The sequence below is a fragment of the Helianthus annuus genome, chromosome 15 (assembly GCF_002127325.2).
Source record: "Helianthus annuus cultivar XRQ/B chromosome 15, HanXRQr2.0-SUNRISE, whole genome shotgun sequence".
In the NCBI taxonomy this organism is placed as follows: Eukaryota; Viridiplantae; Streptophyta; class Magnoliopsida; order Asterales; family Asteraceae; genus Helianthus; species Helianthus annuus.
In genome coordinates this window covers 169,803,446-169,875,534 of record NC_035447.2, presented here as the reverse complement: position 1 = coordinate 169,875,534, position 72,089 = coordinate 169,803,446, and the positions used below count along the sequence as shown (strand labels likewise).

Below are 72,089 nucleotides of genomic sequence, written 5' to 3'. Positions count from 1 at the left end.
AGGCGAAATCATAATTTTAAACTGAGAGCAAAATCATAATTTTGAGCTAGGGGGAAAAACATAATTTTATTTTGAGCTGTGGGCAAAAACGTAATTTTGAGCTGAGTGCAGAATCGTAATTTTGAGCAAGAGGAAAAAACAACATTTTATTTTGAACTGGGAGCAAAAACATAATTTTAAACGGAGGGCAAAAACGTAATTTTAATCTGGGAACAAAATTAAAACTGAGTTTTTGAACCGATGCAAAAGTGTAATTTTTAGCTAGCGGCAAAAATATAATTTTATTTTGAGCTGGTGGCAAAAACGTAATTTTAAATAAAGGACGAAAGCGTAATTTTAAACTGGAAATAAAATTAAATTAAAAATGAGTTGGTCCAACAGGGGAGGCCTGGCACTATTCCCCCAAGCTTATAAATGTATATGTTGCCTGACACTATCCCCAAGCTTGTAAATGTATATGTTGGAAATGGAAATGGAAATTCAAGCTGGGCCGACCCGGGTGTCACCAACCCTCTCCGAATCTCATTTTGTGTGGTCTTAAAAAAACTCATCACAAAAATTAGCAAATACACACACATTATTTCTTTTTACAGCAAATTTTTACTTATGTTATCTGTGTAGCTTGAATTCAAGACCTTCACTCTCAAGGTGTTTAAAGCCTTTATAAAGGATTAATCTTGAAAACCAAATCATAAATTTAAACAAAAAATTCAACCAAATTTAGACTAGGGGTCTCTAGAATGTCCGTTTTATCAAATTTTTGAGAGATCAAAAGGGGCGCAGATGCTTTATTTATCACCGGGTAGAGATGAATACTATATGGTAGCGGCAGGAAATTATTTGGCCTTGAATCAGGGTATTCAAGAACAATAGGTTGTTCCAACTCGGTATGGTCAAGAATTCCTGACTATTGCATGGGAATAGGTTCAGTTTCGAAGTATTTTTGCCTTCTAATATTTTTCTATTGGAGCTTCCCTCATTCCTTTTATCGAGCATAATGATGCGAATCAGGCTAGAGCATTCACATCCCTTCCACCAAAGCTACCCTATAAATCTATAATTATAGTAAAAACAACACCCCTTTCACCAAATCTACCCTATAATTATGCTAAAACCGAATATATTCTCTCTCATTTCAATTAAATAATAATTTTTATACCTCTAATTTTTATTTTATCTCACAGCCATTTTCAAAATATATTATTATAGATGGTGAATAATGTCCCCTAAAAAATAACAAATAAACATTAAAACATTTTCTCTCCCTTCCTCACTCACAGTCACGTCACTTTTTATAATTAAAAAACCCTAATCACACGGTTTGATGGAAGGGATGTGAACGCTCTTAATTGATTAACATGTCAATAATCATATAATTTATAAATTCGCTATCAACTACACCGAAAGTGACAAACTTTGAAGCAACATTAAGATTAATTTTTGTATAATTTAGTTTATGGTCCTGAGTTATAGTAAGATTATTTTTGTGTGATTTAGAGTTTATGGCCATGAGTTATGAACACCAAAAATCCAAAAGTGACCAACCTTAAGGAACGATGTGCCCGATGGCGCAGCTTTAAGGGGCCGGGAGGCACTCGACTCCCCTAACTTTTTGCTCAGTAGTGTTATATATGTTGTTTTCGTATAGAAATTTTTGAGTATATACGTTTTCAACCCCCGGTTCTATAAATGTTTTTGGGTATATACGTTTTCGACCCCCGTCGAAAACGTCAAGCTTCGCCACTGGACGTGCCAACCACCGTGACACCGGGCGTTGAGGCCAAGGTCAACAACTCGACCGCCGCCAGCCCCTTGTCTCTCCCCAGATGCGAGGAAACCCGACCTCCACCCGCCCGAATGCACGACAGCGGAATAATCGGTAAAACCTCGCCTCCCATCTAACTCGAATCGGCGTCACCTGAATTCGCTCTTCACCTGGATGCCGTAGAAAATAATGAGCAGAGTGGAAATCAAACCTGGGTGACAAGAAACACAAATTCTTTCCCTAATCACTTCACCACTAACTCAATGGACTGTCGCTAATTAATTAATTATAACATAGATATTTTGTAGTAACACGTATAGTAAAAATATCCTGCAATCATTGTACCCGATAAGAACCCAATTTCCACCGGCCACGTTTGTTAGATACACTGAATCTTAAACCTCTACGTGTACTTCCTCCATGGCTGGAGGGTCCTGTTTCCCGTACTTGACCGCCGAAATCACCCACTTTCACGTCACCTGTCCCCCCTATACATATCACATTCAACCCAACTCAAAATTCCATATTCATAAAATGCTCCATCATAATAATATTAAGGATCATACCATATCTTCATCCCCGTCCGTTAGCAGTTGCCTGCAAGCCGCGGGTTGTTCCGATAAAGCCGAGGTTATCTTAACCCGACGGAGACGAACCGAGCTGAGGTGGTTGAAGGCGTTATCACATGGAGATGATAGTTTAATAAATATAAAGCAGTTTGTAAAAGTTCAAGATCCGCCACTGTGTGAACATGATCATGATCATGATTTTGCGCATCGATGTTCGGTGATCGGGAGGCGTAGGGAGATGGAGGATGCGGTGAGCGTGGAGCTCGGGTTTGTCGAGTTTTCGAACTCGAGGAAGTTTGATTTTTATGGGGTTTATGATGGTCACGGTGGATCGCGAGTTGCGAGTGCGTGTCGCGAGCGGTTGCATAAGTTGGTTGCGGGGGAGATGTTGGTGAGGAATGCGAGTGTGGAGGGGGTGAATTGGGAGGGTTTGATGGTGGAGGGTTTCGCGAAGATGGATGAGGAAGTTAATGAGACGGATATTGTTGGGTCGATGGGTTCGACCGCGGTTGTGGCCGTGGTTGGGGATGAGGAGATTGTTGTTGCGAATTGCGGGGATTCGAGAGCCGTACTTTGTCGGGGCGGGGTTGTCGTGCCGATGTCGAATGATCATAAGGTGGTTGATAATCTGTACTGTGTTAGGGATTGAGTTTGAAAATGACTTATTAGCTCATTTGAGCTAATAAGTCATTTATAAAAGCTTCAAATCCTGGTTTTTTTGAAATGACTTATTGACTTATTAGCTTTTTAAAGTCAATAAGTCATTTTAAACTCTCGGTAATAATGATTTTAATTTTAATTAATGTTTATATTTTGTTATGTAGCCGGATAGACCCGACGAGCTAGAAAGGATCAAACACTCGGGAGGAAGGGTGGTGAATTGGAACGGGCAACGTGTACTCGGAATTTTAAGTACTTCAAGATCAATAGGTACATAGAAGCGTTCCAACGCATAACCAATTTAAAATAGAGAACCGCATGAGTCATATACATAGTTTCAATCAAAAGATTGAATTATGCAGTTACATAACCAGTCTTATATATTTCGTAGTTATTTATTTATAGGTGGATATGTGTTGAATGGTTGGAAAAGTTGGATTTTAATTTAAAACTTTTCTTTTATTAATAAGCATTAAATTATAAGAAAGTAACATGTATATGATATGTAATTGTGCAGGTGATCAACATTTAAAACCTTATGTAATAGCAAAGCCAGAGGTTATTGTAAAGAAAAGAGAGGACAAAGATGAATTCATAATATTAGCTAGTGATGGTTTGTGGGATGTGATATCTAACGATTTGGCGTGTCATGTTGTGCAAAAATGTCTCGATGGAAGGATTATTTGTCGAAGGAGATCGAACGATAGCAAATACAGAATCACGAATGCGGCTGTTGTTTTAACGGAACTCGCAATGGCACGCGGAAGTAAAGATAACATAAGTGTTGTTGTTGTGAATCTTAAGATTAGATCTCATGTTGTTGGTGATACATGAAATGTTCATGTTTTTTATTGCATTTGTAACAATATGTCATTTGTAACTGTTTTTTTTTTCTTTTTGATAATATATAGAATCAAGTACATAGATTTCAAACAATTTGAAGTGCTAAAAGCTGTTCTTTATAATAAGAAGCAACCAAGGTTATGTTGGAATTTGGTGGTTTTAGATAATGTGTTTTATCTAGCCTTTCTGTCGTTCCTCGGTTATATTTTCTAAACCCAGTGTAAGGGTAAAGCTGCAAACGAACTGAACGTTTAATGAATAGTCACATGAATAACCACGAGCAGAGGTCTCGTTAATTGAATGAACGAACATGAACAAGAAATTTCGTTTGGGAAGTTCATTTTCGTTCGTTCGTTTATTAAATGAATGAACATGAATAAGAAATTTTGTTTAATTAGTTACGTGAACAACCACAAACGGAGGTCTTGTTAATGGTGTTTATGAACATTCGGTAATGTGTTCATGAATCTTCCGTTTATGTTGTTCATTAAAGGTTTTTGTATATTTATTTATTTTATCTTAACTTTTTAAATTCTTTATTTTTTTTGTTTATTTTATTACCCTAACAAATAGAACATGAAACCATATTCCCACTGTCTCTATGCATTTTTCCCTCTCCTTCTCATTATTCACATCGATGAATATTATCAACATCCATGCTACGATCAGGGCTTCCGCCATCCACCTATAACCACCATCTCCTTCATTGATTCTATTTGTGTTCGTGAACCGTTTGTATACACGTTGATTTCCTTAATGAACGAACACGAACAAAAAATCATGTTCGATAAGTGTTCATAAACCGTTCATGAATATATTATTTTCTTAACAAATGAACACCGAAAAAACTTGTTTATGTTCATTTAATTCGTTTTCAGCACTAATAAAAGTCCTTCATACACCAATTCTTTTTAACACAACTCTTTTTGTGTGCCATTCTTCTCTTTTCATCAAAACAACTTTCTCATTCTTTATCAAATTATCTACTTTTCATTTGGATTCATTACACAAATAGTCCCTAACATTTAGTCCAAATAACACCTTTCAGGTTTAATGTTTAAAAGGTTTAAGTGTTAAGTTATAATTTTATATCATCTTTGATATCTAAAACTAATTTTTGTTATAATTTCTATTAAGTTCAACAAAAATGATCAGAATACTCTTTTCATTACCAAGGGGCTATTTATGAAATTACCATTATTTTAATTACTTATAATAATAATAAAAGTGAATTGCAAAGATTGTCCTTTATCTTTATACACATTTGCAGGCGATGTCCTTTATGTTTAAAATTGACGAGTTTTGTACTTTATGTTTTAAAATCTTGCACGTTATGTCCTTTAGCCATAACCTAGTTAGATTTTTCTGTTAAATTTGGTCATGTGATTTGCACATGAGGGTATATTTGTCTTTTCATCGTTACAGGGACTATTGTGCAAATATTTAATATCTTGATACTATTATGTAAAAAAAAAACGACAAAAATATATAAAAACTAAATAAATCTCTATGCTCCCCCCCCCCTCTCTCTCTCTCTAAGTTACACTCTTTCTCTAACTTGCAGATTCAATGATGAAGCCATATATTTATCTTTTATGATTACAAGTTTAATTTCATAGCTTGAACACCACAGGTTTAACCACAACTATGAAAAGCGAACTTAACAAACTCACACCTTTCAATTCTCTCACTAAACTCACATCCAATTACCCCAAATTCATCTACCACCATAACAGTGCACCGGAACAACAACATCGGCAACACCGTCGCAACTATCACCACCACACATCCACCCTTGTCGCGAACCATTCGAACACAGCCTCACCACCACGGTAAGTCGTTTCCGGCGAAATTGAAGTTCGGGAACCGGAAAACGACTGGTCTTCAGATCTGACGATCGCCAGAGCGCCTTCCACCTTCCGCTGACTAAGGAACGAACTCGGTTCTAGACACTCGTGGGTCACAAATCTGTCGCCGGTGCACCCTCCACCTTCCTGTTAGCTTCTAGGAACAGTTCTAAGTCATATATCTGAGTAGAAAGAAAACACGATCTTTTTGGGTGGGGGTTCCGTCAGATCGATGGTGGAGATGACGGCGGCGTCGCCGTTAGGGTTTCGGCGAGGAGAAGCTTGTTCTAATATGTTTGATCGGGTAGAGGAAATGGTAAGTGGTAACGGTGGCGGGTGGTGTCTATGGTTGTGGCAAGGTGGGTTTTTTTTATCTAATCCCCAAACTGTTGTGAATTGAATCTGAAAATTTGGGGGTTTGTGTTTGGATGAAATTTTGGTGGTGGACGTGGAGGTGTGGTGATGGTGTTGTTGCAACCGTGGTGGGTTGGTGGTTATGGTGGAAACATGTGGCGGTGGTGGAAGGAGGTTGTGGGGGTGTCAGCGGTGGTGGAAGGAGGTTGTGGCGGTGGTGATAGTTATAGTTGAAACATGTGGAAACAGGTTGTGGCGGTAGTGAAGGAGATTGTGGTGGTGGTCTGGTTGAATTGTTGTGGACTGGTTGAAGTACAAAGATGAAGTAAACAAGGAGATAAATGGAATTCTTATTTAAGTTATTTATTTATATAATTAGTCCCTAAAAGGTAAATGACAAAGTTGCCCTCATGTGTAAGTCACATGATCAAATTTAACTGGAAAAATTAACTGAGTTAGGCAAAAAGGACATAACATGTAGGATTTTAAAACATAAAGTACAAAACTCGTCAATTTTAAATATAAAGGACACCACCTGCAAATGTGTATAAAGATAAAGGACAATCTTTGCAATTCACTCTAATAATAATAAAAATAATAATAATAATAATAATAATAATAATAATAATAATAATAATCTTCCTATAGTAATAAACAAAAATCTTTTTGTACACGTGTCACTCTCTGGTGCCTCCTCACTTTTAATAATAAGAGTAAATTACAAGTTTTGTCCTTTATGTTTACACCAAATTGCAGGCGCTGTCCTTTAGCGCAAAAGTTGACGAGTTTGGTACTTTATGTTTCAAAATTTTGCATGATTTGTCCTTTGAGCCTAACTCAGTCAGATTTTTTGGTTAAGTATGGTCATGTGCCTTGCACATGAGGGCATACTTGTCATTTCACCTTTCTAGGGGTTATTTTGTAAACACTTATTATTGAAGGACTAAATCTACAAAACTGAAGAAAAAAAATCTAAACTCTATCTTTCTCTCTTTCTCTGTAATCCCAACCATCACCACCGTACCCATTTGGGGAATTGGGGATAACCAGAATCAAATTAGTCATGTGACTAACTCAGATTGAGGGGTAAGAATCGGAATGGTGCGTCTTACGTCTCGTGTTATAATTTCATCTTCATAAATCCAGACGAGTTCATCCTCACTGCGATGCTTCTAAGATCATTAACCGCATTAGTACTCAATTTATTACGATTCACATACTCATCTTCATATACTTAGTAATTGCTGGAAGCACTGTCCATCCTTGTGGTCAAATCGCTGTGAGAATTAGGGTTTAGAGATGAGGTTGACTTGGCGTTGACTTTTAATATATTGCGAAACTCATCGGTGAGACGAGATACCGCGATCTGTATTTGTGACAGTCCGTAACTTCAGGTTAATGCTTTAACTTAACACAATTAAGTTGGTCTCACAATCTTTAGCATTTCACGGAACTATGTACTACTTTATGCATTATTTGACTTACATGAGAACTTTGTGCCTTAACTGTAAATTATATGTGGTGTGTGTGTTTTATGTAAAAGATGACACTTAGGGGTGAGTAGAGTAGTTAGTGAAACCTTAATAACCCCTAACCCTAACCTCTCTCACAAATCATTATACGTACTTTCAATCTTTCTCTTCAATCATCTCCTGCAATCATCTTTTTCATCATTCTTGGTGGCACAAGCTCTCAATCATCACTTTTGATCTCTCTCTCTCCATCTAGAATCAATCTAAGGTAAACGTTTAATGATTATTTGTTGTTAATCATTGGTTATTTGATTCATGCAAAACCCTAGTTCTCCAAACAATGACTCTGTGTTTATTAAAAATCCTGATTGTTTTTGCAATGGTTTGTGGATAGTTGTGTAATCAAATGCCTGACAATAGGATGCCTGATATGTTAGAATTGGTTGATTGTTGATTAGGTTACAGCATTGCCAATGTATGAAAATTAGGGTTTTTGATCGTAACCTGCAACGTAACTGTTCCATTGAAAACTGTGATTTGGTTTTGAATATTTGCATGATTGTTAGTCCGGAGATTTGTGTCCGGGTTTTGTTAAAGAAACACAAGTCCGAATTTTGTAAGGAACTCATAGTCCGAGTTTTGTAAATGAAGCATGGTCCGAATTTTATAAGTGATGTATGGTCCGAATTATATAAGTGGAACATGGTCCGAATTTTATAAGCTATGTATGATCCGAGTTTTATAAGGGGTGTTTGGTCCGAGTTTTGATTGAATGATATATAGTCCGAGTTCTATAAGGGGTGTTTGGTCCGAGTTTTGATTCAATGCTATATAGTCCGAATTTTGTTAATGCTTGAAAGGTCCGAGTTTGTTGATGCTTGTAAGGTCCGAGTTTGTTGATGCTTGTAAGGTCCGAGTTTGTTGTTTGGTTCATAAGGTCTGAGTATAATGTGTAATGTCACAAAGGTCCAAGTTTAATAACATTCAGAGCTCGAATCAGGTTAAATGTTGAATGAAAAACACTTATCCTGCCACTGTATGTTACTGTATGTATGTGCAATCTATGTCATGTCAATCTGTAAACAATTATCACACGGAACACAGTTGTTTGGACACCAAGGAATTGTAAACCTTATTTGAACGTAAACACTTACATTGAGTTTATGTGCAATGTACCTTAGGTCGTGTGTAACGGACCTAACCATTAATTAACACTAGAAGCAAAATAACAAACCGAGCAAACCAAGGTGAGTTCACACTCTTACCAAGGCGTGGGATTCCCGGGGTTTGGGAATCGGATTGAAGGAATGAGATTGAATAAATACTTGTACTTACACTGTTACTAGACTATCTACCATCGTCCTCGGATGCGAAGGATACATACGTAAAACCTACGTATACTTGTACTCACTACTGTCCTAAGGATGCGAAGGGCACTTACGTAAAACCTACGTAAAACTTATATTCACTACTGCCTCGGGTTGTGAAAGGCACTTACGTAAAACCTACGTAAACCCCCGCGTACCATTGTCCTCGGGTTGAGAAGGACGCTTACGTAAAACCTACGTAAACCTTGTACGTACTACTGTTCTCGGGTTAAGAAGAACACTTATGGTTACAAATAGTCTAGTGTATATGCAACTATGGGAAGCCCCCACTAATAGAACATACTATCAGCCTAGTAGAGCCACATGTTACGAAACAAACTTACTATTACGAACTTACTTACTGTGAACTCGCTCAACTAGTTGTTGACTCTCTGTTACATACCTTGCAGGTCGTTAGGTATTCATGGAGCTTGCACTGGGAGGCGTGGTCGTTGTGGGCAAGGATCATGAACGCTTTGATTAAACATTTTGACATTACATATTCATACTTATGTTGGGTTTATTTTTATGCTTCCGCTAAACATTGATATTGCACTTGTGTGTTGAACACCTTTCATATTGGTTTGGTTGAATTACATTACTTTTACTTATTACTTACATGTTCAATATGATTGGTGGCTTGATCCTGGTCAGTCACGCCTCCAAGCGGTGGTACTCCGCGCGTGGATTTTGGGGGTGTGACGGATTGGTATCAGAGCCATTGGTTATAGAGACCTTGGTTTTAATATGGGGAAAACGTTTTTATTAAAACCAAACTATAACCAGTACAGTGCTCAGCGATCCACAACGACGCCTCGCTCCACGTGCAAGACTCAACATCCTAGGTAATATGGTTTATGTTTATTGCCTACATGCTAGAATTACATAGAACTTTGCTCGTTGTATGCCTAGATTACATTGCCTACTATTCGTTATTGCTTGAGAACACTTGTGTGCTTACTCTCTTCTGTCATCGCACTATTCGCGAACCTCTCTCACTAATGTTACATTTGCTATGAAGATCATGGCCGGACGTATTAACTTGACTCAAGCCCAGTTGACGGCTCTCATCAACGAACAAGTTGCTGCGGCACTTTCAGCTGCACACGCAGGAGGTATACCCTGCAGTCGTAACTCACACTAGGATCTTTAGATCCTACATTCCTAAACCAACTCTTGTGTTTAACCTTGTCCTATTTTTACACAATAGGTCAACATGCTCAGCAACCTGTTTGCACTTTCAAGAACTTCATGGACTGTCGTCCAAGCACATTCAGTGGCACTGAAGGAGCAGTTGGACTCCTCCATTGGTTTGAGAAGCTCGAGTCGGTATTTGAAATGTGTGAATGCCCTGAGGCTCGCAGGGTGAAGTACGCCACTGGTACTCTAGAAGGAATTGCGCTGACTTGGTGGAACACGCAAGTTCAGATTTTAGGGCTGGCAGCTGCTAACGCCACCCCTTGGAATGATTTCAAGGAACTCATCAAACGAGAATACTGCACACGTGACGACATCCACAAGTTGGAAGTGGAGCTCTACCATCTGAAAATGACAGGGTCGGAAATTGAAGCTTATATGAAACGGTCAAACGAGCTGGCCATCTTGTGTCCAACTATGGTGGACCCTCCAGTCAAGCGCATTGAGTTGTACCTCAAGGGGTTAGCACCTGAAATTCAGAGCCATGTGACATCGGCTAACCTTAATAATATCCAGGATATCCAGCGTCTTGCTCATCGCCTCACGGATCAAGCAGTGGAACAAAACAGGCTACCTAAGCGCATCAGCGCTACTGCTACCGTTACCACTTCTGCTACTCCTGCTACTCCCAGTGACAACAAGAGAAAATGGGAGGGGGATTCCAGCAAGGGTTCAGCTACAGTTCAGTCTCAGGTTCAGCAGCAAAAGACTGACCACTACCAGAGTCCCAGTCAGCAGTCTTCTGGTAGTCGCGGGCAGAGAGTTTATCACGGAAATCACCCCAGGTGCAACAACTGTAACAGACACCACAGTGGCCAGTGCAGCAAGGGTCGTTGTCAGAGGCGCCTCAAGATGGGTCATGAGGCCAACGATTGTAGGAGCCCACGACCTGTAACTCAGAATCAGCAGCAACAGCAAGCACAGCAGAATCCGCAACAGGGCAACAAGGGATGCTTTCATTGTGGCGCGGAAGGTCACTTCAAAAGACACTGCCCCCAGTTAAACCGAAACCAGAACAACAACAATAACCAAGGCAACGGAAACAACAACGGTGGGAACAACAATGGCAACGAAGCTAGGGGACGTGCATTTGTGTTGGGGCAGGGAGAAGCAAGGAATGATCCCAACGTGGTAATGGGTAAGTTCCTTCTTGACGACTTTTATGTTACTGTATTGTTTGATTCGGGTGCGGATACAAGTTATATGTCTCTAAAGGTTATCCAAATGTTAAAACGTGCACCAACTCCCTTAAACACCAAACATGTCGTAGAGTTAGCTAACGGTAAAAGTCTAGAGGCCATACACATAGTTCAGGGTTGTAATCTTATCCTCGCTGGTCAAACTTTCTCTATCGGTCTCATCCCTATAGTTCTGGGTAGTTTCGACATCGTTATTGGCGTGGATTGGTTATCCCAACATCACGCAGAGATCCTGTGTAAGGAGAAGATCATTCGTATTCCACGTTCTGGTAAAGAACCTCTTGAAGTTCAAGGCGACAAGAATGGTGTCGTGGTTGGCATCATCTCCTTTCTGAAGGCTCAGAAGTGTTTGCGAAAGGGTCACACTGCCATTTTGGCACTTGTTACTGATGCATCAGCGAAAGAGAAGAGATTAGAGGATATCCCTGTTGTACGCGATTTTCCTCAAGTGTTTCCTGAAGATTTACCTGGGCTACCGCCTCACCACCAGGTCGAATTTCAAATCGAATTAGCTCCTGAAGCAGCACCAATAGCTCACGCACCGTATCGTTTAGCTCCAACTGAACTGGAAGAACTATCTAAACAACTGCAAGAACTCTTGGATAAGGGTTTTATTCGTCCTAGCTCTTCGCCTTGGGGAGCTCCAGTGTTATTCGTGAAAAAGGACGGTACCTTCAGGATGTGCATAGATTACCGCGAACTAAACAAGGTGACAGTGAGGAACCGCTATCCTCTGCCACGTATTGATGACTTATTCGACCAGTTGCAAGGGTCGAGCTACTACTCCAAGATCGACCTGAGGTCAGGTTACCATCAGCTGAGAGTCCAGGATGAGGACGTCTCTAAGACAGCATTCAGAACTCGCTACGACCACTACGAGTTTCTAGTCATGCCATTCGGGCTAACAAACGCGCCTGCAGTTTTCATGGATCTTATGAACAGAGTGTGCAAGCCTTACCTGGACAAGTTTGTGATCGTTTTCATCGACGTCATCCTGATCTATTCCAAGAGTCAGGAGGAACACGAACAACACTTGCGACACATTTTGGAACTTCTTCGAAAGGAACAACTGTATGCCAAGTTTTCGAAATGCGACTTCTGGCTTCGTGAAGTCCACTTTCTAGGCCATGTGGTAAACAAGGATGGGATTCATGTTGATCCATCCAAGGTAGACTCGATCAGGAACTGGCCTGCACCACGTACACCAACTGAGATACGCCAATTCTTGGGTTTGGCGGGTTATTACAGACGGTTTATCAAGGACTTCTCAAAGATCGCACAGCCGTTTACATTGCTAACACAGAAAGGTGTTACCTATCGTTGGGGTAATACACAAGAAACGGCTTTTCAACACCTAAAGGATAGGCTCTGCAGCGCACCTATTCTCTCATTGCCAGAGGGCACGGACGATTTTGTGGTCTACTGCGACGCGTCGATTCAGGGTCTTGGTTGTGTATTGATGCAAAGGGATAAAGTCATTGCCTACGCTTCGCGGCAACTTAAAGTTCATGAATGTCACACCCCGATCTCCACGTGTCACCGGTGGGCCCGGTGTGGGGTTCAGTGACGTGGTTGGCATCGTCATAGACAAACAACACAATATAATAATGCACAGCGGAAGCAGAAATAGATTCATTTCAACTTTAATTAAAATGCAATAATAAATATCACAGTAGTTGAAACGGATCCACAGGCGGATCAAATAAAAATAAGATAAGATTGTTCAACAGTTTATTTGTCGTCCGAGCTTGCGAGACTATAGTGGACGCTCTTAGGAAACAGCCAGCCTAGTTCGTTTAGTACCTGCACTTAACCTTTTGGGAAAAATACGTCAGTTTACACTGGTAAATACAAATCAACTGACTCATTTTGAAAATGATTGAAAATTGATTTAAATGCACAAGGCATATATATTTTATTAACTTGGGATAATTATGCAATATAAACTTGTGAACGAATTACATGTTACTCGTACATTTGGTGGCCCGGGATCTGCTGTCCGGGCTAAAGATTAAATGACACACCACATTAAAGAGTTATACACGCCGGGTGTACGCCTACACCCCGTGCTCTGGTCGTGACCATCTCGTAAGATAATGCCAAGGATATCCGGGACACGGTCAATAACCCCCCAAAGCCTAAAGTAAGAACAAGACTGTTTAAACGAGTCGCACAAACTATTCAAGACTGTACACCCATAGGGTGCAGGATTTGTGCGCTCGATCAAGCGGTATTTTAAATACCGTACCCCAAGCCCGTATAGGGAAAATAAGTCAAAATGTATTTACCTGAGCAAGTATGAATCACAAACAGTAAGTGTAGGTAGCTTTTACTGGGCCTCCTAATCTGGAACAAAGGTTTATAATAACCTATTAGATTCCTAACGGGTCTTTTATTTAAGCTTAAGCTTTGACCGGTTAGTTTTAAGGATGATACGGTACAAGTGCACGATTAAGCGAAAGACCGGATAGAATGTGATTTAGACCCGACAAGTTTGAATACTTGTATAATATGGGTATACTAAATACATTCTGGATTTTGAGATAAAAATGATAACGTTTGACCCGTTTCGGTCAATTTACGCAAACTAGTTACGTAAACCGAACCGAACGCTAAAAGGGCGTTACGGGTAGCCAAAAGAGTCAAATGCAAGTTCCCTGAGATAATATGCTTTAAATATGATCTAACATCAGTAAGTTATGTTCTATATTGCCCGGAATAATTTTAAACTCAATTTATGCCTTAGAAGGGCATTTTGGTCATTTAAAAGATTATAAAAGAGTCATATTAGAAATCTGAGTTTCGGGTCTGGTTTATACAGTAAATATACTTCATTTTAACTTATTATAACAGTAGGGTATGACCCATATGCCAAACTTATCATTTAAAATCAAACTATGCACCGTAGGGGTATTTTAGTAATTTCACAAGGGCTAAAACTGCCAAAACTGGAAATCTGAGTTCAAACATTTATACTTACTGTTATTATATGAAAATATACTAAATACATCAGTAGGTATGAGTCTTATATGTTTAAAACGGGTATAACGCTTACTATGCGCTAAAAACGCTTAAAATGCGATTTAGAGCCGTTTCCGGGTTTTTAAAAGAAAGCTGAGATTTTTATATTTCCAGAATGCTCAAAATAATTTATTTAACATATAAAATCAGTAGAAAAAGGTTTCGGGTCAAAAGGATGTATAAAACTCATTTTATGGCTTAAACGGTCCAAACCGGCATTAACCGAATCGACTTAGCGACGTATGATCCGTTCAGCCAAAAATCAAATAAAAATCATCAAAAATCCCAAAATATTATATAATATCAGTGGGTAAAAAGTTTTATATCAAAACGTGGCCTGAAATAGGTTATACGCGAAATGCGCCGTTTATGTAACTTTAAGATATAGTTTTACGATATCGGCCATAACTCAAAATCTGGACCACTAACTGATCTCAAATTTTCGGTGCAAGTTTATATATCAGAAATAAAGATTTCTACTCTTTCACTTTTCCAAAAATCACGTTTTATATCAAAAAGGGCAAAATAGTCAACTTTAAGCATAAATCGGAAACATGCAAATGAATCGGCTAAGCATAGACTCAAGATATAAAAATTCCAGAAAGTTTAACCAAAATAAAAATGGTTCAAAATATACTCTAATACAGATCTCAAACATGCATGCACGGATCCGAATCGATAGTCTACGAAAAAGTCGTTTTATAAGACTTTCGGTTCCGATTCGTATTTATACTCAAGATTGTCGAGTTGATTATGATAAAACACATTCTTACATATGTTATAAGTTATTTATGATGATCAAACAGATTGCATGTCCTCTACATTACCATTTGAGCTATTTTTCGCAAAAACGATTTCTGTTGACTTTTTAGAAACAACTTTGACTCGACAAATAGCATGCTTAGAGTGGGAATCAGAGAATACCCTTTTGAGGGTTTGTTTCCCACATAAATACCAACATATCAGTGGTTTCAATTTGAGAAATGACAGAGCTAAACTCGTTTAATCGAAAAGTCAAAGTATAAGAACAACGGTTTGACTTTTAACAATTAATCTATGCTAGAACGAATTATAGAATGATGTAAAGGATTACCAAGGTCCTAATGAAGCTTAGTTAACCCTTAGAGGTGGCCTTGTCGTTCAGAATTGCTCCAGAAAGTCTTGAGAGTGTTCTTGAGAGTTGAGAGCTTCTTGATCACAATGAAAATGCCAAAGAAATGGTCTTTTGATCTGATTTAAAGAGGAATCAGATGTTTGGAGATAGCACACTGTTGCACTAGGCATGCATGGATGTTTATTGGAGCATTTGGAGGTGCCATGAGCTGTTCCCAACTAAAAATTTGGACCCAAAATGCCCAGTTCGCGACTTCCTGCATCTGATATGGGCACGCGGCCCGCTTGGGCATGTCCAGGCGGGTCGCCTGGCCTGCTGGTCAGCCAAACAACTTTCACACTTGGCAGATTTGGTCCCTGTTCTTGCACGCGACGTTTCGACTAGTTATCTTGACTCGTAAACCCCCAAACTTGGTTTCTAAGAACCTTGGGACATTTACCAACATGGTGATGTCCTCGGATAACTTTGCGCTCAACCGAAAAGCCATGAAATTCGACGTTGACGCTTTTAGTCCCTCAAGTACGGTTTTGGCCATAACTTTCTCATACGTTATCGAAACTTCACGAAATTTTTACCACATATTCTAGTGAGTATATTTTAGCATTATAAAGCTTCGGGTCTGCCAAAAGTTCACTCAGAGGTATAAATTCAACATGTTGACACTTTTGGCCCCTATAGTTTGTAATTCCTCACTTTTGGGCATTTTCCGCTTCGTATGATCCATGAACCACCCGTTTAAGGTTATGAACATTATGTAGGGTTATCATAGAGTCTATTTATCCATTGTTGACACTTTGGACCCTTACGTTCCATAGTTTTCACCGTTTGTCACTTTTAGTCCCTCTAAAGTTTGTTTTCACATACCGGAACCTTATGACACGTGTCAAGACATTATTGGACGAAATTTTTCGAGGTGTTACATCCTCACCCCCTTAAAAGAAATCTCGACCTCGAGATTTACTGAAACAAATGAGGATATTTCTCTTGCATCGTGGATTCCACTTCCCACGTATATTCGGGACCTCTACGGGCATCCCATTTGACCTTAACAATAGGCACATGCTTCCTTCGAAGCTTCTTTACCTGTCGATCCTCAATCGACAAAGGTTTTTTCCACGAACTTCAAACTTTCGTCTATGTGTATATCTGTATGCGGTATAACCAGTGATTTGTCAGCGAAACACTTCTTTAAATTACAGATGTGGAACACATTATGAATAGCACTAAGCTCTTCAGGCAAGTTTAACTTGTAAGCGACTGACCCGATACGTTCGATGATCTCGAAAGGTCCTATATATCTCGGGCTTAGCTTGCCTTTCTTTCCAAATCGCATCACACCCTTCCAGGGCGATACTTTAAGCAATACTTTATCACCTACATCAAAGTGAAAATCTTTGCGCTTAGGATCTGCATAACTTTTCTGCCTATCCCTGGCAGCTTTCAAACGATCGCGTATCTGCACGATCTTGTCCGCCGTCTCAAAAACGATATCTGGTCCTGACAACTGGACATCTCCAACTTCTGCCCAACAAATGGGCGATCTACACTTTCTACCGTATAAGGCCTCAAAAGGCGCAGCTTTTATGCTGGAATGGTAGCTATTGTTGTAGGAGAATTCAATCAGTGGTAGGTTCTTATCCCAACTACCACCCAAATCGATCGCACATGCACGAAGCATGTCTTCCAAAGTTTGAATAGTACGCTCACTCTGACCATCAGTCTGAGGATGATAAGCCGTACTAAAGTTCAAACAAGTGCCCAACGATTGTTGGAAACTCTTCCAAAAATGCGACGTATATCTAGTATCTCTATCGGAGATAATAGATATAGGTATACCATGTAACGCTACAATCTTATCGACGTATAATTGAGCTAACATATCGGAGCTATACGTCTCCTTGATGGGTAGAAAATGAGCTGACTTAGTCAGTCTATCTACTATGACCCATATGGTATCATTTCCCTTTTTCGTCTTCGGCAACTTGGTGATGAAATCCATTGTCACCATTTCCCATTTCCACTTGGGAATTTCAGGTTGTTGAAGCAAACCTGACGGCTTCTGATGCTCAGCCTTGACTTGCGCACAAGTCAAACATTTAGCTACATGCTCAGCTACTGACTTTTTCAAACCAATCCACCAGTAGTTTGCTTTCAAATCCTGGTACATCTTATCAGCTCCAGGATGAACGGAATATTTAGAGCTGTGGGCTTCCTGGAGGATAACATCCCGAAGTCCTCCATAAACTGGAACCCATATTCGTCCGTTTAGCCGTAGCATTCCATCTTTGTCGTAGGATAACTGCTCCTCAGTTACTCCTAATTTCTCTGCAGGATAGTTAGCTTCCAACACAGCCTCCTTCTGTGCAGCTAACACCCTTTCATTCAAATTGTTTCTTATCTCAATGCGCTTGGCATTGATTCTGATCGGTTTCACCCTTTCCTTTCTGCTTAAGGCGTCGGCAACTATATTTGCCTTGCCTGGATGGTACCTTATCTCGCAGTCATAATCATTTAAGGTTTCCATCCATCGCCTTTGACGCATGTTCAATTCCTTCTGATTGAACAAGTGCTGAAGACTCTTGTGATCCGAATAAATTATACACTTGGTTCCATACAAGTAATGTCTCCATAGCTTCAAAGCAAATACTACTGCACCGAATTCCAAATCGTGGGTGGTGTAGTTCTTCTCATGCACCTTTAATTGTCGAGAAGCGTAGGCAATGACTTTGCCTTTCTGCATGAGTACACAGCCCATGCCAGTGTGCGATGCATCACAGTACAACACAAATTCTTCTATACCATCGGGCAATGTCAACACTGGCGCATTGCTCAACTTCTTCTTCAGGATGTCGAAGGATTCTTGCTGCTTAGGGCCCCAATCGAACTTAATCTTCTTACGAGTCAACGAAGTTAGGGGCGCAGCAATCCTCGAAAAGTTCTCGATAAATCGCCTATAATATCCTGCCAATCCGAGGAAACTGCGAATCTCGGTAGGAGTCTTCGGCTCCTGCCAGTTCATGACTGCTTCTACTTTAGCGGGATCTACTTGGATACCACGCTCGCTTACTACATGTCCAAGGAATTAGACTTCTCGAAGCCAAAATTCACACTTCGAAAATTTGGCATAAAGCTTCTCTTGATGCAGAAGTTTGAGAATACAACGAAGGTGTTTCTCATGGTCAGCTTGGCTCTTTGAGTAGATAAGGATGTCGTCAATAAAGACGATAACGAATTTATCTAAATAAGGCTTGCAGACGCGATTCATGAGATCCATGAATGCTGCTGGTGCGTTAGTGAGTCCGAAAGGCATCACTAGGAACTCGTAATGTCCATAACGAGTCCTAAACGCTGTCTTGTGCACATCTTCGTCTTTGACCTTTAGCTGATGATAACCTGACCTTAGGTCAATCTTGGAGAAATAGCTTGCTCCTTGCAACTGATCGAACAGATCGTCGATTCTGGGTAACGGATATCTATTCTTAATAGTGACCTTGTTAAGCTCACGGTAATCGATGCACAGACGCATCGACCCATCCTTCTTTTTAACGAACAAGATTGGCGCTCCCCAAGGAGACGAGCTAGGTCTAATAAAACCTTTAGCTAATAAATCATCCAACTGCGTCCTCAACTCCTTCATCTCCGTTGGTGCCAATCTATATGGTGCTCTTGCTACAGGCGCAGCGCCTGGAATGATGTCTATCCGAAACTCCACTTGCCTATCTGGTGGCAAACCGGGTAGTTCTTCAGGGAATACTTCCGGGTATTCTGAGATAATAGGGATATCTTCAATCTTCGGCTTCGGCTCATCAATGGTAACTTGTGCCATATAAATGACACATCCTTTCTGCATGCATCTGGATGCCTTGAGCATGGACACTTGCTCCGGCAATCCATGCTGAGTATTTCCTTGAATAGTGAGTGACTCACCAGACGGAGTCTTCACTACTACTTGCTTTCTGTTGCACAGAATCTGGGCTTGGTTACTCGACAACCAATCCATGCCTATCACTATATCAAATCCAGCTAGCTTAAAGGGAAGCAAGGATAACGGGAAAGAATGATTCCTAATGGATATAACACATCCATCTAGAACAGTCGAGGCGGTTTCTATGGTTCCATCGGCTAATTCCACCTCATATTTCATGCTTAAGGTTTTAACAGGAAGGTTCAACAATTTACAAAACTTATCATCTACAAACGACTTATCAGCTCCTGAATCAAACAAGACTCTAGCAAAAACATCATTTACAAGAAACGTACCTGTAATGACGTTGTCGTCTAGAACTGCCTCCTTGGCGTCCATTCTGAAGACTCTCGCATTAGTCTTCTTTCCTTCGTCAGCCTTCTTCGCATTCTTTGGGCAATTTGGCCGGATGTGCCCTTTCTCATTGCAACCAAAACAAGTTGCATCCTTAAGCTTCTTGCAATCTAAGGCCTTATGGTCTGTGGACTTGCAGATTCCACATCGCCTTTCTTGAGACTGGGATTTCGCTTCCAAACGACATTTCCCAAAATGGTGTCTCTTGCAGGTCTTGCATCTGGGTCTCTCACCCGATTGATGATCTCCTTTCTTAGATCCCGACCCTTTCCTATGGTCGTTGTTTCCTCTGTGTCGTTTCTCAGATCTTCATGAGGTGTCATCCTCACGTTTCCTTTTGTTTTCCTCTGAGCTTTTCATAGCTCTCAATCTGACTACATCTTGAGTGAGGGAGAGGGATAGATCGGCTACGGATCTAAATGTCGTAGGCCTTGATGCCTTAACGCTCGCTTTGATCTCTGGTGCCAGACCCCCAATAAATCGAGCAATCCTTCGCGGCTCCGGGGTCACCAGATACGGCACTAACCGAGATAAAGTGTTGAACGTAGTAAGATACGCTTGACAATCGAGGTTCTTCATAACCAGAGATACGAAATCCGATTCAATCCTTTCGACCTCATGCTGCGGGCAGAAATTCTCTTTGATCAGGGCCACAAACTGTTCCCATGACATACCGTACAGTGTGGCCTTACCGGCAGCTTGTAGGAGTGACTTCCACCATGCTAACGCATCTCCCTTGAACGACTGGGACACGTACTTCACGACGTCCCTATCAGCACACCCGCTGATATCAACCACAGTATCCATCTCATCCAGCCATGTCATGCAGTCAACTGCTCCTTTTTCCCCAGTAAAATCTCTGGGTTTGCAAGATACGAAATATTTGTACGTACAGGACTTGCTGTGCGTATCATGCTTCAGCTTGACTTCTTGCTTAGGAATACTGTTGTGGTTGGAGGAGTGATTATCCTCCTCATCCTTCTTCGGCTCACTCTTTTTAGAAGGTGGCTTACTATGAGCCTCAGAATGAGTCTTGGGCTTTACGTGCGATACTGTTCGGGTCCTACTCCGAGTACCGCTAGATTCCCTGAATTGCCTATCCATAGCTTTGGCAACAGCGTTATCTATCAGTGCTTGCAATTCTTCACCAGTGACGTGAATCCTGGTATTATCTGGGTGTTCCCCAGAATGACTGTTGGTTTCTTCCGATTTGGCCATGTAGCTTTAAGCTACAATAAAGGACAAGGTCTATTTAGAAACCTAACAGTATTATCGTTCTAGACGATTTATTAACCATGGTATTAATAACCATAATAGTTAATTTAATTAATTTCATTCAAGGCTTTTATTAGCAACTATATTATGGAATGAAATATATATTGGCACAATAGGCCTAGTCACTTCGGACAACTTACTAAATTATAAATTTAGATTTTTATAGGATTAGCATTGTATAATTAAACAAATAATCCTTTACTAGGCAGGGAGTCATAAACCACAACTGCCACTATATGACATAGTCATAACCCGTAGGTATCAAGTCATAAACAGACTTGTGTACAGATATAATCTGTAGATAATTTATTAAAAAGGGTGGCTTGTGTGATTTTACATATCACGCTTAGCCAGGAATGTTAACATGTTTTCAGATGTTAACAGAGAGTTGAATCTTTTCAACCAGGTTTTACCATATTGGCTAGGCCTGTTAATAAGGCATTCAAGCTAGGTTCTACCTTACTAAGATTCTTATTAAAATGGCAAATCAAATAAAAATTGATATTTTCCATTTATTTGAATATTATATTCATGCACATAAATAAAATGAGAAATTCAAATTAACCATTTTAAATTTTAAATAAAGTAACTAGTACATCTTTGCCCTAAACGGGACTTTAATTCAAATAACGTGAATAACATGCCCGCGCAGGGGCTAAACCAATAATAACAACAACAAACAAACAAAACAAACCCACGCAGGGGTTAAACAGAAACAACATACCCACACAGGGGTAGAATAAGAGGAATATACCCACGCAGGGGTAGAATACAAGAATAAATGTCCACGCAGGGACATGAGTAAAAGAGCTAACAACACATGATTTAATAATCCTTCTTACTCTTACCCTTAATCAAGTCAACCATCTTCTTGAACATACTGCGGTTGTGTCGGCGATCATTTTGCAATTCCCGTCGCACGTCGTGTATCCCCTGCAGGATTTCTTGGACTTGCGGTGGCGACATCATCGGCGCCGGCGGCGGTGGCTGATACTGTGGTGGATGTGGAGGCTGCGGCTGCTGGTATCCCTGCGGTGGGAATCCAAAAGCTGATTGTCCCGTAGCCCAGGGACCTCCAAAAGCACTCTCCTGGTTGAGAGGGTTGTAGCCTGAGGCTAACCAGTAGGGATCTCCCGTAAAATCATAACCGGGAGGAAAAGTCGGCTCGAAAGGGTTGAACTGTGCTGGGCTAGCATAAGCAGGGATGGGCTCTCCAAAGTTCTGCGGCGGTAGTGGCGCAATAGTCGCAGAAGTAACCTCTGAGACGGGATGCTGAGACTCTCCCATCTCTGACTCCTCGTGGAGCGGCGAGTAGCGGCCGCTACCTGAATGTCGAGGGGTGGCAATGCGAATCCCTCCTCGCGTAGACATACGCGCGTTCCTCCTTGGCCTCTGAGGCGGAGGAGGCAAAACCGGTGGTGGTGGTGGCGACGGAGTAATCACATCGCGCCAAAAGGCCTCAGATGGGTCCTGCTGCAAAGGCGGCTGCTGAAGCTGCTGCTGCTGAGAGTGGTGCTGCGAATGCACGGGAGAACCGTGGTAAGACTGGTGCATGGGAGAGTTGTGATGGCTGGGGGTGTAAAACCAATCGTGCTGCTTAAACCTCTCCTCGTAGCTGTCAACACCATTGTAGGGTGATCTCCTAAACGGTGACCCATCCGATATCTCAATGGGATGGTTAGGCGTGCCGGACGGTGGCAGGGAAGGGTCAGTGTCCTCGTCGACCTCCATCTCGTTACCACCTGAGAAGTGGTCTTCAGGTCCTAGTGGGTTATGACCCACTGGTTCATCCAAATAGGCATCAGGGTTATACAGGCCCTGATAAGCTGGTGCTGGGTAGTGGTGAGGTGACTGGTGTAATGGAATGAAAGATCCATGGGAGTCATGGGGCCCATTTTCAGAGTGGGGCCCAAATGAGTGGGGTAGGGATGGCGAGGTGCTCAAAGATACCGAGTGCCTGGCTGGCTCGGCGAATGATCTCCAAAGATCATGGGCTGCAGTGTTGTGCGAAGCTGATGGGGCCCGCCTGTGTGAGGGTCCTGCCTCGTGGTCATGTGATGTGGCGAATCCTCCTCGTCCTCGCATACGTGGCGGCATGATGAACCTGTCAAAAATTAAACAAGTTGCACAACAAAATATATAAGACAAAGCTAATAATAATAAAAAGATAAAATAAACGAAATGTCGAACATTTCCTAAGTTCTTTGTCTAGACTCGAAAATCGAGGAATGTGCAATTGTGTAACTGAGATTAAACACAAAAGACTAGTGTTTAATTCACTCAGCGTTGGCTCTGATACCAACCTGTCACACCCCGATCTCCACGTGTCACCGGTGGGCCCGGTGTGGGGTTCAGTGACGTGGTTGGCATCGTCATAGACAAACAACACAATATAATAATGCACAGCGGAAGCAGAAATAGATTCATTTCAACTTTAATTAAAATGCAATAATAAATATCACAGTAGTTGAAACGGATCCACAGGCGGATCAAATAAAAATAAGATAAGATTGTTCAACAGTTTATTAGTCGTCCGAGCTTGCGAGACTATAGTGGACGCTCTTAGGAAACAGCCAGCCTAGTTCGTTTAGTACCTGCACTTAACCTTTTGGGAAAAATACGTCAGTTTACACTGGTAAATACAAATCAACTGACTCATTTTGAAAATGATTGAAAATTGATTTAAATGCACAAGGCATAAATATTTTATTAACTTGGGATAATTATGCAATATAAACTTGTGAACGAATTACATGTTACTCGTACATTTGGTGGCCCGGGATCTGCTGTCCGGGCTAAAGATTAAATGACACACCACATTAAAGAGTTATACACGCCGGGTGTACGCCTACACCCCGTGCTCTGGTCGTGGCCATCTCGTAAGATAATGCCAAGGATATCCGGGACACGGTCAATAACCCCCCAAAGCCTAAAGTAAGAACAAGACTGTTTAAACGAGTCGCACAAACTATTCAAGACTGTACACCCATAGGGTGCAGGATTTGTGCGCTCGATCAAGCGGTATTTTAAATACCGTACCCCAAGCCCGTATAGGGAAAATAAGTCAAAATGTATTTACCTGAGCAAGTATGAATCACAAACAGTAAGTGTAGGTAGCTTTTACTGGGCCTCCTAATCTGGAACAAAGGTTTATAATAACCTATTAGATTCCTAACGGGTCTTTTATTTAAGCTTAAGCTTTGACCGGTTAGTTTTAAGGATGATACGGTACAAGCGCACGATTAAGCGAAAGACCGGATAGAATGTGATTTAGACCCGACAAGTTTGAATACTTGTATAATATGGGTATACTAAATACATTCTGGATTTTGAGATAAAAATGATAACGTTTGACCCGTTTCGGTCAATTTACGCAAACTAGTTACGTAAACCGAACCGAACGCTAAAAGGGCGTTACGGGTAGCCAAAAGAGTCAAATGCAAGTTCCCTGAGATAATATGCTTTAAATATGATATAACATCAGTAAGTTATGTTCTATATTGCCCGGAATAATTTTAAACTCAATTTATGCCTTAGAAGGGCATTTTGGTCATTTAAAAGATTATAAAAGAGTCATATTAGAAATCTGAGTTTCGGGTCTGGTTTATACAGTAAATATACTTCATTTTAACTTATTATAACAGTAGGGTATGACCCATATGCCAAACTTATCATTTAAAATCAAACTATGCACCGTAGGGGTATTTTAGTAATTTCACAAGGGCTAAAACTGCCAAAACTGGAAATCTGAGTTCAAACATTTATACTTACTGTTATTATATGAAAATATACTAAATACATCAGTAGGTATGAGTCTTATATGTTTAAAACGGGTATAACGCTTACTATGCGCTAAAAACGCTTAAAATGCGATTTAGAGCCGTTTCCGGGTTTTTAAAAGAAAGCTGAGATTTTTATATTTCCAGAATGCTCAAAATAATTTATTTAACATATAAAATCAGTAGAAAAAGGTTTCGGGTCAAAAGGATGTATAAAACTCATTTTATGGCTTAAACGGTCCAAACCGGCATTAACCGAATCGACTTAGCGACGTATGATCCGTTCAGCCAAAAATCAAATAAAAATCATCAAAAATCCCAAAATATTATATAATATCAGTGGGTAAAAAGTTTTATATCAAAACGTGGCCTGAAATAGGTTATACGCGAAATGCGCCGTTTATGTAACTTTAAGATATAGTTTTACGATATCGGCCATAACTCAAAATCTGGACCACTAACTGATCTCAAATTTTCGGTGCAAGTTTATATATTAGAAATAAAGATTTCTACTCTTTCACTTTTCCAAAAATCACGTTTTATATCAAAAAGGGCAAAATAGTCAACTTTAAGCATAAATCGGAAACATGCAAATGAATCGGCTAAGCATAGACTCAAGATATAAAAATTCCAGAAAGTTTAACCAAAATAAAAATGGTTCAAAATATACTCTAATACAGATCTCAAACATGCATGCACGGATCCGAATCGACAGTCTACGAAAAAGTCGTTTTATAAGACTTTCGGTTCCGATTCGTATTTATACTCAAGATTGTCGAGTTGATTATGATAAAACACATTCTTACATATGTTATAAGTTATTTATGATGATCAAACAGATTGCATGTCCTCTACATTACCATTTGAGCTATTTTTCGCAAAAACGATTTCTGTTGACTTTTTAGAAACAACTTTGACTCGACAAATAGCATGCTTAGAGTGGGAATCAGAGAATACCCTTTTGAGGGTTTGTTTCCCACATAAATACCAACATATCAGTGGTTTCAATTTGAGAAATGACAGAGCTAAACTCGTTTAATCGAAAAGTCAAAGTATAAGAACAACGGTTTGACTTTTAACAATTAATCTATGCTAGAACGAATTATAGAATGATGTAAAGGATTACCAAGGTCCTAATGAAGCTTAGTTAACCCTTAGAGGTGGCCTTGTCGTTCAGAATTGCTCCAGAAAGTCTTGAGAGTGTTCTTGAGAGTTGAGAGCTTCTTGATCACAATGAAAATGCCAAAGAAATGGTCTTTTGATCTGATTTAAAGAGGAATCAGATGTTTGGAGATAGCACACTGTTGCACTAGGCATGCATGGATGTTTATTGGAGCATTTGGAGGTGCCATGAGCTGTTCCCAACTAAAAATTCAGACCCAAAATGCCCAGTTCGCGACTTCCTGCATCTGATATGGGCACGCGGCCCGCTTGGGCATGTCCAGGCGGGTCGCCTGGCCTGCTGGTCAGCCAAACAACTTTCACACTTGGCAGATTTGGTCCCTGTTCTTGCACGCGACGTTTCGACTAGTTATCTTGACTCGTAAACCCCCAAACTTGGTTTCTAAGAACCTTGGGACATTTACCAACATGGTGATGTCCTCGGATAACTTTGCGCTCAACCGAAAAGCCATGAAATTCGACGTTGACGCTTTTAGTCCCTCAAGTACGGTTTTGGCCATAACTTTCTCATACGTTATCGAAACTTCACGAAATTTTTACCACATATTCTAGTGAGTATATTTTAGCATTATAAAGCTTCGGGTCTGCCAAAAGTTCACTCAGAGGTATAAATTCAACATGTTGACACTTTTGGCCCCTATAGTTTGTAATTCCTCACTTTTAGGCATTTTCCGCTTCGTATGATCCATGAACCACCCGTTTAAGGTTATGAACATTATGTAGGGTTATCATAGAGTCTATTTATCCATTGTTGACACTTTGGACCCTTACGTTCCATAGTTTTCACCGTTTGTCACTTTTAGTCCCTCTAAAGTTTGTTTTCACATACCGAAACCTTATGACACGTGTCAAGACATTATTGGACGAAATTTTTCGAACTGTTGTTTTCGCGCTTAAGATATGGCGACACTACCTGTACGGTACCAAGTGCACTATTTACACCGATCACAGGATTCTCGAGCATATCTTCAAGCAGAAGGAATTGAACATGCGGCAACGTCGATGGGTTGAACTACTGAACGATTACGAATGCGCCATCAAGTACCATCCAGGCAAAGCTAATGTTGTGGCTGACGCCCTCAGTCGGAAAGACACTACGCCTAGACGCGTACGAGCATTGCAACTCACAATCCAGTCCAGTCTTCCTGCACAGATACGGGATGCTCAGGTAGAAGCATTGAAACCAGAAAATGTTAAGGCTGAAGCCTTACGCGGCTCAAGGCAGCGATTAGAACAAAAGGAAGACGGCACCAACTATGTAACGGGGCGTATTTGGGTCCCACTATATGGCGGATTACGAGAACTTGTGATGGATGAAGCACACAAGTCTCGCAACTCGGTACATCCAGGTTCGGATAAAATGTACCACGATGTCAGAACAACGTATTGATGGCCAAGCATGAAAGCCCTCATCGCAACGTACGTCGGCAAATGTTTGACTTGTGCGAGAGTCAAAGTTGAATATCAGAAACCATCAGGCCTACTTCAGCAACCCAAGATACCGCAGTGGAAATGGGAGGAAATTTCCATGGATTTTGTTACTGGCCTACCTAGATTCCAGCGTGGAAACGATACCATTTGGGTGATCGTGGATGGACTCACAAAGTCTGCACACTTCCTGGCTATTAAGGAAACGGATAAGTTCTCCACTCTCACAGACGTGCAAGGTACCTACAAACTCGGACCTTTCAAGCATTAACAAGGAATTGTAAACCTTATTTGAACGTAAACACTTACATTGAGTTTATGTGCAATGTACCTTAGGTCGTGTGTAATGGACCTAACCATTAATTAACACTAGAAGCACAATAACAAACCCAGCAAACCAAGGTGAGTTCACACTCTTACCAAGGCGTGGGATTCCCGGGGTTTGGGAATGGGATTGAAGGAATGAGATTGAATAAATACTTGTACTTACACTGTTACTAGACTATCTACCATCGTCCTCGGATGCGAAGGATACATACGTAAAACCTACATATACTTGTACTCACTACTGTCCTAAGGATGCGAAGGGCACTTATGTAAAACCTACGTAAAACTTATATTCACTACTGTCACGGCCCCCGACCCGGTTTGACCCGTTTCAGGAGCCGCGGAACAGAAATCCCGCGGTATTTAATTTAGGCGACAGCGGAAATCTTTTTAAAACAGGATCTTTAGTATTAAAACTGCTCATTACATAATTTAGGGATAAAACCCAGTAATTTACAATAATGTGATTTCCATGGAAATCTTTATTTTTAAAACATGTTCCTTTATTTATTTACACTGAGCCACTTTTCTAAGCTGGTAGTGCTTTTTGGCACTTTTCTTTGCTCACAATAGATTACCTGAAACATGTTTGAAAAAGGTTTTGTCAGCGGGGAAATACTGAGTGAGTTCATTCAGTTTTTAGGAAATGACCCATAGTTATAATTACAGCATAAGAGCGATTACAATGGTTTATATCTTATTTTTATCTGGCTTTCTGTCACAATGGTGACGATGGTCATACCACTATTAGGTCAATGAACTCTAATAGTGACGTTTCTCCCTAGTAGGTCAATGAACTCTAACTGGGAGAAATAGTAATGTGCACAATACCCCACTAACCAATAAATCAAGATATCCACGACTTAGTCCCTGTAATTATAACACTTTGAAAATAATTTGGAGTATTGTAAAACAGTTGATAAAAAGAAGAATGACTCACACTGCAGATTTAACGAGCAGTGTATAAGCCTACTGATTAGCCTTGATTATGTCTAATTTAACAATAATGCACACAAAACAGGATTAGTGATCAATACAGCAGTTACGATAACTTCCGAGATCAATTTCCTACAATGAATGACCAAGTGCAATACTTTAACTCATTTATCAAAATGACAAACGACAAAGTATAGTACTTCAACTCATTTATCGAATTATCGACAAACGACAAAGTACAATGCTTCAACTCATTTATCGGATTACCGACAAACGACAAAGCATAGCCCAATGTGGGCGGCACTTAGACATTCTTTGAATGTATTGATTCCGGAAACTGAATCGTAATAGCGATCGAGTAATTACCCTGTTATTGCGGCAGAATTTCGAGATTATGTGGGTTTTTGTAGTATTTCGACGATATCTGGGTGTACAAATTGAATTTTACCGTCGAACCAACGCAGGAAATCAAGTGCCAAACTCCTCTATTTATACTGGAAATTTGACACCGTCGCGTAGCGCGAGGGGGTACCCCTATAGGCGTCGCGCTACGCGAGTGACCACCCTACTTTCATAGAGTAGCCCTTTATGCATGTAGGCTTGCTGTGTCGACAGTTATTCAATTTTCGAATTTTACAATTAGTTATGAAGATAATCGTTGGCTAGGGTTTATCCCCCCCTGAGTTTTAGGGGCTCTGATCCTGATTCTGAAAATTCTGAAAATTTTAGGGTTTGTGTGGAATCACTTGGGTTTCTCAATTAGGGTTTTCTTAATAGATAATTAACATCCTAATTAGGGATTTTAGTGATAGTTGTTACATCCTCCCCACCTTAAGAAAAATCTCGTCCTCGAGATTCACTGAAATAGATGAGAGTATTTTCACTTCATCTCTGATTCCAGTTCCCAAGTGTACTCTGGTCCTCTTCTGGATTCCCATTTGACTTTCACTAGCACTAGTCGTTTGTGTTTGGAAAAACTTAATCTTCCGGTCTTCTATTTGTAAGGGTTTCTCTACGAATTTCAGTGTTTCATTTATCTCTACCAGGGATTCGTCTGGGAGACATTTCTTGTGATTGGATATATGAAATACATCATGTACTCCTGCTAACTCTTCTGGTAGTTGTAAATGATAAGCTACTGGTCCTATGCGTTGGATTACTGGAAATGGTCCTGCGTATCAGAGACTTAGCTTCTTCTCTTACCGAATTTATAAATTCCTTTCCAAGGAAATACTTTCAATAGCATTTTGTCTCCAACTCAAACTTCGATGGCTTTTGTTTATTATTTGTATAATTCTTCTAACCGTCTTCAGCCTTTCCTTCGTGATACTAAATATCATAGTCGTAATCACCGAGGATTTCCTTTTCCTCATGTTTAATCCTTGTTGCTCAAATATGTATCTTAAATTCTTATGACCTATATGGATAGTAAGCTTGCTTAGATAATATTTCCTAATCTTAAAGGTAACTTGTGGTTTCTAATTTTTAAGCTTACAAGTGGTAAGGCTTTCTTCGTGCTTTTGCAATTGCCTTGATGCATACACAATTATCTTTTTGTGTTACATTACCATACATCCAAATTCTAACTTTGAAGCATTACCGTATACTTTAAAATTTTCTGTTCCTTCTGGTAAGGCTAGCTAGAGGCTTCTTTTTGTTTGGGTTCTTATTTAGAATTAACTGTTTTAGCTTAGTTAAGGATATACCTATTTAAAAGAATCCTTAATAAACTGCCTATAGTATCCGGCTAAATTTACAAAATTCCTAATTTCCATTTAAAAATTGCAAACTCTTCTATTGCTATCTTAGCAGGATCTAAGTGAATATCTTCATGATTCATCATGTGACCTTACGTGGTTTATTTCCTATAATCATAAATACTTCTCCGGCGGGTACCTGGATTTTCTATAAAGTTCTTATCACAGAGAATTCGAGTAGGGTTGGCTACTAACCAATCTATTTCTAATACAATATCAAACTCGGCTAATTTCATAGGAATTAGGTTAGCGAAGAATTATATGACCTAAGAGTTCTTATATTTTCCTTTTTGCCTGTTTTGACTGTAAAGATTTGTCTAAGTTAATACTTTTTGTGTAAACGTTGTAACCTAGGACGTACCGGCTATTACATCTGGAATGAGCTCTGTTTCCTGAGCAGTCAATTGAAAGGCTCTTGCATTCCTTTTTGCTTCTTCTGCAGGTTTGGCTTTAGTGTCAGATGGTTTGTTTAGTTTTGGACAATTTGGCCTAAGATGTCCAGTTTCTCCACAGTTGTAACAAACTGAAAATTTCTTCCTCCTGTAGTCTTCTTCCTGATGCCCCGGAATTTTGCAAAAATTGCAGTATCCTTTGCATCTTCCAAAATGCTTTCTTTTGCAAAAATTGCAAAATGGACTAGTGGAAGATTGCCCATTCCCTCCTTTCTTAAAATCGTTATGATTATCCGAACGGATTACCTGGGTAATCTTTTGGGCTACTTCCTTCCTTCTATTTTCTTCTCTTGTCCGTACTAGTTCGTCAGTCAGAGTATTGGCTAAATCCACCGCATCATCAATCGTGCGAGGTTTCGCAGCCTTGACGATGTTACGGATTTCAGAAATCAATCCCCAAATATATCGAGAAATAAGTACTGGCTCTGGCGAAGCCAGGGTTGGTACTACTCGAGCATATTCGAAGAATGTCGTAGTATACTTTCGACAATCTACATCAACCATTCGGTGGGTTAAAAATTTGTTTGTCATTTGTTCCTTTTCATATTCGGGACATAATTTTCTTTCTACCAAGCTTTTAAATTCTTCCCAGTTCATAGCATACGCCATTCTTCTTCCTTTTGATTGTAACACCGTATTCCACCATTCTAGCGCTCCTTCTTTGAAAAGATTTGACGCGTACATGACCTGATCATCCTGAGTACATTTACTTATGGCAATTACTGCCTCAGTTTTCTCTAACCAACGTAGTGCCGCAGTTGCTCCTTCATTGCCTGCAAACTCAGATGGTTTACAAGCAAGAAATTCCTTATAAGTGCAACCAGGTGTTGCAACTTTCATTTTCTTAGGGAGTGGCGCTGGTTGTGGTTCATTGTCATGATTAACATGATCATTGCCTCCGTTTACGCTATTACTGAAGTTATCTTCAGAAATACGTTTGCTAGGAACGAGTTGTTGTGGTTCTATTGGATTTTTAACTGCAGCAACGATGGCTGGAATAGCATTGGCTATCCCTTGAGCTATCATTGTTGGAATAGTGTTGGCTATCCCTTGAGCAACGATATTTTCTATATCCTGCCTAATCATATATTGATCCCCCGGTTGTTGCTCAGATTGATTAACCTCATTAACTGGTTCATTATTAGCGTTTTCCATTTGACAACTAAGTTATAGATAAATAATTAGTATACAAGAAATAATCCAATATCACACTTAATTGCACATAATCACGTATACGAACAAAATTTGTAAATTTTCTAAAATTTCATGCTTCTATATACAACCGTTTTATTATTTATCTTACACATACTGATTTTAATATTACTATTACACAATAACAGTTTCATAAATCCCTTATTTTTTTTTTGTCAACGATATTCTAGTAACTGTGTTCCCTCTTATCGTAGTTCCAGGAGATTTGTCCCCCAATCTCTTGGATCCTATTCCCAGTATCCATTAGTTCTTCACCAAAGCGAAGTTCAGCCTTATTCTTGTTACTCATTGGTGGATTTGGTAAAGGTTCTAGATGGAACTTGAGGAAAAAGCTTATAGGGATGGTTTTGTAACTGTATTTCATTAATTAACCATTCGTCTATTTGCGAGTGGATTGAAGGGTTTGGAATAGCTGGTTCTAAGTTCATTGGTAGTTGTGTTTCAAGAGAGCGATTAAAAATAGTTTCATTAACAGGCTTAATAGTATTATGGCTTGCCATTATAGAATCTAACTTTTCCTGAGATGGTAACTTTTCAATTTGCCTGGAACTTTCCCCAATTTCTATTTCCTTGGGCTTGGGTTTCTTGGGAGGTAAAGCCTCGAATTCTATAGGTTCTTCTATATCTAGTATATACCTATTGAAATCTCTGGAAACTTCTATTCTTACTGGATAGAGATTTAAATTCTGAAGGACCTCAGACAAGTTACTCATGCTGTTTAGCAAAAATAGACATAGTCAGAATTTATAAAATTTATAGAAAACTTTTTAAATATTAGTTCCTACTGGGTACTATTGGAATTTACATCACACGAGGTTTTATTTGTAAATTTTATGATTTTCTTGATAAGACTTCTAGACTGTAGATAATAAAGGTACTAATACTTGAGTCAAATTATTTAAGAATTTGCATTACTTACTACATTGACTAGCATATAAAGATCTGCTCATACTGTACAAAATTATTCAGATAAATAAATAATCACGAAATAGCAATTAATGAAAATTAAGTATTTTCCAAATACTTAATTGGCTTAAATCAGTGGCTTGAGAAGTGGCTCTGATACCACCTTATTTCTGTCACGGCCCCCGACCCGGTTTGACCCGTTTCAGGAGCCGCGGAACAGAAATCCCGCGGTATTTAATTTAGGCGACAGCGGAAGTCTTTTTAAAACAGGATCTTTAGTATTAAAACTGCTCATTACATAATTTAGGGATAAAACCCAGTAATTTACAATAATGTGATTTCCATGGAAATCTTTATTTTTAAAACATGTTCCTTTATTTATTTACACTGAGCCACTTTTCTAAGCTGGTAGTGCTTTTTGGCACTTTTCTTTGCTCACAATAGATTACCTGAAACATGTTTGAAAAAGGTTTTGTCAGCGGGGAAATACTGAGTGAGTTCATTCAGTTTTTAGGAAATGACCCATAGTTATAATTACAGCATAAGAGCGATTACAATGGTTTATATCTTATTTTTATCTGGCTTTCTGTCACAATGGTGACGATGGTCATACCACTATTAGGTCAATGAACTCTAATAGTGACGTTTCTCCCTAGTAGGTCAATGAACTCTAACTGGGAGAAATAGTAATGTGCACAATACCCCACTAACCAATAAATCAAGATATCCACGACTTAGTCCCTGTAATTATAACACTTTGAAAATAATTTGGAGTATTGTAAAACAGTTGATAAAAAGAAGAATGACTCACACTGCAGATTTAACGAGCAGTGTATAAGCCTACTGATTAGCCTTGATTATGTCTAATTTAACAATAATGCACACAAACCAGGATTAGTGATCAATACAGCAGTTACGATAACTTCCGAGATCAATTTCCTACAATGAATGACCAAGTGCAATACTTCAACTCATTTATCAAAATGACAAACGACAAAGTATAGTACTTCAACTCATTTATCGAATTATCGACAAACGACAAAGTACAATGCTTCAACTCATTTATCGGATTACCGACAAACGACAAAGCATAGCCCAATGTGGGCGGCACTTAGACATTCTTTGAATGTATTGATTCCGGAAACTGAATCGTAATAGCGATCGAGTAATTACCCTGTTATTGCGGCAGAATTTCGAGATTATGTGGGTTTTTGTAGTATTTCGACGATATCTGGGTGTACAAATTGAATTTTACCGTCGAACCAACGCAGGAAATCAAGTGCCAAACTCCTCTATTTATACTGGAAATTTGACACCGTCGCGTAGCGCGAGGGGGTACCCCTATAGGCGTCGCGCTACGCGAGTGACCACCCTACTTTCATAGAGTAGCCCTTTATGCATGTAGGCTTGCTGTGTCGACAGTTATTCAATTTTCGAATTTTACAATTAGTTATGAAGATAATCGTTGGCTAGGGTTTATCCCCCCCTGAGTTTTAGGGGCTCTGATCCTGATTCTGAAAATTCTGAAAATTTTAGGGTTTGTGTGGAATCACTTGGGTTTCTCAATTAGGGTTTTCTTAATAGATAATTAACATCCTAATTAGGGATTTTAGTGATAGTTGTTACATCCTCCCCACCTTAAGAAAAATCTTGTCCTCGAGATTCACTGAAATAGATGAGAGTATTTTCACTTCATCTCTGATTCCAGTTCCCAAGTGTACTCTGGTCCTCTTCTGGATTCCCATTTGACTTTCACTAGCACTAGTCGTTTGTGTTTGGAAAAACTTAATCTTCCGGTCTTCTATTTGTAAGGGTTTCTCTACGAATTTCAGTGTTTCATTTATCTCTACCAGGGATTCGTCTGGGAGACATTTCTTGTGATTGGATATATGAAATACATCATGTACTCCTGCTAACTCTTCTGGTAGTTGTAAATGATAAGCTACTGGTCCTATGCGTTGGATTACTGGAAATGGTCCTGCGTATCAGAGACTTAGCTTCTTCTCTTACCGAATTTATAAATTCCTTTCCAAGGAAATACTTTCAATAGCATTTTGTCTCCAACTCAAACTTCGATGGATTTTGTTTATTATTTGTATAATTCTTCTAACCGTCTTCAGCCTTTCCTTCGTGATACTAAATATCATAGTCGTAATCACCGAGGATTTCCTTTTCCTCATGTTTAATCCTTGTTGCTCAAATATGTATCTTAAATTCTTATGACCTATATGGATAGTAAGCTTGCTTAGATAATATTTCCTAATCTTAAAGGTAACTTGTGGTTTCTAATTTTTAAGCTTACAAGTGGTAAGGCTTTCTTCGTGCTTTTGCAATTGCCTTGATGCATACACAATTATCTTTTTGTGTTACATTACCATACATCCAAATTCTAACTTTGAAGCATTACCGTATACTTTAAAATTTTCTGTTCCTTCTGGTAAGGCTAGCTAGAGGCTTCTTTTTGTTTGGGTTCTTATTTAGAATTAACTGTTTTAGCTTAGTTAAGGATATACCTATTTAAAAGAATCCTTAATAAACTGCCTATAGTATCCGACTAAATTTACAAAATTCCTAATTTCCATTTAAAAATTGCAAACTCTTCTATTGCTATCTTAGCAGGATCTAAGTGAATATCTTCATGATTCATCATGTGACCTTACGTGGTTTATTTCCTATAATCATAAATACTTCTCCGGCGGGTACCTGGATTTTCTATAAAGTTCTTATCACAGAGAATTCGAGTAGGGTTGGCTACTAACCAATCTATTTCTAATACAATATCAAACTCGGCTAATTTCATAGGAATTAGGTTAGCGAAGAATTATATGACCTAAGAGTTCTTTTATTTTCCTTTTTGCCTGTTTTGACTGTAAAGATTTGTCTAAGTTAATACTTTTTGTGTAAACGTTGTAACCTAGGACGTACCGGCTATTACATCTGGAATGAGCTCTGTTTCCTGAGCAGTCAATTGAAAGGCTCTTGCATTCCTTTTTGCTTCTTCTGCAGGTTTGGCTTTAGTGTCAGATGGTTTGTTTAGTTTTGGACAATTTGGCTTTAGTGTCAGATGGTTTGTGGGCAAGGATCGTGAACGCTTTGATTAAACATTTTGACATTACATATTCATACTTATGTTGGGTTTATTTTTATGCTTCCGCTAAACATTGATATTGCAGTTGTGTGTTGAACACCTTTCATATTGGTTTGGTTGAATTACATTACTTTTACTTATTACTTACATGTTCAATATGATTGGTGGCTTGATCCTGGTCAGTCACGCCTCCAAGCGGTGGTACTTGTCAGGTCCGCTTTTCCATAATAAGAATAAACTACTTATAAAAATAATTTAAAGACATCAAAATACCAAATTTTATACAAAACGAGATCTTTACAAAAATTGGGCATGACCCGTTCGTAAAACGAGCGTGCCCCCTGTTTTAAGATATTAAACTAACGACAATCTACGACCCATTTAACTTTAAACTTCCCAAAACGAAAACAACAAGTTTTCAAGTGTATGACTTCTAACAAGATTAAACAAAATAACAAGACATGGACCCAAAAAGAGTGCAAATAACTAGCGGAAGCGCTTGGTGTAATCAAGCATGAACACGTGCTCGCTCCATATCTCCAAATCGCCTAAAGTGGAGTTTTACCTACATTAACAACCAAATTTTAAAAGGTTAGTTATCACACTTGTTAAATCATAATTCTTTCGTTTTAACTCCATACAAACAAGAATTTTCATTCTTTTACGCATACGACTACCCAAGTAATTGGGTTTAGCATAAACACTCTCATTGAGAGTTAAGCATACACGTTCGACCCGTTTAATTGGGTTTGGCATAAACACTCTCATTGAGAGTTAAGCATACACATTCGACCCGTTTAATTGGGTTTGGCATAAACACTCTCATTGAGAGTTAAGCATACACATTCGACCCGTTTAATTGGGTTTGGCATAAACACTCTCATTGAGAGTTAAGCATACACATTCGACTCGTTTAATTAGGTTATTTGCTTTCAACATTATTCTTTATTTTATCCGCATAACGGATTAAGCTTTCAACATTCATTATGGCATTCGAAGCTACCCGTTCAAACGGATGGCATTCATCTCTACTTGACACGATTTAATTTTTAAATCGGTCAAAATGCATAGCTTAACACCACTTTCGTTAGCATACCCAAATCCACATAGGATTTGTTATTTACTCACTATTTACCACAATTGTCATACAAGGTTAGTTCTACATCAAGTTAAGTAAAAGAGAATTCAACAAAGACTTGTATGCAACGGAACGTACCTCGATCTTGTACGCCTCCCGCTTTACTAGTGTTCGAGCTTTCTTCCTTTACGCCTACATTATAACATTCGTTTACTTAGTCAAATTAAATCATTCGATCATTTCCTTCACATATTACATATACAACCATCTCTTAAGCATTTTATCAAACACTTGGCGGGCATTATAACTATGGTACAAGGTACAAGTCTATAAAGCATACTTCTATGAGTTTATCATCACACAACAATTTCATTTATTCAAATTCGCATAGCCATTTCAACCTACATCAATCTAGTTATCATTCTAGTGCTACAATCAAGATCATACATCAAGATAACAAGAATTCACAACATTATGATCCTACTCATCTTGACTCAATTTCACCAAATGGGTTTTTACCAATATCTTTCCTACAAGTCTGAAATCAACATGATTCTTGTTCTAGAGAGCAATTCCAACTCGGATTTCTCCTTTTTGATGCAAGAAATCGAGATTGGGTTGGACCCATCTTCTTATATATCACAATTTCATAATTTTAAACTCACCTCTTTACTAACTAGGGTTAGATGCTTGATTTTATGCATGAATTTCCTACAATTCGTGGCTCAATTTGCTGATTCAAGCAGTTAGGGTTCTTGGTTCCCCCTTCTTCCTCCTCTGGCTCGCACGACACACCCACTGTGTTTTTTGTTTTTGTTTTGATTTTTCTCTTAATTAGCCCCCTTTATTCACTAGTTACACATTTAGTCCTCCCACTTGAGGGAGTATTTAACTTAAGCCTTTTACTTAACTAGTTATCATTAAATCATAATTTTCCATTAACCAAGTTAATTTCTTTATTTATCATTTACCATTTTGGGGGTGTTACAGTACTCCGCGCGTGGATTTTGGGGGTGTGACAGATTACTGATTTCGCCTGTTTTCGTTCATCTTCTGAGTCGGTAAAGTCAATTGTTTGCTGAATTTCATCTACTGCTTGTAAAAATGGAACAATTTCTTCATGATGGTTGTGGAATATGAAGAGGTTCTTGTCGGTGGTAGATCGCCACCGGTGGGTGATGGCGGTTGCGGAATCAGTTGTCATTGAAGTTCAGTGTCAACAGCTGTGGTACAACAATGATGATGGAAGTAAATGTATATGTAAATTTGAGCTCAAAAGCTTGTGAAGATCGAAGTAAGGAGTGATAATCAATCAACAGTTTGGTGGTGGTGGTGGTAGGGGGTTGAGAGAGATTGGGTTGTGTTGGTGGGTTGAGATTACAAAGAAAGAGAAAAAGATAAAAGAGTTTAGATTTTTTTTTTCCAGTTTTATAGATACAGCCCCTCAATAATAAGTGTTTACAAAATAACCCATGGGAAGATAAAATGACAAGTATGCCCTCATGTGCAAGGCACATGACCATACTTAATCAAAAAATCTGACTGAGTTAGGCTCAAAGGAAAACCGTGCAAGATTTTGAAACATAAAGTACAAAACTTGTCAACTTTTACGCTAAAGGACAGCGCCTGCAATGTGATATAAACATAAAGGACAAAACTTGTAATTTACTCTAATAATAATGTTACATATTAATTTTGTTATACACAAAATATAATATAATATAGTATAATATTAATTAATATAGTTAGTGATAAACATATAAATTCAAATTTAATTAATACTTATCTATAATTAATATAAATGTATAATATGTTTTTATACTAATAAATGAAAATCTTTTTTTGACACGTGTCAATCTCTGGTGCCTCCTAATTTTATTTTACAATTTCTTTTTCCTACTAAACAATAATTTAATTAAATATAATTTAGATAAGAATAATAACTTTTCTATTAAACTTTGAATTAATAATCTCCTTATCTTATTTTTCAATTTGTTTTTCCTAACTAAATATAATTTAGATAAGGATAATAACTTTTTTTTATCAAACTTTAAATTAATAATAATAATATTTAATTTTTATTTTCTTCTTTTCTGTAGGAGATAGAAGAAGTTTTCTTTGTTTTTTCTTAAATTTTTATTCTAATTTAAATTAGATTTAGTTAAATAAATTTTTAATACTGTTATTAGTTAATATTTAATAGGATACACAAATAAGAAAATTATATTAAATCATAAACTTAATGGATCTCTCTTATTTATTTACTATTTATTTTATTTTCTTCCTTATTAATATGCATTTAATATTTCATTGGTTTTATCACATGTAATACACATGTTTCTAATCTAATAATAAATATAAAACAAATTAAAATTTTAATAAGTAAATAGTACATAGAATTTATCATTTAAATACATATATTGACGACCGTATGTGTTAATTGATTACATTATATTTATTTAACTCGTCCAATATACGGGGTATTTTAAAGATATAACTATATTGCTTATTATACTAGGGGGAATACCCGTGCGATGCACGACTTGCATAATAGTTATTGTTTTTTCCTGGAACGACGACTGATATAGATAGTGCGTGACACGGTACGAAAGTGCGAATATAGTATAGATAACAAAAACCGGGTTTTTTTAAAGTTAGCCGTTTGACCATGGTTATTTTGACCAAAGTCCACTCCTCATTCGGCGCTTTGTGGTAGCACCACCAGTCAAAAAAGGCCCAAAACACCCGAGGGTACAGTGTCCCCCCACGTTTTTAAGACGCTTTGAGAGAGGTTTGCGCCCCACCACATGTGGTCTCACAAAACTTCAAATCTATGGACGTGTGGTTTCTCAATCCTCTTCAAAAGACGTCACAATTTTCAATTTTTTTTATTTTTTTCTTTTTCATTGTGTTTTAAATGGTGTAAATGTCACAGCCCCCGATCCCTATTTCCCAGGAACGGGCGGCTGTGAGCCAGTTGCGGTGGTATCACGTTATTATTTTATTTGGCAGCGGAAATTATCATCAGGACCGTAGTTAGGAAATATTTAAATCAGAGTAAACCACCTCTTTTTATAATATTAAACAAATGGGTAAAACCCAAGTTTTTTTATTACAAACTGCATTACAGGGATAAATCCCACTTTATTGAAATAAAACGCTTTCTTTTATTTGGGTAACTTTTATAGCCACTTTTCCAAGCCTTCAGTGCTGTCCAGCTGGCTTCTATTTGGCTTTCACATTTTGTTACCTGAAACGCGTTTTAAAAAGGTTTTGTCAGTGGAAAATACTGGTGAATAATCTCAGTTTAATCAAGAATTATTAATTCAACTTAAACAGTATTGAGGGCGATTACAATGTTTATATCTACCCAATTACTCATTCAGTAGTGTCAAGTCTGACTGAGGGTCATATTACACATTGGCTAACTCTTCGTCCAATGGTAACGTTACTCCAGTTTTGTATACAAAACCCCAACATACCGGCAGTAATTGTAGAATTACAAAGACTCAATCACTGCTAAATTGCATTGTAAAAAGGTTAAGGTTTTGTAAAAACTGTTAACAAAAAGGAGATTACTCACATTGCTATTTTAGGGTTTTCCTTTATGATTTCCTGGTGAATATCTATAATTTACACAAATGCACGTGTGTTAGTATAATAACCCAATTTAACATTAGTAATACCCTCCCCGAGACGGCATTCCAACGACTACGTCGGGCAGGACCACGACAGCCGTTACGGAACCCTAGATCAATCGGGCAGCGTATCTAATACGTCTCCAGGGGTTATAATACTTACATCGTAGCAGTACCTCGCTATTTTAGGGGGTATAATACCCGGGTATAGTGTACACTACTCAGAAATTAAGAAAGAAAGAAAAGATTTGAGCGAGCAGACTGAAGGCCCGATGCCTCCTATTTATATTGCTGAAATCACGTCCCCACGCGGCCCGCCTGGGATTTGGGCTGGATCTACGCGGCCCGCATTGACTTAAGTCAATGGCGTAGCTTAGCTGGGTCATCCCCCTAGGCTCGACACGCGTTGGACACGTGGCCGCTCCGGGTCACGCCACAATTCCGGACACTCGCGGCCCGCATGGACTTAATCCACCATGTACGCGGCCCGCTTGGGCTTAAGGTTTTGGCAAATCCTGGTTACTACTCGCGCGGCCCGCGTTAGGTTGAGGTGAGGTCTATGCGGCCCGCCTCAACTTAACTTTTATTGTTTTTATTTGTTTTATATAATATAATCTAGTTCGAGGGCTCGGTTTTCACATACGGGGTACATATAGAGACACATAGATATATTTCAAGATATATTAGGGTATCAGAATTATTATGAGGATGTCGGTTTTACCGAGGGTTGTTATATCCTCCCCACCTTGTTTTAGAGCTCGTCCTCGAGATCTACTGGAACAAGTGTGGATATTTCTTTTTCATTTCTGACTCAAGTTCCCACGTATACTCGGGTCCTCTTTTGGAGTCCCACTTCACTTTGACCAAAACTAGCCTTTTATGTTTGAGATTCTTGATTTTCCTATCTTCAATTTGTAGAGGCTTTTCTACAAATTGAGTTGTTCATTAACCTCTATATCCTTAAGAGGTACTACGAGTGATTCGTCGGCTAGACACTTTTTAAGATTAGATACATGAAATACATCATGTATTCCTGCCATTTCCTCTGGCAGTCGAAGCTGATAGGCTACAGGTCCTATTCTTCTGATGATTTCAAAAGGTCCAATATACCTGGGGCTTAGCTTTCCTCTTTTGATGAATCTTACCACTCCTTTCCAGGGAGAGACTTTCAATAATACTTTATCTCCCACTTGAAATTCTAAGGGTTTACGCCTGTTGTCAGCGTAGCTTTTCTGGCGATCACGTGCGGCTTTCAATCGTTCTTTGACTTGAATAATTTTGTTGGTTGTTTCTTGTACTATCTCGGGTCCAGATAGTTGCTTTTCTCCAATTTCCGCCCAACAGACTGGGGTTCTGCACTTTCTTCCATAAAGTGCTTCGAATGGTGCAGCGTTGATACTTGCTTAAGGATTCTAAAAGCTTCTTCTTGTTTTGGTCCCCATTCAAACTTAACAGATTTACAGGTTAACTTAGTCAAAGGAATGGCTATCCTAGAAAAATCTCGAATAAATCTTCTATAATAACCGGCCAATCCTAAGAAACTTCTAACCTCAGTTGGTGATTCAGGAGTTTTCCATTTAGTAATTGCCTCGATTTTCGTTGGATCTACATGAATTCCTTCATGGTTAACTAAATGTCCGAGAAATTGCACTTGTTCTAACCAAAACTCACACTTTGAAAACTTAGCATAAAGCTTCTCTTTTCTCAATAAACTTAAAAGTAAATGCAAGTGCTTTGCATGCTCTTCCTTACTTTTAGAGTAAATTAGAATATCATCTATGAAGACAATTATGAATTTATCCAAATATGGCTTACATATTCGGTTCATCATGTCCATAAATGCGGCTGGGGCATTGGTTAAACCGAATGGCATGACAGTAAATTCATAATGACCGTACCTTGTTCTAAATGCGGTTTTAGGAATATCCTCTTCCTGTACCTTTAATTGATGATATCCTGATCTTAAATCGATCTTAGAGAAAAATCGAGCTCCTTGAAGTTGATCAAACAAATCATCGATTCTTGGTAATGGGTACCGATTCTTAATCGTGACTTTGTTCAATTCACGGTAGTCAATGCACATACGCATTGATCCGTCCTTCTTTTTGACAAATAATATCGGTGCTCCCCATGGCGATGAACTTGGCTGTATGAATCCTTTCTCCAACAATTCATCCAATTGTTTCTTTAGTTCTTGCATTTCGGCGGGTGCCAAACGGTAAGGTGCTTTGGCAATTGGTGCTGTTCCAGGTAGCAGATGGATTCTAAATTCGACTTCCCTGTCTGGCGGTAATCCTGGTAATTCTTCTGGAAAGACATCTGAAAATTGGGATACTACTGGGATTTCTTTTAATTCTTTTCCTTTAGTGTTAGTGATTATAGAAATCAAATACACTATAGATCCTTTTCTTATATAACTTGCAGTTTTCATCACAGAGATGAATTTTGTGGATCTAAAGGGTTTATCTCCTTTAAGTGAAATCTTTTCACCTCTTGGTGACTTTAATTGAATTGTCTTTTGATCACATAAAATACTGGCTTTATTGGCTATTAACCAATCCATTCCTAACACAACATCAAATCCAGCCAGATTCATTGGGTAAAGGTTTGCCATAAATTTTTGATTAAAAATTTCTATTCTTGCCCCCTGCAAGATTTCAGAAATCCTAACAGTTTCTCCATTTGCGGTTTCTACTAGACATTCTTGTGGTAGTTTAGTTAATGATTTATTTAGGAGTTTGCAAAATGAAGTATTAATAAAACTTTGGTTTGCACCAGAGTCAAATAATACCTTAGCAAAAATATCATTAACTAAAAACGTACCAGCAATGACGTCTGGAATTAGCTTGGCTTCGTCTGCAGTTAAAACAAATGCTATAGCATTTCTAGGGTTCTTGTTGTTTGCAGCTGGGGTCAATTTTGGGCAGTTTGTTTTGATATGACCTGGTTCCCCACAATTGAAGCAGACCCTGCTATTAGCTTTCCTCCTGCAATCTTCTTCCTTGTGACCTGAGATTTTGCAGAAATTGCAGTATATGGGGCATTTTCCAGAATGCTTCCTTTTGCAATACTTGCAATAAGGTGCAGATGTAGAACCTACATTCCTACGGTTGAAATTCCTAGAACGGAATTCTTGAGTAAGCCTTTGGGATAAATTTCTCCTCTGATCTTCTTCCCTAGTTCTTACTAGTTCATCGGTCAAGGTATTAGCTAGTTCTACAGCTTCTTCTATGGTTTGAGGTCTAGCTGCCTTGACTACATGTCTAATTTCTCCAATTAATCCCCAGATGTAACGGGAAATTAATACAGGTTCAGGTGATGCAAGGCTTGGCACTATCCTAGCATATTCAAAGAATGTGGTAGTGTAACCTTTACTGTCTATCCCGGTCATTCTAAGATTTAGAAATTTATTTGCTATTTGTTCTTTTTCATTGGGAGGGCAGAATTTCCTTTCTACCATGTTCTTAAATTCCTCCCACTCCATGTTATAAACCCTATCACTTCCTCTGGTTTGGAGAATAGTGTTCCACCATTCTAGGGCTGCATTCTTAAATAGATTTGAGGCAAACATTATTTTATCTTCTTCAGCACACTTGCTTATTTTCAGAACTGCCTCAGTTTTCTCTATCCAGCGTAAAGTTGCAATGGGTCCTTCATTGCCCGAGAATTCTATTGGCTTGCAGGACCAGAATTCTTTGTAAGAACAACCATGTGGAATGGTTCTTCTTCTTTTAGGAATGGGCGCTTGAAGTACAAGTTCATTGTTCACGCTGTTTTCTGGTTCAGTTGGTCGCTTACTGCTATGCTTACTTTTATTATTCGCTTCTTGAACAGTTTGAATAATAAAGGGCATCGCATCTATAATCCACAATATGCTGAATGGCACTATTATCCATTTGGTTTCCGTTGTTATCGTTGTTCAGATTCTCGTTAACCACGTTATTGTTACTCTGGTTATCGTTATTCAGATTTTCTTGATTTCCCGCGTCGGCCATCTGAATTTTAGACATTTCCCAAATATTAATATCACAAATAATATTTGTATATAACCAATCACATAACACGCACTTTCTAACCAAAAGCGTCGAACATTGCGACTTTTACTCTTTTTATATACTATGCATCGATACACAACAGTACAGAAATTTAAAATTACAGTACCGACTGAAATGTAAAGCTACAATACTAGTAGTATGCATCCGTAGTTTTTTTTTTTTTCTTCTAACACATATACACATATATTATTATATTATTATATTATATTACTACTACCGTTTTACCGTCACATTCACTGATATGGATTTATCCAGAAATCCATATTGCGCTCGTCATACTTCCAGACGAGACGCTCTCCCACCTGTCGCATTCTCTCACTGCTTTCTAAAATTTCTTCCCCAAAAGTCCTAAGTTCTTGGACATTTTCTGCACTCATTGGGGGTGCAGGTTCTAGGACTGGGTTTGGAATTTGTGGTGCGGGTGCCTGATACGGGGCCTGGTAAGGGTATGGGTTTTCTAAGATTTCCCTAACATAAGCATCAGTAATATTGTAGGGATCTTGTGGATCTAACCCTGGGTAAGCTCCTAAATTTGGCATCGGCACATTTTCCTGAATTGGGTTTTGTTGCACATAATCCCTAACCTCGTTCCACCAGGGGTCGTAATTATCTGGGTCTAGGGGATTGGGTGCAGGTACCCTGGGTATCTCTTCTGGGTTTTCTACTTCCATGGGTTGATCAGGATTTGGTAATTGTGGTTGGGGTGCAAGCATTTGTTCCAGATTTGGGTCAGCAGCAGTGGTTGCTAAAATACGGATATTAGCTATACCCCTATTGAGCATATCCTGGGCATAGGCATCGGTTTCTCGTTTGGCTGCGGCTAACACTCGCTGATCCTGTAACTTTTTCAGACGTTTCCTACGCTCATGTGCTCCCCTACTGAACCATCCCCTCTTTTTCTGAGGAAATGGCTCTTCAGACTGAGCCTTAAACACAAAGATTCCTTCTTCCGTGTCAGCAGAATACCCTGAGAGGGCAGGCTGAGAAGAGGTGCCTTCGCTTCTAGGCGAACCAGACAATTGACGATACGCGTCAGAGGGTCCTTGGTCGCTCATACTATAAACTAACAAATAGTCAGATAACACATAACAAATAAATACAATTATGCACGTATTTCCGTAATTTATTTCCTAACAATTTGAATTTTGATGTCAGCAGAACACTTCTGTGGCTGAATCAGTGGCATAGCTCTGATACCACCTCCTGTCACAACCCCCGATCCCTATTTCCCAGGAACGGGCGGCTGTGAGCCAGTTGCGGTGGTATCACGTTATTATTTTATTTGGCAGCGGAAATTATCATCAGGACCGTAGTTAGGAAATATTTAAATCAGAGTAAACCACCTCTTTTTATAATATTAAACAAATGGGTAAAACCCAAGTTTTTTTATTACAAACTGCATTACAGGGATAAATCCCACTTTATTGAAATAAAACGCTTTCTTTTATTTGGGTAACTTTTATAGCCACTTTTCCAAGCCTTCAGTGCTGTCCAGCTGGCTTCTATTTGGCTTTCACATTTTGTTACCTGAAACGCGTTTTAAAAAGGTTTTGTCAGTGGAAAATACTGGTGAATAATCTCAGTTTAATCAAGAATTATTAATTCAACTTAAACAGTATTGAGGGCGATTACAATGTTTATATCTACCCAATTACTCATTCAGTAGTGTCAAGTCTGACTGAGGGTCATATTACACATTGGCTAACTCTTCGTCCAATGGTAACGTTACTCCAGTTTTGTATACAAAACCCCAACATACCGGCAGTAATTGTAGAATTACAAAGACTCAATCACTGCTAAATTGCATTGTAAAAAGGTTAAGGTTTTGTAAAAACTGTTAACAAAAAGGAGATTACTCACATTGCTATTTTAGGGTTTTCCTTTATGATTTCCTGGTGAATATCTATAATTTACACAAATGCACGTGTGTTAGTATAATAACCCAATTTAACATTAGTAATACCCTCCCCGAGACGGCATTCCAACGACTACGTCGGGCAGGACCACGACAGCCGTTACGGAACCCTAGATCAATCGGGCAGCGTATCTAATACGTCTCCAGGGGTTATAATACTTACATCGTAGCAGTACCTCGCTATTTTAGGGGGTATAATACCCGGGTATAGTGTACACTACTCAGAAATTAAGAAAGAAAGAAAAGATTTGAGCGAGCAGACTGAAGGCCCGATGCCTCCTATTTATATTGCTGAAATCGCGTCCCCACGCGGCCCGCCTGGGATTTGGGCTGGATCTACGCGGCCCGCATTGACTTAAGTCAATGGCGTAGCTTAGCTGGGTCATCCCCCTAGGCTCGACACGCGTTGGACACGTGGCCGCTCCGGGTCACGCCACAATTCCGGACACTCGCGGCCCGCATGGACTTAATCCACCATGTACGCGGCCCGCTTGGGCTTAAGGTTTTGGCAAATCCTGGTTACTACTCGCGCGGCCCGCGTTAGGTTGAGGTGAGGTCTATGCGGCCCGCCTCAACTTAACTTTTATTGTTTTTATTTGTTTTATATAATATAATCTAGTTCGAGGGCTCGGTTTTCACATACGGGGTACATATAGAGACACATAGATATATTTCAAGATATATTAGGGTATCAGAATTATTATGAGGATGTCGGTTTTACCGAGGGTTGTTATAGTAAAATAGATGTTATATATATATATATATATATATACATATTATACTACATACACATATAAATTTAGTTTTAACATCTAAAAGTCAAATTGCAGGTTTTGTTCCCTTTTATAGATCAGAAAGCAGTTTATAAACCAACAAAATTAACAAATCCAAACAGTTCTTCAAGTGTTTAGTTATATAATCTATATATTTATTTACTAAAATTTATTACAATTAACCCAATACTTAATAAATAGGGTATGCAGGACTTAAAAAGTGTTATCTGGACACGTATGTCACTCCAGCTTGCCAATCTTGTGTACCGACTCCAGGGTAACATTTTCAGATGTCTGCAACACATCTGGTTATAAAAGTAAAAAATAAACAAAAATGATGTTTTAGATTTTTACCCTGGTCTCAAACTTAATGTAGTTGTTTAGTCCATTTAATTAAATTTTATTTTTAGTTGACGCATAGGTACAATGTAGTCCTCTATTTGTGACAATTGTCATTGTGCTTATAGTCATGTGATGTTGTTTTAATACCCGTTAACCAACTCGTTTCGCCTCTATTTCTCAGTTATTTAAAGAAGCAACATATACATCAGAAGTAAATTTCTAAAGATAATGGTGAACCGTCAATGGTACAATAAACTTACCTCAAGACTACCATTTGCTAAACTGATAGTGTATCTCAGAGTCCAGAAATCCCGTGCTAGAGCTATTTCAATTAATATATGGAGAAAAGGAAGAGCAGCATTGATTAAACATGGTCATAAAGGCTCGTATTATTTCATTAAAGTTTATTGTAATATTAAGTATTAGTTATCTAATAACCAATCAATCCTTTAAGGTGAATTGTTATGAAAAGTCTATAAACCCTAACTTAAACATTAATATATGGAGAAAAGGAAGAGGCTCATGGATTAAACATAGTCATAAAGGCTGGTACTGTTTCATTAAAGTTAATTGTAATGCATTTAAAGCAACCATAAATTTTGATTTTAAATATAAGATATAGCTAAACTTAGAAATTGTTTACTGAAAGTTGAAGTTGAAATAAATCATATTCAGATAATTATTTTTTATATGCAAATTCAAACAGACCTATCAAAATATGTAGGAAAACTCCATGCAAGTCTAACTCCGTCACGCTTAAATTCATGTAACCTGAATGCGGTTCATTACTTATTTAACCCATTTATTTAAATAGGGAGGCGAGTAGTAATCGGGTTGGTGGGTTGTAAATCTGTGTTAATTTTACCAGCATGGTGGAAGTCAATATTCTACCAGTATCATTACATCCAATTTTTTAAAAGTAAATAAATGGTTTGATAATATGAAAACTATTTCAAATGAATATTAGTAATGTATAAATTTAAACGAACATTCAAATGAAAATAAAGAATGGTTACAAACGAACGCAAATAAGAGAGAGGACATACATAAACGAAAGTCAATCATCGAACATAAATGAACGAAAATAAACGAACATAACATTGAACCTCCAATTCGTTTACGGGTTGCACCTACTTCTATTTAAAGCAAGATGTATAGATTATGCAACGTACCTTAACTACGCGTGTGTGTATGTGAATATATGTTTTTAACTTGATCCGCATAAATAGTTTTGAGCCAATAGAAAGCGAACCGGGGACTAAATAAAAAATGGAACCCAACTAAAAGCGAAAACCAAGGAAACTGAAACCAAACCTAAACGAACCAAAAAACAAACCAGACCGAAATGAACCTATACAAACTGAATAATTTTACCGAAACAAATAAGCTGAGACAAATAATGTTGCTGAAATGAAAACCGAACCTGAACCAAAAACAAATAAAGCGAATCTAACCGGAAAGGAAACTAAATTTACACAAAACTAAAAAAAAACTGAAGACGGAACAAAAAACGTAAAAGATCTTACCGAAACGAACTCAAAAAACTTAGATCGAAACAAAACAATTCCTGGGAAAAATCAAAACCAAAACGATGCAACTAATGAGATGTCGTACGGAGGCGAAACTAATGAGATGTCGTACGGAGGCGAAACCGAAACCTCTGGCGGAGGATTTAAAGCTTTTCCGGCGAACCTCCGATGACTCGCCTTCTCTTTCTTCTGGTTAGGTTTACGGCCGCGACAGTTAACCTGTTCACTACTGGTAAAGTTTTCTTCAATAGCTTCAATTACTTGATGAATTAGCTCTCGGTTAACAGACGTGTCCCACCGGAACCAGTAGTTCGTGTAATAATCGAAGCAATCGCAGTCGAATACCGGAGATTTGTGTGCGGCCGGAGCTTTCTTCTTATTGTTATTATCAGATGATCCAGGGTTTGTGGAATTATTTTTGTGGAATTATTTTTGACACAAATGATTAAAGTAATGTAACTTGTGATTATTAAACTGGAATTGTTTTTGACCCAAATGATTAAAGTAATGTAACTTGTGATTATTAAGTAAATTAAATGAAATTAATAGGATTCTTATAGGCTGGTGCATTTAAAAGGAATTTTTACATATATCCCCTTATTAAAAGCCCTTATTACATATTTGTCCAATCTTTAAAATCAATTACATATTTCCCCATTTCTTTATGAAATTACCCTTTTACCCTTTTTTCTTAATTTCTTATCTCTTAACTTCAAAATCAATCTAGTCAATACTCTATATGTTGTGATAAAATCTTTAAAATATTTCTTTGAAAAAAAAACGGTCATACCCATTTTATAAAACAAGTGACCTTTTTACATATCTAGTTACTGGTTAAGTTTAAGTTTACATATTTTTTACAACCGACCCATTATACATTTAAATTTTAGTTAACTACACTAACAATTTACGTTAAAATATTGATTATCTAAAATATCTTATATAAAAAACATATTGTTATACAATATACGTTTGTTTTTTTCAAGTCGTAATCAATTTTTCTTTAGCCTAAATCTTAGTTCGATCATCAACATTTTAATTGTTTTGAAGCAGGAGCTAAATTTCCATTTTTTTTGTGTAATGCTATTTCAGAAATCTAATTGTCATGTTTTAAACATTCAAAATAATATTGAAAAAACTGTTTTACAGCAAAAGTAAATTTTTAAACCATGGTCGCATGACTGTTTTCTTTAAAAAAAATAATGCTTAAGAGCTATGACGTATTATATATAAGCAAAACTTTCAATTTTCACATAACAGAGGCAAAAACTTATAAAAAAATAGGCAGGTCTTATAAAAAAATGAATTCATATCATTAGGTTAATATCTTATTTGTAAACAATTATATTACACATTAAATCATAAAATATGTAAGTAATGGTATTAGAAGGGGGAAAAATGTAATAATCATTTAATAAGTTCATTAAGAGTAAAATAGTAATTCAATAGGAGTGATTTTAATAAAATGGGTAAATATGTAATATGTATGGTTTAAAAGGGGGAAATATGTAATTGATTTTATGGGTTGGGTATATATGTAATAAATGATCTTAGGAGGGGGATATATGTAAATGACCTCATTTAAAACAACCATAAATTTTGGTTTTAAAATAGAACATATAACTAAACTTTAGAATATATATATATTGTCATGTTTTAAACATTCAAAATAATATTGAAAAAACTGTTTTACAGCAAAAGTAAATTTTTAAACCATGGTCGCATGACTGTTTTCTTTAAAAAAAAAATAATGCTTAAGAGCTATGACATATTATATATAAGCAAAACTTTCAATTTTCACATAACAGAGGCAGAAGCTTATAAAAAAATAGGCAGGGCTTATAAAAAAATGAATTCATATCATTAGGTTAATATCTTATTTGTAAACGATTATATTACACATTAAATCATAAAATATGTAAGTAATGGTATTAGAAGGGGGGAAAATGTAATAATCATTTAATAAGTTCATTAAGAGTAAAATAGTAATTGAATAGGAGTGATTTTAATAAAATGGGTAAATATGTAATATGTATGGTTTAAAAGGAGGAAATATGTAATTGATTTTATGGGTTGGGTATATATGTAATAAATGATCTTAGGAGAGAGATATATGTAAATGACCTCATTTAAAACAACCATAAATTTTGGTTTTAAAATAGAACATATAACTAAACTTTAGAATATATATAGATAAAATTAAATTTATGCAACCCGTGTATAACACGGGGTTATAAACTAGTAATAATAATAATAATAATAATAATAATAATAATAATAATAATAATAATAATAATAATAATAATAATAATAATAAGAGTAAACTGCCAAAACGGTCCCTAAGTTTTGGTCACTTTTCTCACTTTAGTTCAAAACTCAAATCTTTTAAATTTAGGTCCATGTGTTTTCAAATGTGAGTCCCATTTTGTTTTTAATATTAAATAAATAAATAGACCCTATATTTTTATTATTTTACTATCTTTATAACAGTAAAGTAAAGGTATTTTAGTAATTTCTAATACATTTAACATTAAAACTAACTCTCATCCATGTTAGGGACTATCCTAGTAATAAATAATCAAAACATAGGGATCATACATGTAATTTTATAAAGTTGAGGACTAAAGGTGAAATTTCATAAAACCACAAAGACTCTTTGAACATTTTACTCATTTATTTATTATGGAACTGAGCTTAATCGACGATGTGTACGTGTTGGATGATATGTATGTGTTTTTTATTATTTGATTTATTAAGTTTGATTTATCTCTTTTATTAATCAATTATGTCAGTATGTTAAAAAAAAATAAAAGAATAAATGTCACATAAAATAGTTTACCTGCTTTTCGGTTAATCATATAAGACTAACACATAAAATAAACCTCAATAACTTAACTGAAACAATTTTTTTACGAGTGACCTGATTTGAACACTAATAAAACTTAGTTACGATTTTATAAAATATCCCTTTTAAGAAACGAACTAAATAAAAAGAATCCGATGTGAATGCTCTTACGACACCGTATTCACTTTCTCTAGAACTTTCCTATCTTCTTAACCGTACCCTTATATAAAATCACATACAAAAGAACCAAAAAAAATAACCAACAAAATTTAGGGGTTTTGCTAAAATTAGGGTTTCTTTCATTTGATTACATAAACGTAAACCGAATGCAAGTTCTTCATCCATCACTCCCGTTTGAACTGGTATTCACCATTTATTCATTTAATTCTTCTGACGTATGCAAACATTTTATTCGTAACCCTAGGTTTCCGGCTTCAGTTTCATTATTCGATGTCTAATACTGAATTTCGTTAATAATTTTCTTGTTATCATGATTATGTTGATACTATTGTATTTATCTTCAGTTTCTTGTTATGTTTAGTGGCGGTTTTTGTTAATTTGTGTGTTCTTGGAACCGTTGTTAATCGATTCAGTCGTAAATTTGTATATATTATTGAAATGTACGGATACAATTGCATGTTCTTTGTCTGATCATTGTTTGTTTGTGCACTCATGTGTTTAGAATAGGTATTGTAGTTTTGAAATGATGAGCATGCGGTTAAAAATAAGTTAGATTCTTGATTTTAGTTGTTTGTGATTGTTAAGAAAATATGTAGGTTAGTTAAAGGCCTGTGTTCGGTGAGATATCAGTGGGATATCGGTAATTTTAATATAGCAATTTAACACCAATAATTCAGTGAGATATCAGTGATATATCGGTTATATCGGTCAAATATCGGTGATATATCGGTCAATATCGCCGATAATATCGGTACCGATATTTGACACCGATATTTTACTAAGGGACCGATATGACCGATATAACCGATATATCACCGATATTAACTGCATAGCACTAGACTGAAATGAACCGGTTTGGTTTTGAAAGATTGTCTTTTTTAGTTTGGGGAAAAGACGGTTCAGACTAACTGAACCAAGAACCGTTTTAACATGACCAAATGTAACTGCGGTTTGGTTCTTCGGTTTTGTCTGCGTGTACCTGCTTTAGTTCATCTCGAGGTCTTCTAGTGACCTATAATCCTGTTTTATATGTGTATAACTATATCTTGTTTATGTGCATGTTAAGAGTAATGGACCGTATTTTTCCACCAGTGTTACTTTCACTTAGGGGTTTCAATCATGTCGGTTGGTGGGTTGGCGGGTTAAAATGTGCAACCAGAATCCAACCCATATTATTTTTTGTGTCGATTTCAACCCTAACCCGCACACACATAAACCTGGGTCAACCCGCACAGGACCTGTTTAACCATTTCATTTAAAGGAGTCATACGTGTTGAGCATAGTTGTCAATAGCGGCTATAGCGATTGCTATAGCGCGCTATGTAGCCATGCGACCAAGTGTCGCTATATGGGTCATAGCGACCAATAGCGTATTTAGCGACAGTTAGGTTTTTTTTGGATGTAAATAGCAATTAGATATAGCTATAAAATAGCTGGATTAATAGGTTTTTGTTAAATATACATGTAAAATAGCATATATACAAGGGTATTTTGATGTAATATACATATAAAAAATTTCAAAATTCTTTTTCTAGTGTAATCGCTATTTATAAAATAGCCGTCGCTATTCGCTACGTTGCCTATAGGTCATGACAACTATGATGTTGAGTATAAGTGGATAAGTATGTAATATTAGATATGGTGTGCAAAACCAACATTATCATGAGTAAACATGTAAAACGAAAAACGAAAAAAAAACAAAAATATAAATGTTTCTTATTTTAATACTTAACCGGGTTAACGGGTCAACCCTTTTTATGTGGATCAACCAGAACCCGACCTGTTTTTAATGCGTGTCAACCCGACCCCGACCCGTTATTAAAACGGGTCGTGTTAGTCGACCCAAATCTTTTTTTTTTCGTGTCGGGTTTTAGGCCATGTCAAGAACCGGCGCCCCTATTTTCACCCACATTGACATGATGATTGTATTTGCTGACTTGTATATTCTTGATTCATGATTTTTTTCTGTTTTTTTTAGTTTTTTTTTGTTTTTTTGATCATCATTTGCTTGTGTTGGAAATTGGTCAGTTTCATGATAATCAGAACAGATATTGAGCATCAGCACTAAATCTCATGGAGTGCAATAAAGATGAAGCCGTTAGAGCGAAAATAATCGCAGAGAAAAAGTTGGAAGATAAAGATTACACTGGTGCAAAAAAGTTCACTTTGAAATCGCAAACCCTGTATCCCGGACTCGATGGTATATCTCAGATGTTAATCACTCTTAACGTATACATCGCATCTGAAAAGAAGGTGAACGGCGAGTCAGATTGGTACGGAGTACTTGACGCAAAACCGTCTGATGATGATGAGACTATTAGAAAACAGTATAGGAAGATGGTGCTTATGCTTCATCCTGATAAAAACAAGTCAGCTGGTGCAGATGGTGCGTTTAAGATACTTTCGGAAGCGTGGAATTTGTTGTCTGATAGCTCCAAAAGATCGGCTTATAACCAGAGACGAAAAATCGTACCAAACATTTCGTTTCAAAACGTGCGTCCATCACCATCGTCACCTTCCTTTGTCAATGTAGTTCATAGAGCAACTTCAAAGCCACAGGCCCGACCCAAAGCTAAACCGAAAGCCCAACCCAAACCAAAAGCCCAAGCCCAAACTCCACCTCCACCTCCTCCTCGGGCTCCGGCTCCGGCTGCAGGTCCAGTTTCGAGCGGGAAGGATACCTTTTGGACGGTTTGTCGTGGATGCGTGATGCATTACGAATACTATAAGGTGTATCTGAATGAAACCATTCTCTGTCCCAGTTGTAACAAGCCATTTCATGCAGTAGAGACAGTATCACCCGTTAACGTGCCTAACGTGCCTAAGCCAGGTGGCTTAGGCAATAAAACTAACGTGCCTAAGCCAGGTGGCTTAGGCAATAAAACTAATGTCCGCCCGTTGAGACCAGAGGTGCAGTTTGGCATGCCCCCGTCTGGTGCATCGAAAGCTGCAAATTTTGGTGAGAAGGTTAACATGAACAGAAAGTGCGAAGAGTTTAACGCTCAGCGGCTCGCAAAAAGGCATAAATACTAAGATGGTGGTCGGTAGTCGTATGATGTAAAGGTCGCAGCCCCGTATCAAAGATCTGGCAGGAATTGACGAGTGTGGTGCGCTTGCAATCGTGTTCTTGATTTTGACGTTCACGGATTTTTAACGTGGATCTTACTGAAATGTTTCCACGGTTTATCATCTACAGCGTGTAGGTTTTTGTTAGACGGAGGCTTAATTTTTGTAAAGAAATTAGTGCTTTTTGGTGCAAAAGATGATGCTATGATAACCTTAGTTTCTAGCATGGTTAATTTCTATGTTAGTGGTGGTTATGATGAAGATAAAGGGTGGTTTTGAAAATTTGAAATAACCTGAGAGAATAAGTAAAAAATATATGATACAAATGCTTACACACGTGTATAACTGGATGTGTTTGGGTGTGGTCCTACAATTCTACGACTACAAATAGATAGTCACTTGTTATTAGGGGTGTAAACGAGTCGAGCGGAGCACGAGTCCGACTAGGTTCGAGCTCTGCTCGTTATGTTTTTATGAGGCTCGAGCTCCGCTCGGTTCGAGCCTACTTCTCTGAGATCGAGCTCGGTTCGCGAGTAAAACCCAAAGCTCGAGCTCGGCTCGAGCTATTTCGAGAACAATCTCAAATAAGCTAAAAGCTTGGCTCGAGCTCGTTTCAACATCGATTAAGCGAGCCAAAGCTCGGCTCGAGCTCGGCTCACCAATGTTATCCTCATTATTATTATATTATATATATATATATATATATATATATATATATATATAGAGAGAGAGAGAGAGAGAGAGATAGAAAGTATAATGTACATCAGGGCTTAACCTACATTAACATACATGACAAAAAATATAACGTGCGTTATTATCATAGAACGTGCGTGATTATAGTTCCATGTGTGATTATGTGGTCCCATGTGTGATTATAACTCTGATCCAACGGTTACCATTGTCTCCTACGTGATGTATGATAAGGCTTTTTGTATGTTAACCTTACTCTATATATATATATATAAAACTAAAATTTTGTTTAGGCTCGTTTGGGCTCGCGAGCCTAAACGAGCTTTAGATTTCAGGCTCGAGCTCGGGCTCGATAACTAAACGAGCTCTATTTCAGGCTCGGGCTCGTTAAGGCTGGACTCGTCCGAGCTTTTAACCGAGCCGATCACGAGTAGCTCTCGAGCCTCCGGGCTTGTTTACACCCCTACTTGTTAGTAATTAGCGAAGTGCTTGAATCCTAGTGGTGTCAATGAGCTGGGTAAAGATATTTTCTTTCAAGTGACATGTTGATATAAATCTAGGTTCACACGGTTAATGTCCCCTAAGGGGTATTTTCTGCCACATCAACGTTATAACATCCCTTAAAAATTTGTGTAATGGTTAACCCTCTTAATGCCCTCATTCCATCATTACTTTTTAATTTTGTTATCCTCATTGGACATTATATTATTAGAAATGTTCATTCCTCTTCATGTCCATATAAAGCCCACGGGGATGGTGTTGGTGGCATTATCAAGTCACTTTACGCCTCTATAATACCCATTACTTATGGTCTAGGAGTAAGAGTATGTATGGGTGGGTATGTTAGTCATTCATAAAAAACAGTCATTAATTTCATCATCAGTGACATTTATGTTAGAGCATTTACAATGTGGCTTTCCATGGCTAAGCCATCGTGATGTTCCTGACGGACCAATTAAGACGCACCCCTCTTCCTCATCCCCTTCCCTTTCACATTCACTCACGAACGTGTCTGTCGAAACAATTGTCCCTCCACATCTAGCTCATCAAACCGTCACATGCCTCCTCCTCTCCTTCCTCGCAGCTCCTCGTATGCTCATAGATGACAATTAGAGATGCTCTTACCTAAATGTTAGACGACGGTTAGAGATGCTCTTATCTAAATGTTAAACTGATACATAAAAGGTTATTCTATACAAAACCACGTCTAAGCAGAGAATTGTAAAAATTGCATATATAGTATTTTAACTACAATACATAAGATAGTTAAGAAAACGTATAATCTACTCCGTTTTTTTTCCGGATTATATTTCGCCACCACTACATCGAATTATTTATACTTTTATGGTACTTATATTTGTACTCTTTATCGTAATTTTCTCTTCTTATATTCAATCCTTTCATATAATAATATAAAAATAATCTAATACTAATAAATAATAATATAAAAAAAATAATCTAATACTAGTAAAACATTAAGTTAGTGTCACATGACATTCTTTCCTTAAAATTTATCTTAATGTCATGTGGCATTCTCTCCTTTTTAATTATTATTATTATTATTATTTATTTATTTATCTATACACAACAACAAATATATACGTATTGTTATTATATCATATTAATATACCTAATTTATTAATCTTTACATAACTATATATAAATATGTAATGCATAAAAATATTTATCTTATATTATTGTGGTATTTTATTTATTTATTTTTATTTTCATATCTAACATAAAGTTTATATTTTTTAATCATTGCAGATCATACCAAATTAGGCTATATACTTGTAGACCTATATTGTTTAATCTAACCTAATAATTTGTTTTCGAATAACTACACATAGGTATCTCTTAACTGAGAAATATTATTATTTTATTAATAATATATTAGATTAATATCCAATTTCTATAATTAATATATAACACATGTGGTGTCTGATACAAAAAATACTTTATTGCGAATATAACTTTGTATTCAATGAATTTTATACCGCCACACCGATAAATCTATAAAAACGAATATGATATATAGTTTAAATCTAAATTATATTTTATATACTTTAGATTATATATTAATTTAATACCAACAATGATTAAGTTAAATATTATTATTGTAGGTGGGTTTTATTTGGATTAAAAAACATTGAATTAAATAATTAAAAAGACAAAAATGCCCCTCATTCAACTAACTTTTTTGATGACGTTAATGGGCCGGATGAAAATGACGGAAAAAAATGCATACCTTAGGGACATATGAGAAAAGCTGTTATTGCTATTGTTATTATTATTTATTTGTAAATATTATATTATTAGAATTATGAATTATTATTATTTAAGTCACTAGGTTATAGTCTCGTATGTTACACGAGTTTACGTAAGATATTGTCTTTATTCAACCCGTATAATACGCGAGTTTTTATCCTAGTAAACTATATAAAATAGCGATAGTGATAGGAGATTAAGTCTTAGGGCTGTAAACGAACCGAACGAACACGAACAAAGCCATGTTCATGTTCGGTAGTTAAGGAAATTAACATGTTCGCGAACTGTTCACGAACGCGTTCCGAATATAAGTTTATGTTCGTGTTCGTTCGTTAAGGAAATTAAGTTGTTCATGAACACAAACGAACACAAGCAAATAAAAACGAACATTTAGCTTGAAAATAAAAAATAAACACATTGTTATCTTTAAACATTGGATATAAGTAGTTAAATATAACCATCAAATGATACATTAAAACACCCATGACATTATAGCCTAGTGGTATCTTGGGGTGGGATAAGACTTATGACCATTAGGTCATGGGTTCGATTCCCACAAAGGGGGTTTTCCCAGATTTATTAGGTTTCCTCCTAACTTAGTGTAGAGCCTAGTGGAGATGGATATGATCGGGTGGTTCTGCTCGTGACACGATGATACTCCAGTGGTCCGTCAGTGATCCAAATTTGCCGTTCAAAAAAAAAAAATGATACATCAAAACACAAGAAATCTTCTACAACCACCAAACGATGAACCAAGTTTAACTAACTTAGACATAATTATCAAAAGTTTAAATAACTTAGACATAATTATCCCAAAATAATGTCTAAGAATGTCCAAAGTTTAGCTAACAAGTTTTCAATATGTTTAGATATGTCCAAAGTTTAGCTAACTTTGAAAAAATAGGGTTTGAAGTTTTCAATATGTTTAAATAAAATGTTTCTTATTTATTATTTTTTAATATAATCAAAGGAAGACGAACGAACGTAACCAAACATACTACCGAACATTCGCGAACGCAATCGAACGAATGAGACCTGTGTTCGTGTTCGTTTGCTAAGCTAACCAAACATAATTTTTTGTTCGTGTCCGTTTGTTAAGCTAATCGAACGAACATAAACAAACTTCCCGCCGAACGGTTCACGAACGGTTTGCTAAACGTTCGGTTCGTTTACAACCCTATTAAGTATAGATGTAGGGCGAATATTAACAATGTATTATAGTTCAGGGGTGGTGCATCCGCATTATCTCTTTCTCTAATCTATTCCATAAACACCACGACGAAACACACACACAGGTCGGTCCTTCGACGTGTCGTCAATCTGCAGCAGTTAGTTGATGTGCGATTTAGGGTTCATAATCATAAATCGGACATAAATCATCACATAGATCTGGTGAGTTCACTATAACACTCACAAAATCTTATTCATTTTCTCCCTTTAATTCACATCCCCTTGATTTTAATTAGGTTATCGTTTCCTTCAATTAACTTTAATTAATTTACAATTCAGTCCTATTTAATTGATTTCTCTTTTCATGAAATCGATGCTACTTGTAATGATCTGATTGCGTAGGTCAGTTAATTAGGTTAAAACCTGAAGATACGAGTACTGTGATATAGGATCATGCTAGTTTGATTTGTTTCTGTTGTAGTGTAGTGGAATATTGTAGCAGATAGTTGCAATCTAAAGTCGAAATGTCGAAACAGTCATATACACTAGGGCTAGTATAGAACCGATTTTAAGTAGAGAACTATGCAGTTAGTATCGGTTATATCGGTCCTCTAGTAAAATTTCGGTACCGATAATACCGGCGATATTGACCGATATAACAGATATATCACCGATATGTGACCGATATAACCGATATCACTGAATTATTAGTGTTAAATTGCTATATATATAATTCTGCATGATACTAAAATTACCGATATCCCACCGAGATAACCTATATCTCAAATATTGATCCTTGACCGATATCCGATATTTTACCGCATTAACTGCATAGGTAGAGATTAGAGAACGACTATAACCGTGATAAGAACTCGTGCATAGAGCTAATTACATGCAGTTGATAGGGAAAGAATGGCGGTTATACGGTTCTTGTATATCGCATTTGAAGCAGTACACGTATTCAAGTTCTCTACTTATAACTGGTCATTGCCGATTGATCTCTAATATTAGCGTGCATCATTTACAAATATATCTACACACACATGTGCAATTAATTGTTGGAATATCTCATTCTTGTTTTAGATCTAAGAGGTGATCATATCCTTGTGAAAAAGTAAATTTGCTACCTCATTGTACGATCAAAATGTCTTCCGCTCAAGATCCATTTTATATTGTGAAGGAAGAAATTCAAGAATCTGTAAGTCAGCTTTCAAAGCTTCATATTATTTCATATATTATTGAACAAATCATCTAGTGCTTTGTAATTATAGCTCCTTTATTTGTTTGATTTGAATGGAGACATTGATGAGCATATTTTGTTTCTCAGATCGACACGTTACAGGGTACGTTTCACCAATGGGAACACATCCCTGTAGCAAGCGCGGAGCAAACCCGACTTACAAAAGAACTACTTTCCAGTTGTGAGAGCATTGAATGGCAGGTACGCATCGGAAACATGATCAAGTGAATCAATCCAATTTATTGTTTTACGTGCTCGGGTTCTGAAAAGCTATTTTACTGATAGGAAGGTGGAAGAACTTGAAAAGGCTATTTCCGTAGCATCTAGAGACCCCGCTTTATATGGAATCAATCAAGCAGAGCTTGATAGAAGGACTAAATGGACAAGAACTGCTCGAACTCAAGTAAAACATGCTTAATTTCCAATTTCCAGTTCTCGTTTTTTTTTGGTTTATTGTTAATGCAACCGTGTTGATCCAGGTCGGAAACGTTAAGAAATCAGTGACCGGAAGTGGCTATTCTACGTCGCGTGGAATGCGTGAAGAACTAATGAGGCTGCCAAACACACGTCACCAAGATCAGGCTAGTCATTATGTTGAAGACAATGATGATTTTATTACTTCAGAATCCGACCGTCAGATGCTTCTCATCAGGTAACATTAATTTTAACTTTTTTTTAGAGTAAAATGCCAATTTCGTCCTTGAGGTTTGACCACTTTTGTGACTTTCGTCCAAATGTTTGTTTTTCCGCATCTAGATCCAAAAGGTTTGAAATCTTGTCATTTTCATCCAACTCGTTAACTCCATCCATTTTTCTCCGTTAAATGAGGGGCATTTCTGTCTTTTAGACGTTTTTTTTATTAAAATAAAAAAATAAAGATCCATCTCTGTTGACTTTCTCCCCACCCAAACCCTTTAATCATCACAAAAAATGTCTAAAAAGATTAAAATGCCCCTGACTTAACGTTAAAAATGGATGGATTAACAAGTTGGATGAAAATGGCAATATTTTAAACCTTTTGGATCCAGATGCGGCAAAATAAACCTTTAAACAAAAGTCGCAAAAGTAGCCAAACCTCAGGGACAAAAATGGCATTTTACCTTATTTTTTTAAAATTTCTATACATGTAGGATTTTTTTTTATTAGAAAACCAATGCGTATAATTGCTTTGTTTAGGCAACAAGACGAAGAGTTGGATGAGCTGAGTGCAAGTGTGGAACGTATTGGATCTGTCGGGCTCACGATACACGACGAACTCCACACACAGGTACCGCCTTATTCACCAAAACTCGTTCCGGTTAAAGTTTGTTACAATTCACATGCGTAACAAGTTGTGATAATACTGCAGGAGAAACTTATAGATGAATTGGGCTCGGAGATGGACAGTACAACCAACCGTCTTGATTTTGTCCAGGTTAGTTCCATCTCACGTTGAGGTGCACAAAAAAACCGGACCCGAGCAAAAAACCCGGGACCCGGTAAATTTTGTCGGGTATTTTATATCCGTAACCGAACCTGACCCTACCCGTAGGGTATGTATGTATAGGGTATACATTTTGAGCTCAATACCCGTACCCGAAAGTGTACCCATTTTATACCTGAAAATACCCGGAACCGGTTATACCCTATACCCAAATCCGGTTATATCCTATACTAAATAACCGGTTTTTTTAATACCCGATAAAATTATTCTCACATGCGGCTATTTTAGCTTTCCAGCCGATTATACTCTTTAACGGATTAAAGTGGGTAAAATAAGAAAAAAAAAAAAAAATAAGTGAACAGAAATCAGGTACAACTGGTCAAAAGACCCAACATGTATTTTGAATGCATACAACATACTAAATTTTTTTAATAAAAAATAGTTAAATTTGAAATAACATGTTTTCTGTAGGGAAGTGTGTTATACAAATTATTTATGAAAAATAAAAATTATTTTAATACAAAAGTGTTCCAAGATGACCTTGAATGCTTAAACCCATACCAAAAAGTTACACATTTTGTCTGGATCCACTCATAATATTCAACGATAACATTAAACGTTAATCATGAATTCAAATTATTGCAGAAAAAGGTGGCGGTGGTTATGAAGAAGGTTAGCGCGAAAGGCCAAATGATGATGATCTTGTTCTTGATCGTTCTGTTTATCATATTGTTTGTGTTGGTTTTCTTCACCTAGGTCTACTGAGGTTAATATTCGTTTGTGCATGAGCTTTGTCATATGGATTTGGGTTTTAAAATAAACACACTGTTATAGTACGGAGCAAATTTTGAAACCAGGACTTATGTATATTGTATAGTAATACTAGATTATATACCCGTGAACTTCACAGGTTGTGTTGAAAAATTTTCAATACATATCAAGCCAAACGTCAGGGAAACGGGAAACCGTATACTTGAGGTATGTATAACATCAGAGACATGCAAAAAGCTTGCATATCAAGTAAGACGGGTGATACATTTGGACAATAAACGAGGACTTGAGGTAAACGAGTCAGCTGAGCCCGAGCTCGTGGGTTGTTCTATGATGTTTACAACCTTGCTCCATGCTTAGGAACATGAGTGAGTAGCTCGGCTGACTCCTGCCCGGGAAGACGAGAGATATGGCATAGCGACACCACTGAGACCACTTCATAGGTCTCCCGCTAACGACGTCCAATTCTAGCCATGCAAATTTTTATAGCAACATTTGGTGTCATATGAACTGCAACAATCATGCTCCAACTGAACATCTGGCTTGGTTCCTTCGTTGCGTAATCATTTGGTTTGGGTAGTCGGTTCTCGAACCCATAACCAACGGGGTTTGTTGCCACCACTTCTGTATGCGCTAGTGGTGCACAAATCGGGTTTTCTAAATACCCGGTTCCGGGTATGGAACCGGGTTCGGGTACGATCGGGTTCTACAAAATCGGGTATTGACAATACCCGGGTCGGGTCCGGGTCCGGGTCCGGGTTTTATATAAAAAATGCATACCCTATATACCCGGTTTCGCGTCGGGTTTTCTAATACCCGAGTATTATAATACCCTATTTTCGGGTTCGGGTATGGATCGGGTTGGGTTCAGGTTTGGTTTAGGTATGCCTTGGGTATTCATTTTTTTGAATAAATCATAAAAATATAAAATGCAAAACCTTTTTATCTCATAAAACATAGAAATACATGACACCTAAATAATCATTGAAGCGGATTGAATAAGATGATGAACATAGATAGCTTCGAATAACTTGATCGTCTTCGTTTATTGTTCGTCATCAAAGACCCCTTTTATAGGGTATAGAGATACAATGTAAACCAAACAAATGATCATAATACACTTTCTAACGGCTATATAGCCGTTACCAAGGTACAAAACTCGAAAAAACACAAAAAAACGAAAAAACCTGAACAGGGTATTGGGAAACCCGGACCGGGTATTGAAAAAACCCGGTTCCGGGTTCGGGTTGAAACCTGGTACTCGTAAAACCCGGGTTGAAAACGGGTATAAAAAACCCGGTTCCGGGTTCGGGTTTTATAACAGAAATGCATACCCAACCCCTACTCTATGGGTAGGGTCGGGTTCGGGTTCGGGTATAAAAAACCCGGGTTTTGTAATACCCGGTTCCGAGTTTTATTTTCAGGTCCGGGTTCGGGTTTTTTGTGCACCACTAGTATGCGCTCCAATTCGTTAATGCATAACCGCTTCTTCATCTTAAATGCACTTTTGCTATGTGTGATTCTACATGGAAAACAATTATATTGTAAGATACATACTTGTACTTTCCTAATGAAAATACTTAACACGTGTATTTTTTTTCATAAAAATATATTTAGAGTTGGAAATACAATGTATTGTTCTTTCTAGTTTTCAGTACATCTTTTTCAGGATGAGGAAAGAAAAGTTGTGGCTTATTGTTACATGTAAATATATAATAAGAAAATAACTCATAATTGTAGGTATGACTGTTGAGACGAGTATGACATTAGATGATAAGATAATCTATACAAACCTGCTTTGTTGAACCATACCAAAACATAATTGGCTAAACTTTTACTTTATATTTTCAATATCTTTGGTTGATAAAATTATGCAAAAAATAGAATAATTAATAAGTGTTATAAACCAGACATTTTAGGCCCAACCCGTTACTTATGGGCTTTAGGGTTTATAGTTATGTTCATCTTTATATATTGTATTGTTGAATAGAATGATGATATAGAATTCAGTTTATCTCTATTTCTCCTTGGTTTTTATCACGTTATCAACACCTTGACTCTCCACTGGGATTTCTAGCAATCTTCAACCAGACGGATTCAACAGGAATTTATTGTTCATCGCATCCTGAAATATGCATGCTAGCTCCAGTAGAGCTATTATTGGTGATGAATGTCTGGTAGATAGCGGTAGTACTAACACTATTCTCAAAGATATGAAATTTTTCTCTGAGTTGTCTCCGGCAGAGACACTGATTAGTACTATATCTGGTGTAAGTAACCTTATCGAAGGCTCCGGCAGAGCACACATAACATTATATTCGGGTACCAAATTAACTATTGATAATGCATTATCTTCTAGTAAATCCAGAAGAAATTTACTTAGCTTTAAAGATATTCGAAAAAATGGTTACCACCTAAAAACAATATCTGAAAATAATATTGAATATCTTCAAATTAATTCAAACAAAAATGGCCAAGAAACAATTGTTGAACAATTAGAAGCCTTATCCTCTGGATTATATTGTACTAATATCAATCCTATCGAATCATACATGGTGAGTAACCAAAAGCTGTTAGATAAAGACACATTCAATATATGGCATGACCGTGTAGGTCACCCTGGTAGCATAATGATGAGACGAATAATCAAAAGTGCAACCGGGCACCCTCTCAAAAACTTAAAAGTTTTGCTACCGCGAGACTTATCATGTGCAGCATGCTCTCTGGGCAAACTTATAACTCGGCCCTCACAAACTAAATTGGTACATGAAACCCCATCATTTTTAGAAAGAATCCAAGGGGATATTTGTGTATTCATACTCCGTGTGGACCATTCCGCTATTTTTTTGGTCTCAATAGATGCATCCTCAAGGTGGTCACATGTGAGCCTTTTAGCTCCTCGAAATGTAGCATTTGCCCGACTTTTAGCTCAAATCATACAATTGAGAACCAATTTCCCCGATAATCAAATTAAAAACATCCGGATGGATAATGCGGGAGAGTTCACATCTCAAGCTTTTAATGACTATTGTATGTCAATCGGGATCAATGTTGAACATTCAGTACCTCATGTTCACACACAAAACGGTTTAGCTGAATCTCTAATTAAACGATTAAAAATAATCGCTAGACCACTGTTAATGAGATGTAAACTACCATCTTCTGCATAGGTGTCACACCCCGATTTCCACGTGTCTCACCGGTGGGCCCGGTGGGGGATTACCGTGACGATGTTGGCAACAATATAGTCAAACCACACAATTATATAATGCACAGCGGAAGCATAATTAAAATATATAATTTCAACCTCTGATTGTAATATCAAAATGTATTACAGAAGTTGAATATCCACAGCGGATCGTAAATACAGATAAAGTATTGTTCCATTAGACACTGCAATCAAGCTTGCGAGGCTTATCCCGACGCTAGGGAGCTAATACCAGCCAATTACGTTTAGGTACCTGCACTTAATCTTTTTGGGGAAAATACGTCAGTTTACACTGGTAAATACATTCAACTGACACATTTGAAAATGTTTATTAAAATTGATTTGAATGCACAAGGCACAAACTCTTTTATAACTTGGGAAAATTCATAATGATCTTGTGAACGTTTTACATGTTCTTTTATGCGTTCAGTAGCCCGGGTCGTGCCGGGTTAAAGATTTATAGACACACCACGTTTGCGTAAAACCGTAGTACAGAAACCAACGGCTACGTCTTTTAGTTTTAATGTCGACACTTTATACCGGGTGTACGCCTACACCGGGATGTCGATGGTCGTGGCCATTTCGTAAAATGATGCCAAGGATATCCGGGACAACGGTCATTAAACCCCCCAAAGGCTTATAAGCAACAAAACTGTTTAAATGAGCCGATCATATTTAATCAATTAACCACCTAAGCGATGGAATTATATAATGCTCAATCAAGCGGTATTAATATACCGTAACCCAAGCCCATATAGGGGAAATAAGTCAAAAGTATTTACCTTTGCAAGTATTAATCCTTAATTTAGATCAAGTCACCGATAGCTTTTACTGGGGCTCCTAATCTGGAACGGAGGTTTTAATTAACCTCTTAGAATCCTAACGGTCCTTATATTAGCCGTAGCTTAAACCGGTTGATTCCGATATATATGGATATGGTTAATTCGCGCGAAAAGGCGAAAACCGAGAATGGAGCGTGATTTGGACCCAACAAGTTCAGAGACTTGTTTTATATGGGTTTATAGTTCATACTCTGGATTTTGGGGTTCAAATAATATAATTTGACCCGTATCGGCTATTGCACGAAAACTAGTTTCATGAGCCGTACCGTGTGCGCAAATAGGCGAAACGGTTAACCATAAGAGTCGTACGCTTATTTCCTAAGTCAATATGCCTTAAAAGTATTTTGGTATCAGTAGGATACCTTCCGTAATGCCCGTAACGAGTTTAAGTTTATATTATGCCCCGTAGGGGCTTTTCGGTCATTTTAAAGACTTTAAAAGGGATTTTCGAGTTCTACAGGAAATCTGAGTTTCCCGAACAGCTTAAAAAGCTTAAAATACTTTATTTATTATTTAAAACCAGTAGCAACTGGAATCGGGTCAAAAGACCTTGTAGAACTCCCGTTTTGGCCAAAAAGGGCATATTCGGTATTTACCGAACCGTAGCCATAACCGCAGGTTATGAGCAAGGTAAAAATTATTAAAAATCTTTAAAATTCCCAAAATATTATTTTACCACAGTGGGTAAAAGTTTTGGTGACGAAAACTTGGGTTAGATGGGCGTTATGCTAATGGCGCCGGTAATTACAAAACTTTCTTAAAAGTGCGCCTTTTAGCATAACTCTCATTCTAGACCTCGGATTGACGTCAAACTTTAAGGACATGCTTATAATTTAATAAGCAAGGTTTTGGTCCATTCACGTGTCCGAAATACTCGTTTTAATTTTAAAAAGGCCGTTACGGTCAACTTTTAGGCGAATGACGGAAATACGTAAAAGACTCGGATAACTCATGAACCGACCACAGAGGTTTATACCAACATGTGACCTGGTCCTAAGAGAGTCCTAGGGTATATTTATACCTCACTAAAACGGGTCAGAACTGAAGTCAAAGCAAAAGTCAAACTTTTGCGACTTTCGGCTCCGAACCGGTTCTATATAGTAAATGATCGATTCAAACGAGCGCAAACATGTTTATATACCTATTATCATGTTTTATGATTGTCAAAACAGGTTCCATAACATATACATTACAGATTATGCATAAATTGCTAAAATAGCTTTCTGTTGACTTTTTAACCGCACGTTTGACTCGATAATTGACATAGTTAGAGTGGTGATCAGGGGGAACCCTTTTAGAGGTTTAATACCCACATAAATACCAACTCATAACCATTTTTGATTCGTCATAAGACTGAATCATTTGCAAGATATTGCAATGACAACCGTTAGTTACGACGGTTGCGTTTATGAGCTATAACTATGGAAATGTGAAACCAAAATGGTTATGAACGACTTACAGAAGGTAACTCTTGATTAGAGAACAGAAGAGAATGCTAGGGAGCTCTTGAAATGATCAGTTGTAAGTGTTTTGTGTTGTGTGATTTGTTATGCACAAGGTGTGGCTATTTATAGCCAAAGGAAGCAACTTATGATCATTACAAGCACTACAATCAGTCCAGAGCTGATGGGTAGATGTCCCCTAAGTGTATGGGTTGAGCATAGGGTGCCCATGCCCCATAATTATGTGCATGATCGTTCACAAGCTCCAAAAGTCAAGAAACTACAACTTTCTGCATCTGGGCGTCGTACGCGACCCGCATGGACATTCCATGCAACTCTTACGCGGGTCGCCTGGGATCAGAAAATCAGACGCGTAATAGAGGAGGCTCGCGGCCCGCCTCAACTTATGTTTAAACCTTACGCGGGTCGCGTGAGGTTATATTTTCTGAATTTTTCAAATCTTTTATAATGATTACAGAATCGGGCCATTAATAACGAAATCTTTCGTAATGATTTGCCTGACCTTTCGGATTTGAAGGGGTAACTTTGCGGTTTGGCCCTCGGTTATTTACCGATAGGGGCCTCGTTTTATTTACCCGCGTTATTAAGTCCCCGGTTTATTTATTAATTATATTGGAAAGCCTTAACCTTCACTGTTGACGCTTTTAACCCTTCTTCTACGAATTCGATCGTAACTTTCTTGTTTCATATCGAAACTTCGCGAAATTTATATATATTATTTTAGTGAAGGTATAACACCGTTACAAAGTCTTTGGGACGTTAAAGGGTCACTCAGAGGTATTATTAAACATGTTGACACAGTTAACCCCTGTAGTTTGTAATCTCTCACTTTCTTCCGCGTTTTATTTTTGTACGATCTATAATTTATTCGTTTGAAGGTTTAAGCATTAATTAGGGATACTATACAGTATATTTACCCTTGTTGGCATTTATAACCCTCGAATTCATATATTTTCAAGGTTTGTCAAAATTAGTCCTTTATTTATTACAGATGCCACGTGTAAACAAATGACACGTGTTAACACATCATTGGACACAAAAATTCGAGGTGTTACATCCTCACCCCCTTAAAATAAATCTCGACCCGAGATTTACTCAAATAAATAGGGGTATTTTTCTTTCATTGTAGCTTCGACTTCCCACGTATATTCAGGACCTCTACGAGCATCCCATTTGACTTTTACAATTGGTACGTGCTTTCTTCGAAGCTTCTTCACCTGTCGATCTTCAATCGACAAAGGTTTTTCTATGAACTTTAAGCTCTCATCTATATGCACATCTGTATGTGGAATCACCAACGACTCGTCGGCGAAGCACTTTTTGAGATTGCAGATGTGGAACACATTGTGAATTCCATTGAGCTCTTCAGGCAAGTTCAGTTTATAGGCAACTGATCCGACTCGTTCAATGACCTCAAAAGGCCCTATGTATCTCGGACTCAGCTTGCCCTTCTTGCCGAAACGCATCACCCCCTTCCAGGGTGACACCTTAAGTAATACTTTTTCACCTACTTCAAAGTGAAAATCCTTACGCTTTGGATCAGCGTAGCTCTTCTGCCTATCGCGGGCAGCCTTGAGACGTTCCCGGATCTGGACAATCTTGTCCGTTGTCTGGAAAACAATCTCTGGTCCCGATAATTGGACCTCTCCTACTTCTGCCCAACAAACAGGCGATCTGCATTTCCTACCATATAATGCCTCAAAAGGCGCAGCCTTTATGCTGGTGTGGTAGCTATTATTGTAGGAGAATTCGATCAGGGGTAGGTTTTTATCCCAATTACCACCTAGATCGATCGCACATGCACGAAGCATGTCTTCTAGCGTTTGGATAGTACGCTCACTTTGACCGTCCGTCTGTGGATGGTAAGCCGTACTAAAGTTTAAACGCGTGCCCAAAGATTGCTGGAAACTCTTCCAGAAGTGAGATGTGTATCTAGTATCCCTGTCGGAGATAATAGACACAGGTATGCCGTGTAAGGCTACAATCTTATCAACATAAAGTTGGGCTAACATATCGGAGCTATACGTCTCCTTGATGGGTAGAAAATGAGCTGATTTAGTCAGCCTATCAACTATGACCCATATTGTATCGTTTCCTTTCCTGGTTTTGGGTAACTTGGTTATGAAGTCCATAGTTACGCATTCCCACTTCCACTCGGGAAGTTCAGGCTGTTGTAGTAAACCAGACGGCTTTTGGTGCTCGGCTTTGACTTGAGCACAAGTCAAGCACTTTGCTACATGGGCGGCAACAGACTTTTTCAAGCCTATCCACCAATAATTTGTCTTTAAGTCTTGGTACATTTTATCAGCACCAGGATGGACTGAGTATCTGGAACTATGGGCTTCCTGGAGAACAACATCTCGTAGTCCCCCATAAATCGGAACCCATATACGTCCATTCAGTCTAAGAATTCCATCCTTGCTAAGAGTCAACTGCTCCTCAGTTACTCCCAGCTTTTCATTAGGATAATTAGCTTCCAACACAGCCTCTCGCTGTGCAGCCAATATCCTTTCAATCAAATTATTTTTAACTTCAATGCTCTTGGCATTGATTCGAATGGGTTTTACCCTTTCTTTTCTGCTCAATGCATCGGCGACTACATTTGCCTTGCCGGGATGGTACCTGATTTCGCAGTCATAATCATTCAGGGTTTCCATCCAACGGCGTTGTCTCATGTTCAACTCTTTCTGGTTGAACAGGTGCTGAAGGCTTTTGTGATCCGAATAAATCACAAATTTAATACCATAAAGGTAGTGCCTCCACAACTTAAGTGCAAATACAACGGCACCCAACTCCAAATCATGGGTGGTGTAATTCTTTTCATGCACCTTTAATTGCCTTGAAGCATAGGCAATCACCTTGCCCTTCTGCATAAGCACACACCCCATGCCTGTATGTGATGCATCGCAGTAAACTACAAATTCATCTGTACCTTCTGGTAATGTCAACACAGGTGCGTTGCTTAGCTTCTGCTTCAGTATTTCAAAGGACTCTTGCTGCTTCGGGCCCCAAATGTACTTTTCTTTCTTCTTGGTCAAGGAAGTCAAGGGCGCAGCAATCCTTGAAAAATTTTCAATAAATCTTCGGTAGTATCCTGCTAATCCCAGGAAACTACGGATTTCGGTAGGCGTCTTTGGCTCTTGCCAGTTCATGACTGCCTCTACCTTAGCGGGATCCACTTGGATACCACGCTCACTCACAACGTGACCTAAAAACTGGACCTCTCGCAGCCAGAATTCACATTTCGAAAATTTGGCGTAGAGTTTCTCACGTTGTAGTAATTCGAGAATGCAACGAAGATGCTTCTCGTGGTCAGCTTGATTCTTGGAATAGATAAGGATATCGTCGATGAAGACTATGACGAATTTGTCCAAGTATGGCTTGCAAACGCGATTCATGAGATCCATGAATGCAGCCGGTGCATTTGTGAGCCCAAAAGGCATCACTAGGAACTCGTAATGACCATAACGAGTCCTAAATGCAGTCTTGTGTACATCTTCATCTCTGACCCTTAGTTGATGATAG

General features: G+C 37.9%; 3 protein-coding genes and 1 long non-coding RNA gene across 4 annotated transcripts; 3 read left to right on the top strand and 1 right to left on the bottom strand.

Annotated features, from left to right (window-relative positions):
- Nucleotides 1–2,148: 2,148 nt before the first annotated feature.
- LOC110912722 (protein phosphatase 2C 51) lies at nt 2,149–3,850 on the top strand. Its single transcript, XM_022157521.2, has 3 exons — nt 2,149–2,950; nt 3,159–3,264; nt 3,512–3,850. Exons 1-3 carry the CDS (start codon nt 2,186–2,188, stop codon nt 3,826–3,828), a joined length of 1,188 nt encoding a protein of 395 aa, XP_022013213.1. The 5' UTR covers nt 2,149–2,185; the 3' UTR covers nt 3,829–3,850.
- Nucleotides 3,851–36,387: 32,537 nt separating this feature from the next.
- LOC110910675 lies at nt 36,388–37,903 on the bottom strand. Its single transcript, XR_002576385.2, has 3 exons — nt 37,812–37,903; nt 37,285–37,338; nt 36,388–36,633 (listed from the first exon to the last, which is right to left on the bottom strand). It is a non-coding gene; the product is annotated as an uncharacterized LOC110910675 (long non-coding RNA).
- A 14,554-nt stretch (nt 37,904–52,457) lies between these two features.
- Nucleotides 52,458–55,722, top strand: LOC110912720 (J domain-containing protein DDB_G0295729). Its single transcript, XM_022157519.2, has 2 exons — nt 52,458–52,605; nt 54,452–55,722. Exon 2 carries the CDS (start codon nt 54,497–54,499, stop codon nt 55,454–55,456), a length of 960 nt encoding a protein of 319 aa, XP_022013211.1. The 5' UTR covers nt 52,458–52,605; nt 54,452–54,496; the 3' UTR covers nt 55,457–55,722.
- A 3,947-nt stretch (nt 55,723–59,669) lies between these two features.
- Nucleotides 59,670–63,187, top strand: LOC110912719 (syntaxin-61). Its single transcript, XM_022157518.2, has 8 exons — nt 59,670–59,839; nt 60,701–60,815; nt 60,945–61,058; nt 61,147–61,260; nt 61,337–61,509; nt 62,034–62,124; nt 62,206–62,271; nt 62,926–63,187. Exons 2-8 carry the CDS (start codon nt 60,762–60,764, stop codon nt 63,034–63,036), a joined length of 723 nt encoding a protein of 240 aa, XP_022013210.1. The 5' UTR covers nt 59,670–59,839; nt 60,701–60,761; the 3' UTR covers nt 63,037–63,187.
- Nucleotides 63,188–72,089: the final 8,902 nt, after the last annotated feature.

Coding starts and splice junctions, on each gene's coding strand:
- LOC110912722 (XM_022157521.2), top strand. CDS start 2,186: ATGGCTGGAGGGTCCTGTTTCCCGTACTTGACCGCCGAAATCACCCAC. Junction 2,951..3,158: donor CGATGTCGAATGATCATAAG/GTGGTTGATAAT, acceptor TTTGTTATGTAG/CCGGATAGACCCGACGAGCT. Junction 3,265..3,511: donor AAGTACTTCAAGATCAATAG/GTACATAGAAGC, acceptor GTAATTGTGCAG/GTGATCAACATTTAAAACCT.
- LOC110912719 (XM_022157518.2), top strand. CDS start 60,762: ATGTCTTCCGCTCAAGATCCATTTTATATTGTGAAGGAAGAAATTCAA. Junction 61,510..62,033: donor CGTCAGATGCTTCTCATCAG/GTAACATTAATT, acceptor TGCTTTGTTTAG/GCAACAAGACGAAGAGTTGG. Junction 62,125..62,205: donor ACGACGAACTCCACACACAG/GTACCGCCTTAT, acceptor ATAATACTGCAG/GAGAAACTTATAGATGAATT.
- LOC110912720 (XM_022157519.2), top strand. CDS start 54,497: ATGGAGTGCAATAAAGATGAAGCCGTTAGAGCGAAAATAATCGCAGAG.